General features: G+C 49.3%; 4 protein-coding genes across 4 annotated transcripts; 2 read left to right on the top strand and 2 right to left on the bottom strand.

Moving 5' to 3' along the window:
* Positions 1–873: 873 nt before the first annotated feature.
* Positions 874–1,572, bottom strand: LOC142473874 (histone H1.4-like). The gene has a single exon (XM_075580816.1). The coding sequence runs from the start codon at positions 1,551–1,553 to the stop codon at positions 912–914; it is 642 nt and encodes a 213-aa protein (XP_075436931.1). The 5' UTR covers positions 1,554–1,572; the 3' UTR covers positions 874–911.
* A 16,861-nt stretch (positions 1,573–18,433) lies between these two features.
* On the top strand, positions 18,434–18,745 carry LOC142473886 (histone H4). Its single transcript, XM_075580827.1, has one exon. It carries the CDS (start codon positions 18,434–18,436, stop codon positions 18,743–18,745), a length of 312 nt encoding a protein of 103 aa, XP_075436942.1.
* A 17,884-nt stretch (positions 18,746–36,629) lies between these two features.
* LOC142473885 (histone H2A type 1-like) lies at positions 36,630–37,025 on the bottom strand. Its single transcript, XM_075580826.1, has one exon. It carries the CDS (start codon positions 37,023–37,025, stop codon positions 36,630–36,632), a length of 396 nt encoding a protein of 131 aa, XP_075436941.1.
* Positions 37,026–48,130: 11,105 nt separating this feature from the next.
* LOC142473884 (histone H2B 1.1-like) lies at positions 48,131–48,511 on the top strand. The gene has a single exon (XM_075580825.1). The coding sequence runs from the start codon at positions 48,131–48,133 to the stop codon at positions 48,509–48,511; it is 381 nt and encodes a 126-aa protein (XP_075436940.1).
* The last annotated feature ends 23,301 nt before the right edge of the window (positions 48,512–71,812 follow it).

The following is a 71,812-nucleotide window of genomic DNA, read 5'->3' as shown; positions in this document are numbered from 1 at the left end:
AGAATGACCTGCGCTTCCAGAGCTCGGCTGTCATGGCTCTGCAGGAGGCCAGCGAGGCTTATCTGGTGGGGCTCTTCGAGGACACCAACCTGTGCGCTATCCACGCCAAGAGGGTCACCATCATGCCCAAGGACATCCAGCTGGCCCGCAGGATCAGAGGGGAGAGAGCTTAGGCCGGCTGCACCCTTACTTCGTTTACACCCGAAAAACAAAGGCTCTTTTAAGAGCCACCACATTTTCAATGAAATTGCCTGATCAATATTAACACACGGATACTGATCTCAATATAGAGAATTAAAGAAGTGTGTTATCCTTGTACCAACATATGTACTTGATGTGTGACAATATAGATAAACGCAAATTCAATATTTGTATTCATTGTCATGTGATATATTGACTTGCATGCATAGTCACCATTTCATACTGTATATGGGTGCACGTAAAGACAAACCTGTAAATGTCCCCCCTCCCATGTGCCACTGGTGATTATACTGAAGTGTTAGGGAATAGCGTGTGCTTCATGCTTTCAATGTGATGTAAACACATGTATTTTATAACATGGTGATAAATAAGTTTTTCTGATGTCAACTACACTATTTTTGTTTTCTATACACCGTGTATGTGAACATTGTTTATGTAGACACAAACAAAACCATATCACCTAATATGTCAGTTTGTCTGAGAAACATTTATTCGTGCAATAGGTTAGGGACTACAAACTTACACATGCACCTTACAGTGCTCGCAGTATCAATGCATATACACTTATGCTCTGGCAGTGTAACACAAACCCCTGCATGGGACAAGTTGGAGAAACATTCCCAGTTACACATTATGTGCACAGCTCTCTGTGGGGTTGTGGTGGCTCTTAAAAGAGCCTTTGTGTTTGTAAGAGGCTGAAGTTCTCGGTCTCACTTCTTAGGAGCTGCCGCCCTCTTGGGCTTTGCTGCCTTGGCCTTAGCTGGACTCTTAGCAGCTTTTGGCTTCGCAGCCTTTTTAGCCGCCGGGCTCTTCACAGCCTTCCTGGGCTTGGCAGCTTTAGACTTCTTCAGGCTTTTTGCTGGCTTCTTGGCGGCCGCCGGTTTCTTGACCTTTTTGGGGCTTTTCTTCACTCCCGCCGGAGCCTTTTTGGGTTTCTTGGGGGACTTGGCGGGTTTCTTTGCCACTGGCTTCTTGGGTTTCCCCACATCCTTTTTCTTGGCCGCCTTCTCCTTGCTCTCCAGCTGCTTCTTATTCAGCTTGAACGATCCGGAGGCTCCGCTCCCTTTCAGCTGGATCAGGGTTTCCTTGCTCACCAAGCCCTTGAGAGCCAGCTTCAGGCGGCTGTTATTCTTCTCCACATCGTAGCCTCCTGCAGCCAGAGCCTTCTTCAGAGCGGACAGGGAGACCCCGCTGCGCTCCTTAGAGGCGGACACAGCTCTCACTATCAGATCGGACACGCTGGGACCGGACTTTGCTGGGCGGCTTTTCGAGGCTCCGGCCGCTTTTTTCGGCTGCTTCTTCTTGGCGGCGCTTTCAGCTGCAGGAGGAGGAGCAGGAGCGGTCTCGGCCATTGCAGCTGCAGGTAAAATCCCCCAACACACTGACAGAAAGTTATACTGGGGGCGGGGACCTGCCGGGACTTATATAGAGAGCCTGCTGCTCTGTGATTGGTTAGTTATCGGAGTGAGCTTCTTTCTCATTGGGTATAATCACTAAGCCCCGCCCCTGACTCTCATCCTCCCGGATCACAAACACTGCTCTGACTTTGTGTTTCTGAGGCTGCAAGAAAAGGGCATTTTATCCCCTAATTATTACTCACATCCCCCCTTCTTGCATGCAATTTATAAGGAATTATATTCTCTTCACTGCTGTATCATTTTTCTGCTGGGAAAGTACAAACACAATTAGGAATAATGGGTGAAAGTTCGGCTCTGTAGCCCGGGATTTGCCAGATTTCATTCATATCTGTCTATTTCTGTCACTTTTACTTTGCTCAGACTAAATGTGCAACCTCCATCCTCATACAGTGACACTAAGGACATATTATTCTACAGTATCAGTTTAAAATAATGTGCATATAAATATATAAACATGGTCTGGGGATTCACTATATATGTACAAGTAGCACAATAATTCCTGAGCAGCGTACATTGCTATTTCATGTTGTTCCATTTCCCCGGTACTAAGCTCTGTATTATTCCATTGTCAGTTATGAATATTGGTTATTAAATGGGAGATTCGAAAAGTTTTGTATTCCATCTGTTCTGCAAATGAATAGTTTATAATGATATGTATGTAACATTATGTTTTCTAAAAACAATCATAGAAGTAACATACACATCATGTGAATGACAGTAAATATATTTTAATAATGTAATAACCAAACAACTATTTTGTTTAAGCTTTATAATACAATTGGGAAGTGTTAAAAATATGTTTATTTGTGGGTTACAAAAAAATGTGTATGTGATATTAATGGAAGATTAGGTTATTAATCACCCTGTGTGTTACATAACTATGTAATGTCACTATTAGCACTATGTATAGGAACTGACATGTTTTGTGACCATTGTCACCAGAGACCAGAACTTTTAACATCTTTACAATAGGATCACTATCACCAGAAAATAATAATAATAATAATAAAAATAATAGTACGTTCTTGTATAGCGCTGCTAGTTTTATGTAGCACTTTACAGGGACATTTTGCAGACACAGTCCCTGCCCCGTGGAGCTTACAATCTATTTTGTTGGAGCCAGAGACACAGGGAGATAAAATGACTTGCCCAAGGTCACTAGGAGTTGACACTAGGAGTTGAACCAGGCTTCAAACTCACTCTCACTGCCAGTGTGTTTTACTCAGTGTTTACTCACTGAGCCACTCCTTCTCCCGAATGACACACTAGTTGAATAAACAAAAGTTTATTCTGGCAAGCCAGAAAACACACAACATACATGTGACGGTTGGGGTAGCCAGCCTCACATAATAAGGTAAAGCCTGGCTTCTCTCAGCTGTGTCTCCGTAAAACTCCCACTTGCTCCGCTGACCGGGCTTCTCTGGCGCTTCTCAGCTGAGATCAGTGCTTGTGTATGCTCTTTAACACAAAGCACTTTTTAAAAGCCTGCCAGCGCGTCTCCGATCGCCTCCATAGGTTGTCTGGTTCCCTACACCGGCCTCACTCCTTACATAGCCCCTGCTGGATATCCTTAACATGGAGCAGGGGCCCTTGACCAATCACAACATGTATTGTGACATTGCCGCCAAACACAGGATGAGCGCTCGCCCTGCTGCACAAATGGGGGAAGGGGATCAGCTTAAGGGCTCAAGACCAACCCTGCAATAGGTCCCCCCGGTCAGCCCCAAATATCCCGCTGGGAAGGCGCCACCAGGTCTGCGGGAAACAATTGGCTCTAGCCCAGTGAAAGCCGGACCCCGGACCTTATTTCTAGCCCTTTCCTGCTCACCATTTTTTTTCACCATGAGCCTTAATGGTCCCCAGGCCTGAGCCTGGGGTGGGCATGCTTTCCCCCGATGGGGAACAATGACAGCCCTTGTGCTTTCTTCTCCTCCCAGCACAAGACTGACTAAATGTGATACTGTGAGGATTCGCTGTTCTGCTGCTCCTGCCCCTTTAACCCTCACTTGCCCATTGGACTACCATAACACTCAAGAGTGGCAAACTGGGGTGGAACTTACGCACGGTGCGCGGGTTCTGTGCAGTCCCCTTCGGTCTCTGGGCATGGAGCGCGTTCTTGCTCCTCCTGTCTTGATGCGCAGCGCGCATGCATGGTACACGGTCTTCCCTGTGGTCTGCGGTCTCCGCCCCTCTGACCCGCCCCCGTCCTGGCATCACCCCTATGCAGCGCGGTTACGCCCCTCACTCCGCCTCTACCTCAGCGGGTCCTGCCTCTGGTACCCGGCCCTGTCCTGATATCACTGTTATGCGGCGCAGTTGCGCCCCTCCTCTATCTCCATGGGTCTCGCCTCTGGTTTCCGCCCTCATGGCGGTGCCGGTGTCGTGGCGCACAATGACAGCGCGTGACCAGGTCACCTACGGGTTTTGCGGGGGGCATGCACAAATTCTGACGCGGTAGCTATTGGCTGTGTAATAGGACACACCTGCATGATCCAGCAGCCTATCCTGTCTGCATGTCTGCTTCCTGGTTGCCTCCCATTAGTGGGAGGTCCTATAAATATGCTCTCAGAGCTCCCAGTCATTGCCGAGCATAACCTCTGTTTGTGTGACGCTGCACTCATCACCTAGTTCCTGTCTGCCTGAACCCTGCTGCCTGACCCTGCATGGATACTACTCTGTGATGCTCTCCTGCACTGACCTTGGCTTTGGCAACGACTACTCTGTGATGCTCTCCTGCACTGACCCTGGATTTGGAACCACGGCGACGCTACTCTCTCCTGCACTGACCCTTGCTTGGCTCCACGACTACTCTACGCTCTACCACCCTGACCCTGGCTACGTACCCCAACAATCCGCTGCTCTATACTCCAAGATTCACAAGTACCTCACTTACCCTGTCTTCTGTTACCCTGATCCGGCCTGTACGACTGTCCTATACTCTAGATGTGCCCTCGTGGTTGTGGTTGGCGTTCTATACAAATCCCTACCTCAGCCCCACGGTCACGCCTCGTTTGTAGTGAGCTACGGATTACAGATACTCCCACTTGGAAGTCTCTGCAAGGGGCGGGCTCATGGATTGTACCCATCTTGGATAGGCTTACACAGGCCATGAGATTAACCTGTTAGTGCTCTGAACATAATAGGGACTTACATAATAGATACACTATGTGGGAAAGAGAGGTATTATGGGACATACCCTGTTACACTGGATAGGGGTAGTTTGGGCAGTTAACACGCAGGTGGCCCAGCCAGTTACACAAGGAGCACTGGCCCTCGTGGGCAACCTCCATCGGCTCTACTTCAACACCCTGGGTTTTTGACTTCTTCCCCCCTGGTTTGGTGGCCTGGGGAGGGTCAGCTACCTTAAGTCTTTTGACCGCCAGCACTGGAGTAAGGGAAAGGAAACGCTATTCCAACTGTGGCCGTGTGGCCACTGTCACGATGGACGGAACGTATCAACAATTTTATATTTTAGGGAAATAGATTGAGCACACAAGTTGAGCAAAATAAACTGACATTTATTTCCTTAATAGACAGACACACGACAACCTTAGAATATACTTGACAAAACACTTACTGAGGAAGAGAATGGGATAGAATTTCCAGAAGTAAAACAAAGCACCAGAATATTGTCTTTTAAAATGCTGTCCTTTTGCAAGGGGCGTAAATTGCCAGCCCGATAAGTCTGTGAATATTGCAAAGTTCTTTCTGGTCCATTGGGGTTCGTTAGATAACCCCCAGCACTAACGGAATCCTGAAGAAGAGTTATGTCCTTGGTTCTGATGTAATTAACTTGTTGCGTTAGGGAATCGTTGCTGCTGCTCTTATCCGCTTGTAGAAGCAAAGTGGAAATTTGTTCACATTGTAAAAGAGAGACGAAAGACAACGAGGATAGCTTAGGGAGCATGTATATAGGGTCGGCTAGCATATCTATAACATACCCGCCCAATTCCCTTCGTGGGAACCTCCATCCCACCAATCTCCATCTTGCCCCCAGTTTGCAGAGTGGGCACTACAGGGATTTCCAGTTGATACAGCGCCTGTGCAACTCTGACACCTGGGCTGCTTACCATATGAGTGCTCCCCTTTTTACCTGGCTTCTCCCAGGCTAGGAGTTGGACCCAAGGTGTGAACTAGCCCAGATGACTAACAGGATCTCCTGGTCAGCGAGCATCCCGTCTAATTCACACTTTGTGGCTCTGGGGCTTTCATCTGCAACACTTCCCTAGATCCATAGGCATGGCCCTAACAGGGAGTCTCTGAAGTTTGCAGAAGGAAGTGCCAACAGCTCATCGGTGTAAAACATGTGGTTACTGGTTGCATTGCAAAGGCAAGTAGAAAAAGCCTCATCCTGCCTGTACATTTAAAACTGCAGCCAGAAAGGCACTTTATCAAAAATATATGTTCTATTTGTCCTAAAGTCATCACTGGAGTTATCGGCATTCGGCCGTGCCTGGGATGTCTGCCAGCAAGTAGGCAAGCCAGGTGACAGTGCGAAGGCTCCCCTTAGACCACCACCGGGGCTAGGTAAGCCCTTTCAGCACAAGGCTGTTCAGTGGGACGGCGGCATTCACTTTCTGTAGCCCATCGCTGGGAGTTCTGGAGAGCCGGATCCTGCCTGATGTCCTTGGAGAAGCAAGGCAGGGAAGCTCAGTGTAGCAGGCGGGACGCTGATGTGGTAGTGGTTGTGGCCACTATTTGTGGGGCTAAGCACCCGGAGACCGAGACCCTGAAGACTATCTCAGAGGCGGACCTCAACCCTCCAGGGCTTTCCCCAGTTGCCATTCCTACTATGGCGTATAATTGTGAGGCTCTGTTTGCCATGTTGGGTCAAGGCGCAATGGCAGACCATCACCTACAGTTAACCTAAATGCTGAGAGACCTTGTCAGACCTTCTCCTGCCCTATCCCAGACCCCAAAATGAGGCCCCAGTACCTCCCTGGGGTCTGATAATTTATAAATAACATACCTCCACACACACCACATTTTTCAACATTGTGTCCAGTATTTTTGGACAAGACACTTGGCAACCCTAGTGCTGGCAAGCCAAGTACTTCCAGAAGCTGACTCTACATGAGACACTAGCCGAGGTTGTGTCAGCCATGAGCCAGAGGGGCTGAACGAGAGATTGACCGAGACATTGCCGGTGAAACTGTCTCCATGAGAGCAACCTTGCTGGCTTAGGAATGTGCCACACAGGTGCTTTGACTTCTGGCCGCCAAGATGACGGACGACGGTGTGCTCCCGAGTACACAGCAAGAAAAGTGGGTACTGACCCCTGCTACTATGCCAGTTAGGAGAGCACCCCAAATTGTTGACTCTCTGCAAGTCACCAAGCCATGTGGGTCAGCCGGGTGCCGAAGATGCTGTAGCAAAGACGGAAGAGGATGCCCATGAGGGCCAGTGCTCCCGGGGAGACCAGTTAAACCATCTGCGGATGAGTACCCCAACACATCCCAATCAAGTATCCCCAATCTGGGGCAAAGTCCCCAAACAACAGGGCTTACCGACTATGAGAGGCTATCCCCAGCAAAGGAACCACAAGCAGTCGTGCGGTTCCAGCGGAGGACCCAGTCAGCGATCCCTACGGCTGTGTGCAGCCATCAGGCTGGAGGACTATGCAGTCCATAGAAGAACAGTTTTACGTCCAGGGGTCCCAGGTAATCGGCAGGCGTTTGGACTGGGGGACCCCAACACTACAGCACCTCTTGAGCAACCTGATATGGTTAGTCCAGAGCATCCAATCCCAGGAACGGGGATGCGGGTGGAGCTGCCAGAGGATGCTATTTTACTGCTTTCACAGGGTGCAAATGTTGGGTAGTTACCCTGGCGGAGGTGCCTTTGGCGCTGCTGCCAGACACAGTGTTTCTTGTTCCCCAGCTTTTGGTGCCAAAGAGTGTCATGATCTGTGAAGAGACAAGGCAGGTAAGACCAGACAAAGCCCAACCAAGCAAAACCTGTGTCCCTAATTACTTGAATACCAACCCCCCCCCCACCTTTTTCAAATCCTCTGACAGTGTGACGGAGGGTGAACGGCCAGAGCTCAGTGAGTGGTCCCCCAATATGGAGGGCATGAGACCTCAGTTGGCTGAGTCTGTCTGTTCAGTCCCCCAAAACATATGTGTTTTTTGTACTGGGCCAGCTATGGGCAGAGAGGGGCCAGCTATTGTGTCACTGGGTGGGTAGGAAACAGAGTTTATAGGGAGCTAAGGAGATCCTGCTTATGGGGCATTAAGGGGTTGCTCACACCAGAGCCTGTCTAGTGCAAATGTTCTGTGGGTTGAAGGCATCCCAGGAGGCATCAGCGTTTGACCGTGCCCGGCAAACCTGCCGGCCAGAAGGCATGGCCAGGGGACAGTGTGAGAGCTCCCAGGAGAATGCCACCGGGACTAGGTGAGCATTTCCAGTGAGAGGCTGGGAGTGGATCGGCGGCATTTGTAGTATATAACCCTCCAAAGGGAGATTGAGAGAGCCAGGCTCTGCCCAACGCCATGGCAGTAGCAATGGGAGAAGGCTTAGTGGAGCAGGGTGATACAGATCTGAAGCTTGCAGCTTCCCAGTGGGAGTGGAAGCAAAGCACGGCTGACTACCCCAATACCGTGTGCAATGGCCACCTCTGCCAGGCTTATTGTGCCCAATGTATAGGTTTTTTTCTTTGTGTAACCCTTCCAGAAAAGAGCTAATCACTGATGTCTGGAAGTGGAAAACAGTATAAAGTGGGGATAGGGATGTGGTAACTACACATCAACACACACATTTTATCATGCCGTGATGGTCTTCACCTACTGCTGACAGTCTTTACTTCAATCCTCTGCAGATGTGGGACCTGTCCTGTCAAGGCCACCCGCTTCATCGTCCGCTGACCTGGGACCTCTCCTGAAACCTGGTAAGTGAGAAGTAATGTTCCTTGATTGTAAGTGTCAAATCTATGGTGTGTCTTACAATCACTGGCAGCTTACACAAGAGGAAATACGGTAATACAAATAACACATATAGTCCAGGTCCCCTCTGGACTTCCCCTTTGGTACCCGGCCCCCTTGGTTCCCCATATTAAGAGATACACCATTGCTTATAGTTTATGTTGTTGTTTCTTCTTTATTTATTGTAAGGTCCGGGGGAACACCTCTCTCTAAAGGGGCTCCCCCCGTGACTTTTCTCACCCCCGCTCCAGCTCTGCCTTCTCGCCGCTGCGGGCGGGATCTCCCTTCTCCTCCGCTTCCCGCGGCGGCTTCTGATCTCGCGCATACGCACGCACGGCAGAGGACTTTTATGTCCTCCCTCAGGGGGAGTGCCCACCCCCAGCTGAGGCCGCGCACGCCTCTCCCGCGCGGCGCACATGCCTGATGTGCGTGCACCGCTCACAAGCTGCACATCTAGCACAGCTGTGGTGAGTTTCTCCCTACCAATCCCTATCTTTCCTGGGACCGCTCCCTCGTTACTCCCCCTCTCCCTATTGGTCCTTCCTCCTACTTATACCTTGCTCAGCCATTCATTCTTTGGCTGAGCATAGCTTTGTATGACCTGTGTTAACCACGATCGTGCCTGCCTCAGTTCCTGTCTCTTTGTCTCCTTAGTGATCCCTTGCGTACTGAACCGGCCTGGCTGTGGATCCGCTCTGGTCTTCTACCCTTGGTTTGTATCCTGACCTCCTGGACTCCCCGACCCCTTCACCTCGGTTTGCGGATTCCGACCTACCTCCCGGCTCTGGACCCCAGGCTCTCGGTACCACCTATCTTCTGGAACCTCCCTTCTCGTCTGGCGAGTATCTTACTTTATCTTATACTCCCAGACGGTTCCAGACGCCTATTTTCCACTTTCCAGGTGTGTGTCCGTAGCTGTGGGTGCAGTTTGTTACCCATCTCACCTCAGTTTCTGGGTCCCTCCTTGTCCGTGGTGAGCTCAGCGTAACATTATGCTCAGCCCCACAGACATGGACCCCGAAGAGGTTGAGCAACCAAGCCCCATGCAGCGACTTCTCCAGCTAGAGGCGCAGCTTGCCTCCATGACACAGGAGCTCTCTAGACTCTCCTCATTGCAGCCTTCCCCAGGCTCCTCTGCCATGGCAACTGTGGCGTTTCCCTCCCCGGTTCTTCCCGTGGCTGTGAATCCTCATCTCCCGGCTCCCAACCGCTATGCAGGGGATCCCCACAAGTGAAGAGGGTTTCTTAATCAGTGCGAGATGCAATTTGAATTATCTCCTTTGCGCTTCCCCACTGCTCGTTCAAAGGTGACCTATAATATGTCTCTCTTGAACGGAAAGGCCCTAGCCTGGGCATCCCCCATCTGGGAGCGGGAGCCTACCATGACGCATGACTATTCTCGCTTTCTTCGAGAATTCAGGCAAGTATTCGATACGCCTGGTCGTCAAATTACGGCAGATTCTTCTCTCTTCCATATTTCGCTACACGCAAAGAAAACCCGCACAGCTAGTGTTAGACCACAGTGAGGTGCTGACTGGATGGAGACGTGATTATATCATATGAAAGAAAAAGGACCCAGTCTTTCAGCACTCAGTCACAAGGATTGTAATGTTGTAAATATAAAAATATGCTTTATTTATAACCATGAGTAAAAAATAGGGTGTTAAAACGTAATTAAATAGTATTAAACAGCACGTGACTCTATCCTTAATAACCCACCTGCAAGTATGTGGGTGGATATAATAAGATCCCTAATGAATGTTGGGGATCAAACGCTACTGATAGTAGCTACCTAATGATATAGGCAAGAGGAGCCTGTGAGAGCCCACTCAAAGACACTTTCCATATAAGTGTATCCAGGCGTGTGCTACACACTCAATTGATACACTGTGGATAAGTACAGTAATACTGTGTGACGAAATACGAGCTAAGTTAGACCTATATAATGTCTGTCCCTGATTAAGATATGCACTGGTGACTAAATCCATTCATCAGTGCTATCAGAGCCAGGTCTATGATGAAAACCTGTGTGGCCCACACTGTTGATAATAGGTGCACACTTATTAACACATTGGATAGTAGGATACAGAATAGCATGTCAAAACTGGAGCGTTAGATAAGGTCATCTAAACACCTAAACTGCAGATAGTGTATAGGGTGGAAACACCTGTAAGTAGCAGTGGAAACAGTGGTGTTATACAGGTGTTGTTAACCAAGGTACACCTAAACTAATGTCAATAATATCTGCTGTTGCCGCCCAGTATACGTTATAGTGAGAGCAAAATGCAGACACTTAGCACATATGGACAGTTTACCCTTAAGTGAGCGTAGTAAAGTGTTGCACACAGAGGGTAAATGATGGCATGGAGGCAACCTCCACAGTGTCTGCAGTAGTACAGGAGGGTTCACACTACTCTGTGAGTAATGATGTTGTTAGCTGTGACCCCCTGTGGTACTGCTCAGCACATAGTGCGTTAAGGCAAAATAGAATTGCCAAAATACTCAGCTTGTGACTGAGTGGGGTATAGAGGTGGTTAATGCTGTGGTTGAACAGTAAAACCCATAGACGCACCACCCCCACCCTCTCAATAAACAGCTGGTCTGTCTCTGAAGCCAAGTGAAGGGAACACCGGTCTAACTGGTAGAGGGGCCAATGGTTTAATCACTTCTGAGACAGGCAAGACAGGCAAGTCCTCGAACACATCAGTGCTGATATAACCAAGATCAGCGCTGATGTAGGGGACTGTGCGACTACCAGTTAGACCGGTGTTCCCTTCACTTGGCTTCAGAGACAGACACCAATTGACCCTAGACCAGTCATAGTTCAGGGGCAGGAAGAGTTCGAAATCCAGTCTATTGTGGATTCCAGGAGTACAAGGGGTTCGGTACAATACCTGCTTCGCTGGAAGGGCTTTGGCCCAGAGGAAAGATCTTGGGTACCCTACCATCAAATACATGCCCCCAGACTGCTGAGACTCTTTAACTCCAAATTTACCCAAAAGCCATATTGGAGTCGTCCTAAGGCCGCTTCTCAAGGGGGGGGGGGTACTTTAAGGTCCGCGGGAACACCTCTCTATAAAGGGGCTCCCCCCGTGACTTTTCTCACCCCCACTCCAGCTCTGCCTTCTCGCCACCGCGGGCGGGATCTCCCTTCTCCTCCGCTTCCCGCGGCGGCTTCTGATCTCGCGCATACGCGCGCACGGCAGAGGACTTTTATGTCCTCCCTCAGGGGGAGTTCCCGCCCCCAGCTGAGGCCGCGCACGCCTCTCCCGCGCGGCGCACATGCCTGATGTGTGTGCACCGCTCACAAGCTGCACATCTAGCACAGCTGTGGTGAGTTTCTTCCTACCAATCCCTATCTTTCCTGGGACCGCTCCCTCGTTACACCCCCTCTCCCTATTGGTCCTTCCACCTACTTATACCTTGCTCAGCCATTCATTCTTTGGCTGAGTATAGCTTTGTATGACCTGTGTTAACCACGGTCGTGCCTGCCTCAGTTCCTGTCTCTTTGTCTCCTCAGTGATCCCTTGCGTACCGAACCGGCCTGGCTGTGGATCCGCTCTGGTCTTCTACCCTTGGTTTGTATCCTGACCTCCTGGACTCCCCGACCCCTTCACCTCGGTTTGCGGATTCCGACCTACCTCCCGGCTCTGGACCCCAGGCTCTCGGTACCACCTATCTTCTGGAACCTCCCTTCTCGTCTGGCGAGTATCTTACTTTATCTTATACTCCCAGACGGTTCCAGATGCCTATTTTCCACTTTCCAGGCATGTCCCCGTAGCTGTGGGTGCAGTTTGTTACCCATCTCACCTCAGTTTCGGGGTCCCTCCTTGTCCGTGGTGAGCACAGCGTAACATTTATTTAACACAGATATGATCGCACAGATTAATTTACATTAATGTTTTATAAAGTACAAGTAATTTTATTAAAATCTATCCCTATTAAAAATGTATTCTATATTTTATCAGTGAGTAATTATATACATTTTGTTTACCCATTACACCTCTACAAGGGTTCAAAACACAACACAACACACACACCATACAGCAAAGTGGTTAGGGATAAATGCGTGCAACTGCGCGCTGAGAGGCAATTGAACCTGCGGGCTGTAGGGAGCGGGAGCTTGAGCGGGAGGGGGGGGTGTGGTTTGAGCGGAGGGCTCTCCGTGCTGACCCTCCTCCCCCTCCTCCTCCTCCCCCTCCCCCTTACCCCTCCCCAGTCGGTCCGTCCCCACACACACACACACACCATATTTATGTATACACATATATACACACATATATACACACATATATACACACATATATACACACATATATACACACATATATACACACATATATACACACATATATACACACATATATACACACATATATACACACATATATACACACATATATACACACATATATACACACATATATACACACATATATACACACACATATACACACACATATACACACACATATACACACACATATACACACACATATACACACACATACACATGCACACACATACATACACACGCGCACACACACTTCCCCCCACCTTTTGGAGGTGGGGAAGCTGCCTCTAACACTCCTGACCCGGCGCTGATAGACTCACCAGCGCACCACGTGACGCGTCACCGCTCGGGATCGCAATTCTCTTGCTTCCCCAGGCGGCTGACGCGTCACAGCGTGTAGTGAGCCTCGCCGGAAAGAGGCAGCGGGGACAGATGGTCAGGAGGTAAGGGGCTGGTGGTCCGCTCGCGCGGCCGTCCGCAGCGGGTCCTCAGCCTTAGGGCCGTTCTATAGTGGTGGGGGTGCGCACGCACACCAGGGAGCGGGGAGTCGACAGACAGCGGCGAAGAAAAATAATCTTTTTACGCTGCTACTGGCGCTGAATGTATGTATGTGTGTGTGTGTGTGTGTGTGTGTGTGTGTGTGTGTATTTGTGTGTGTATTTGTGTGTGTGCACAATGTAATACATTTGTGCACGGCTGCACACACTATATAACAGCCCCTAGGCCGTGCTTATAGTGCCTACGACAGCGACACAACATCTCACAAACACAAAAGCTTTGCCGCCGCCGCGTGCGCTTATAGTGGAAACTTGAAGCCGGCAAATTTGATTTTTCAAGGGCCGTCGTGTCACGTGACGGTCCTTGAACCAATTAAATGCCCGGAATCCCGCGCCGTCGCGGCAAAACATAACTTTCCCTCTCACCCTCCCTATCTCCCTGTCTCTCTCCCTCTTCCCCTGTCTCTCTCCCTCTCCCGCTGTCTCTCTCCCCCTGTCTCTCTCCCTCTCCCCCTGTCTCTCTCGCTCTCCCCCTGTCTCTCTCGCTCTCCCCCTGTCTCTCTCGCTCTCCCCCTGTTTCTCTCCCTCTCCCCCGTCTCTCTCCCTCTCTGCCTGTCTCTCTCCCCCTGTCTCTCTCTCCCTGTCTCTCTCCCCTGTCTCCCTGTCTCTCTCCCCCTCTCTATCTCCCCCCTCTCTCTCTGTCTCTGTCTCTGTCCCTCCCTGTCTCTGTCTCTGTCCTTCCCTGTCTCTGTTTCTGCCCCTCCCTGTCTCTGTCTCTGCCCCTCCCTGTCTCTGTCTCTGTCCCTCCCTGTCTCTGTCCCTCCCTGTCTCTGTCCCTCCCTGTCTCTGTCCTCCCTGTCTCTGTCCCTCCCTGTCTCTGTCCCTCCCTGTCTCTGTCCCTCTCTGTCTCTCCCTCTCTGTCTCTCCCTCTCTGTCTCTCCCTCTCTGTCTCACCCTTTCTGTCTCTCCCTCTCTGTCTCTCCCTCATCTTAACTGCCGTATACCTACACCGAAGTAACCTACCCTGCTTTCTTCCAGATCTGACTCAAGTTTCACGCGGGAGACATCGGAAGACAGGTAGGGAACACCTCCCCTCCAGTATAGTACCTTGAGGGACTGTGGATCAGGTAAGATCCCAGCCGGGATTGCTGCTTTAGAAATTGTGAAGAGGGGGCATCCTGACACTGGTTAAGGGGTACAGAAGTCATTCACATCTGGCTTTTTTTTTCGTTCGATTAGTGAGGCCATCCGACACACACTCACGTAACTAGGACTAATGGTAGTAAAGTATAAGTGTAATACGATAAATAAACTGTTAATGTAAAAAAAAAAAATTGTGTCCCGGTTTTTCATTTTCAAAATCTGGTCACCCTATTCACATATATAGGCAGCGGGGACAGATGGGCAGGAGGTAAGGGGCTTGTGGTCCGCGCGCGCGGCCGTCCGCAGCGGGTCCTCAGCCTTAGGGCCGTTCTATAGTGGTGGGGGTGCGCGCGCACGGCAGTTATAGATGGCTTAGGTGAGTCAGCCCTTCTATACAAGGGCCGCGCGCGCACGCCAGGGAGCGGGGAGCCGACAGACAGCGGCGAAAACGGGAAAAATAATCTTTTACGCTGCTACCGGCGCTGAATGTATGTATATGTGTGTATGTGTGTATATATGTATGTATGTATATGTGTGTGTGTGTGTGTGTGTGTGTGCATATATGTATGCATGTGTATGTATATATGTGTGTGTGTGTGTATGTGTGTATATATGTATGCATGTGTATGTATATGTGTGTGTGTGTGTGTGTGTGTGTGTGCATATATGTATGCATGTGTATGTATATATGTGTGTGTGTATGTGTGTATATATGTATGCATGTGTATGTATATGTGTGTTGTGGGTATGCATATGTATGTATATGTGTGTTGTGGGTATGCATGTGTATGTATATGTGTGTTGTGGGTATGTATGTATGCATGTGTATGTATATGTGTGTGTGTGTGTGTGTGTGTGTGTGTATCTGTGTGTGTGCACAAATGTAATACATTTGTGCACGGCTGCACACACTATTTAACAGCCCTTAGGCCGTGCTTATAGTGCCTGCGACAGCGACACAACATCGCACAAACACAAAAGCATTGCCGCCGCAGCGTGCGCTTATAGTGCACACAACACACAACGGCGACAAAGCGACGGAGCAACGTCGCCGTCGCGAAAACTTGAAGCCGGCAAATTTGATTTTTCAGGGGCCGTCGTGTCACGTGACGATCCATGAACCAATTAAATGCCCGGAATCCCGCGCCGTCGCGGCAAAACATAACTTTCACCGGTGGCGACGGGTGACGTCACCGGTCGTGTCGCCGTCACCATCGGCGGCGCTATAACTATAGGCACAGCCTTAGACTTGTGTTATCAAAAGGAAACTTATCAAAATGTGGCGCTCTAAATATTCAGATATCAATCATAAAGAGTATAAATTAATATAACAGTGATACTTATATAAACATATAGGAAGATGCAGCTGTGACCCGGCTGAGGTTTGCTCGGTCAATCCTCTTGGTACGATGGAATGGCGATGGGGTCTCCGGGAAGCGCAATATATGTAATAAAGAATAAAACAGTGATGGTGCAATATTGTAAGGTTAGTGAATTCAAATAGTGATGACACGGCTTTCTATATATATACTCACAAACGTGTGAGGTTTTGCAGGCACATAAAGGTATCTTTTAAGGCATTCATTCAATCGCCAGGAGATGCAGAGATCAGTGTTTCCCCGTATGTATGGACTCCCAGGAACCTTATTTAAAAGATACAACTGGACATAGTGCAGACTGTATATATAGTTTATCAAAGGTAAGTAAAATCAGTTACACTCACATATTTTCAGATACAGGTAAGCATTTTAGATCGCAATGGATCTCTCTGGCTGGGTCGATGGTGTCTCAGCTTCCCCTCTCTCGTGGCGTGCGTTCCACCAGTGCGTTCCAGACACCGGAAGTGATGTCATCCGCCGCGTCCACTTCCTGGGGTTCCAGCCGTCTCAGGGATAGAGCGTCACTCTACGCGTTTCACCACATAGGTTTCATCAGGAGTGACATCGGTTGCCCGTTTGAAACCGCTAAGGGGGAAGAGGAGGGAGAGGCAGAATCCACCACGCAGCTCCTGACTTGTGTTATGGCTTTATAGTGATTTCATGTAACTTCATTCCCACGTGACTTCAATTTCGAAGCAGCACTGCCACCCTGTGGAGTAACTGTCAACTTCAGACATTTCTACTGGAGGATATGTGTTTGCTGAACTTGTTTCCCCGGTCTGCATTTCTTCCCCGTGTCACCTCATGCAGGGTAAATTAGAAATAAAAGCAAATTTATAAAACAGGGGTATTTATATAAAAAAAAATACTGATGAATGTAGTTGATCATACACATGTAAATATTACAAATGAATTACATTTACAGATATATAGATGCAGAAACAATATAATTAAATACATGAAATAGATGGCACACAAATGTGTTCGTGTGAGTTGGGCAATACTAGGCAAAGCAAATGTGATCACAGTTTTAATGAGATAAACTTCCAACCAATCCCATTACCACGCAGCCTTTTTTTATAAACAGTAACGGCTTTCACTGAGCCAATCAGACGAAAGACTTTTTCAGCCAATCAAAATCAAGGAACGTCTTCCAGTACAATTCACTTTCTCCCCACATGGGGTGTCTGTGGTTTTCACTCAGGTCCGCTCATACTGCATATAAGCAGCAGCTTTACCGCAAAAGCCTGCTCTCTGGACTGTCGAAACTCCTGGAGAAAGTTATTCTTACGCGCCTCCGCCACTTTGCCTCTGGTAAAAACATTCTACTAAAGGAGCAATTTGGATTCCGGAAGGACCACTCAACCAACCATCAGCTGCTGCGAGTCGTTGACATAATAAGCCATGGATTCAACATCCACAAATCAACTGGAGTTGTCTTCTTGGACGTGGCCAAAGCGTTTGACAGAGTTTGGCATGAAGGACTACTGCACAAAATGATCAACCTGAAATTCCCAAACTACCTGATTAAGCTGACTGCAAGCTACTTGCGGGAGCGCACATTCCACGTGGCTGTGCGGGAAGAGCTCTCAACAACACGCCCCATCCGCGCTGGCGTGCCACAGGGATCAGTCCTGGGACCTTTCCTTTTCAACCTCTTCATGAATGACATCCCCACAGACCTCCACAAGACTCAACTGGCACTCTACGCAGACGATGTGGCAGTCATCTCCCAGTCCTTCAGAGAGAAAGAAGTAGCTAAGAACATCCAGAAAGCACTAGACATGCTATCAACATGGTACAGCGACTGGCAAGTAGGACTGAACTCCAGCAAGACTACAGCTACACTGTTTACCAAAAAGAGGATCAAGGCACACCCGCCAATCACCCTCAACGGAGAGGCTGTCAAATGGGAGCCAAACAGCTCTTACCTAGGTGTAATCCTAGATAGCAAACTAAGCTGGAGAAACCACATTGAGAAGATTCAACAGAAGGCAACAACCAAGCTGGCAGCACTGTACCCTCTGCTGAAGACAAGGACCATGCCCATCAAGAGCAAAGTCAATGTGATCAAGGCGATCATTAGACCCACAATGACATACGCCTCCCCGGTGTGGAGTGGTTGCCACCAACATCAAAGATCATCTCTCCAAAAATTACAGAACAAGGCGCTGCGGATTGCGTCCAACGCTCCACTTCCTACAAGAATAGCAGACCTTCATAGGGAACTGGGTATCGAGATGTTAGATGAACATCTAAAGAAGCTCAACAAGAAATTCTACAAGGAACTGGACCAGAACTCAAACCCGCTGATCAAGAAGCTTGCTGCGATCTCTGCAAACCCATTTGACCGCTACCCACGACCCATCACAGCGCTGAACCTGTGAAACCAACTCAACTGTGGCAAGTAACACAGATCAAGAAGCTTCCTAAAGAGTGCGACAATACACTCAACAAGAGAACTTGGAGTAATGAGGCTCAAGCCTCGGTATCCAATATCACCACTGACAGATTTAATCTGTCAGTCAGAACAGAACGGTCACAATTACCTCATTCGCTTCCTGTTTTGACACTGTGCAGAATGACTGGTCGCGGCAAAGGAGGAAAAGGGCTCGGTAAAGGAGGTGCCAAGAGGCACAGGAAGGTTCTTCGTGACAACATCCAAGGCATAACCAAGCCTGCTATCCGCCGCCTGGCTCGCAGAGGAGGAGTGAAGCGCATCTCCGGTCTCATCTATGAAGAGACCCGTGGGGTGCTCAAGGTTTTCCTGGAGAATGTGATCCGGGACGCGGTCACCTACACCGAGCACGCTAAGAGGAAGACAGTCACCGCTATGGACGTGGTGTATGCTCTCAAGCGCCAGGGCCGCACTCTCTATGGATTCGGAGGCTAAACGGTGACACTTCTTACCAACTGATGATACGGAATTCACATTCATTTAACCCAAAGGCTCTTTTAAGGGCCACCCACATTCTCCTGTATAGAGCTCTGGTTACACCGCCATCTTATTCTTACCCGTTTTCATGTTGCTGTCTCTGACGGGACTCAATATTTCATATTGGAAACGGGTTAGAGAAATACAATTCACTACAAAACCACCAGTATGTGATAGCATTTTGTTAGAGCGCTTTATCTATGATTCTTTTCTATGAATTGACATGTACACTCGTGAGTTATATAAACTTTGCTATTCTCCCTTCATGCTATTAACTGCTCATTCATAAAGCAAACCACATATTGGTTTCACTTTTTGATATAACTTCTCTGAATTAGAAGTGCCTGCACTTGACAGATTTAAATACGTGATTTTAATTGCTCGATCCATATACACATTTTTTTACATTACACATTGGTACAATCTGCAAAAGAAAATGTATATGATAAATGCCTTATCTGTATTGATTTTAACCGCTATGAAAACAATTACATTTTTATAGACTTGTATAAAACAATGACAATCTTTGAGCATTCATTCATTATTATTTTGCTGTCTTTTCTGCTCTTAAAACAAAATCCCCAATGCAAATGCTTCATAAAATAGTCACTCCTTTTATATTCCATTAAATAGTCCCATATATTGGGCATCATGTATCAGCTTTTGATAAGAAAAAAATGCAATCGGATTTTCTTTAGCACTTTATGTGACATTTATGATAATTTGTCACAACTGTAAATCTCATACATATTGATCACGTTTTTTGGTTTTATGATCATAAATACAACCCCGCATTTCATGTGTAAAACACTCGGTTTGGGGATCTCGGAACAATTATACAGAGAAGGTAAAAAGGCGCCAAAGCTTTACTATCTGTCATTCAAACAAAGACCACACGGTGGCAGTATTGTTTTGGAAATGATCTGGATTCTGGAGACCTGGATTTTTCACAATGATCTGAATCAAAGGTTTCACCTCCAGATATTTGTGTTAAATACGTTTTGCGGATTCCCTTAAATAGAATTAGTGAATTAAGTTTAAAATCAACAGAACTCTAGCATCACTTCTTAAATCGCACAAATATGTGTACTGATGTGGGGGCTGAAACTGCCAAAGATGCCACATTTCCCACACAATCTATACAGGGAAAACGCAGCAGCACCAAAATAAAGGCAGCAAAACACACACACACGTGTGTAACTCACATTAATAAGAAACACTTGGGGTCTTACTTACTTTGTGAACAATGTTTCTAAATCAATCTGTTCTATTAATTCAATGATCCTTTGTTTTTTTTATTTCAGTCACACTTTATCTCAAAGATTATCCCGGAGACCAGAACGTAACCCCGGGATCAAGGCACCAGAACGGACAAAGCGTTTCAATAAAGAGAATTTATTCTGTCCGTATCCAGCACAGCACAAACTCACAAACCACTTACACTCCCCAAAACAGGGAATACAGGGGATTCTAGGTGCCAGGCGCCACTTCCAAGGCTCCCCAGGGTTTGCTCCCACTCCTGTGGGGTTTGAGGCTGCAGAGCTTTCAAACCTGTTTGCTTTCTGAGACTCTGTCCCGCAGCGCGGAACCGTTTTCACATCTCCCGCTGGATGAAGCTCCCAGCGACGTGTGAAGGTGTCTCTGGCGCAGCCTTGGGGCGCAGCGCTTAGTTCCCTGCACGCTGGGATCACACTGACCCTGAGCGCTGCTGGGTTCCCCTTACATACAGTCCCCGCTGCTATAGGAAATCGCTGCAGATGGAGCCGCGACCATCATGTGTGGATACTGCATGGGAGACAACACGTGAGGTCACATCTGCATTGGCCAATCATGGCTGGGCGCGGGGTGGGTGAAAGTTAAAGGGCTTTTGGAGAAATATGAACGTCCCTGTGGGAGCAGCGCCTGTCAGTGGGAGCAGCGCCTGTCAGTGGGAGCATCGCCTGTCAGTGGGAGCGGCGCCTGTATCATGAGCATCAGCGATATCTCGGGATACAGCGCAATGCTGCACTTTTAGGGTGTTTGATCGTCAGCCCGATCTCTTCCCCAGCCACTCTCCCTTTGTTCCTGTCCCTCTCCTCCCCCTCCACTCCAAGCAATAGCAGTTCTCCGGACATGTGGGCTGCTCAGTGGGATTCTCAGCCCAATGTACAGAGACCTTGGCTATGCTTTATATATGCACACACAGTGTATACTTTGGTACAGTTTACAACACGAGAGTAAAGAATTACAGTTACAGGGTATGGAAGGGGTTGCATGGCACATTAAACTGGGGCAGCTCTAGGGTCTGGTGACCAGATGAGCCCCAGGAAAGGACAGGTAGGTGGGAGGGACGGAGTCCAGAATAATACAGGTTAAGCCTGGTCCCAGGGGTGTGTACTGAGGTCTGGGGAACTGTGATTGTTTCCACACACATCAGGCACTCTGATGGGTCACCACCCTATCTCCATGATTTGCTATGGACACAGGAATCTAGAAACGGGGTGGCAGATATCAATTCCACAGATCATTTCTGGACTGGCATGGAGATGGACTAAATGGTATTCTCTGATGTCATGCCAGAGACACCCAAGACAAGGCTGTGTGCTTTTCTGAAGCAGAAGATTTAAACTTGCCTGCTTGCAACTTGTTTTCAGCACTGCCGGAATTCCTGATCCTCTACAAGAGTGGAAGATGCTCCGGGTAAGCCATTTCTGTGGCACTGGGCACCTAGGACTGCTAGGATTCCCCCTGTATTCCCTGGTTGGTGCGAGTATAGCTCTGTTAGGAGATTCTGTGCTGTGTCTGATGGCTACTGCTGAAATAAACACCTCTTTATTTGATCGCTGTGTCCTGTCTGGCACGTGATCCAGTGAAAGAGTCCTGGTCTGCTGTGGCAACTATTGTTAGTAAGCAATATGTAACGAGAACTATGCTCCCCTCCTTACTATCCGGCGTGACCTGTTTCATATATTGTTCTCATTCTTGCTCGCCCAATGATCAAAACACATTGTTCCCTCCCTCAGTGCCTTGTTTTGATTGTCCACTTCTCAAGTGTTTCAAGATTTACCTAATTCTTGTTGTAATAGTTTGTGGGTTGCTCCCTTCCCCAGTGTTCCCACTCTGTATTATTTCCCGCTTCTACTGCCATGGCATTCCTAATGCTTGGTTTCAAGTACTAAGCAATGTAGTGTCCCTCAATTATTCCTAATCTATTGTAGTGAGGAGATTGGCCCCTTCCCCTTTGTTTCCTAATTAGATTGTTCCCTTTCAAAGTGTTCATAATCCATTGTTCCCCAGTGATTTCCTAATTCATTGTTTCCATCCACAATGCTTCCAAATTCTGATTGTCCCCTTCCCAGTGCTCTCAAAATTTACAACTCCTCTCGCAAATACTAACGCATGACTGTCCTTATTAAAATGATTCTCCCATGCCGCTCTCACCCCCAACCCACCCCTCCCCTACCCACCTTCCCCTCCTTCTCCAATTCCGCACACACATCGGAAGACAAGGCTAAGGCCTAGCTGTCCAGAAATCTCATCTACCAGGCCTCCCCGGTGTAAGTCATTTCGGATGAAACCATAGAGTCTAAAGGGTCTCCACCCAGCCCGCCTTCACTGGAGACCGTTTTCGGACCAGCCCCCAAGGGTCTTAAACCCCACTAACCGGTCCTTTACTAAAGACCGGTTCAACACCTTTTAGACCCCATTAGGGTCGACTTTCCTTTCTTTTTCTAGCCGCTGTTACTGTCCCAGCGGCCCCTTACCCAACCCTCCCCCTCTGCCCATTTTGGCTGTTTCTCTCCAGCACTAGTCCAAGGACAACACACGCGGTACCCTCTGGGAGGTCATTATGTCTCACCAAAAAGCACTAAAAATTGTCTCCCTAAATGTGAAGGGCCTACACAACAATAGAAAGTGACGCCTGGCCCTCCAGGAGATAAAGAATACAGTGGGAGATGTTGTTTTCCTCCAGGAGACGCACTTCACGTCTCAAGAACCGCCTAAAATATTTCAACACGCGTTCCCATTGAGCTATTTCTCATCATTCAGCAGCAAACGCAGAGGGGTTGCCATTCTGATCCGTCAGGGCACCCCATTTAATTTAACAAAAATTCAGGCAGATCCAGAGGGGAGATTTATTGTGGTCTACGGCTCACTTTCAGGCACGACAATCGCCCTTTTTAACCTATATGCCCCGAACGAGAACCAGACAGAATTTCTGAAGAAGGTTCTGGAAGAAATTGACCCACAGTACCTATCCTCGCTACTTATTGCAGGTGATCTTAATATGGCTCTCAACCCAAAAGAAGACAAATCGAGCCACCCAGGACAACAACACTCCACTCAGTCACAAAGACTGGGGAAAAAATTCAAGGACATTGTTGGGTACTTTTCTCTGGTGGACATTTGGAGAACACAACATCAGGGGCAAAGGGATTATACCTTTTACTCGGCTCCTCACCAGTCTTATTCCCGTATTGACTACTTTCTTGCTACCAAGAACATCCTAGAGGCCACCACAGACTCAGACATCGGCCCAATTACGTGGTCAGATTATGCCCCTATCACCATGACCCTATCCATTCCATTTGGGAAAATTATCTCATATAGCTGGAAACTAAACGATTCCCTACTGAACCACTCCGGGACAGTGCTGGAACTCAAAAAATCCCTCAGGGAATACTTTAGAATAAACAAAGGCTCTGTATCTTCACCAGCAAGCCTGTGGGAAGCCCATAAGGCGACAATCCGAGGAAATCTTATCTCGATTGCCTCCCACCGGAAAAAAACTAAACTCAAATTAACTAAAGAGCTTACAGACAAAATAATCAATTTAGAGCAGCAGCATAAAAATAACCCCTCCCGGAGAATTTACAAACAATTGACAACTGCTCGAAACGATTTAAGAATAACCCAATTGGAAAATGTAGAAAAAGCTCTTAGATGGACGGGTCAGAGGTACTATGATAAAGGGAACAAGGCCGATAGACTTCTCGCTAATAAGTTACGAGGAATACAGAAAAAGTCACAAATAACGGCGATCAGGAATAACTCTGGTGAACTCCAATACAACGAGAGAAAAAAATAGCAGAGGAATTCTCCAAATTCTACACCAAATGATATAACTTAAGGACCCACTCTGCTAATTCTAGTATAACGAACTCGGCATTAGCCGCTGATTACCTATCCGATTGCAATCTTCCATCACTAACAGAGGAAGAAAATACTTATCTAAATGCAAAAATTACGCTGGACGAATTAGAAGTGGCCGTTAGGGCCTCAAAGATCTCCAAGGCGCCGGGCCATGATGGTTTCACAAATACATACTACAAGAAATTTTTCCCCATCTTGTCCAAACACCTATTGAGCTTGTTCAACTCATTCTTAGAAGGGAGTCCTATCCCATTCACAATGTCGTCCGCAAATCTGGCGATAATACTTAAAGAAGGGAAGGACCCCACCCAATGTGGCAGTTACAGACCAATCTCATTGTTGAACAACGACCTTAAACTATATAGTAAAATTTTGGCGAACAGACTTAACCCTATCCTCCCGAGACTAATACACAAGGACCAGGTCGGGTTTGTCCTGGGCCGACAGGCCTCAGACAATACACGTAAAATAATTAACTTAGTAGACCATGCCCACCTTTCAGGCTCAAAGGCGATGCTATTAAGCCTAGACGCAGAGAAGGCATTTGACAGGATTGACTGGCTATTTCTAGACCAAACACTGATAAAATTTGGTTTCGGAGACTCGTTCTTAAAGGGTGTTCAAGCACTTTATCAGAACCCTTCTGCCTCAGTACGACTCTCGGGCGGAGGCCTTGAACGATTCCAAATCAAAAATGGTACCCGACAAGGATGCCCCCTATCCCCCCTCCTCTTCGCCCTCACGATTGAACCACTGGCGTCTAAAATAAGACAAACCCGAACATCCAGGGAATCCCTATCGATAAAGCGCAATACAAAATTTCCCTATTCGCTGATGACATCATTCTTACTTTGACTAAACCCCTAACTTCCCTCCCTAACTTTCAGAAGAAACTGACGGAGTTTGGTAAAGTATCAGGATACAAAATAAACAGCGACAAATCAGAGGCTCTAAATCTTAGTCTCCCAGATCCCGAAGTCAAACTCCTCAAAACTAACTTTAACTACAGATGGTGCCCTTCATACATTAAATATCTGGGAATTAATGTGTCAAGGCACTACCGGGATTTATACCGGGATAACTACCCGAAGTTATGGGACAAGATCAAAAAGGATCTAGATCAGTGGGAAGGTTACCAGATATCGTGGTTCGGTAGAATGATATCTACTAAGATGAATATACTCCCAAGAATGTTATACCTTTTCCAAACACTCCCGACCCACGTTCCGGGCGCTGATCTAAAACATATTCAGAACAGATTGTTCCACTTCATTTGGCAGGGCAAGAGATCCAGAGTCGCCAGATCGGTCCTGCTGGCAGCAAGATCTAGGGGAGGACTGGGAGTATCAGACCTACACAGATATTACTTAGCTGCACAGCTCAAGCAGGTAGTAATGTGGAACTCGGACCCGACCCGTTGTAGTTGGGTAGAGATAGAGACTCGATGTGCCAAAATGCCTTCTCTGCAAGCCTGCCTCTGGAGCCTGGACAGAGGAGAGGGGCATACACACAATCTTAAACTACAGGCCTCACGTTTCACGTGGGACTTCTGGATAAGATGTAAATACAAATATGGCCTTACCACCAAAAGTTCCCAATTGACCCCCATCTTTAACAATCCGAAGTTCCCCCCCGGGATGTGGATCTAAACTGTTCGATCAATTCAACACATGGGGTATAGAGGCGATTGCGGACCTACTGAGCCTAGGGAGGCTTCTGAGCTACCAAGAATTGAGGACCAAATATAAAATTAGAGAATTGGACACATTTAAATACCTCCAAATCAGAAACTTTATTAGAACAACATGCCCTCTCCCAGAATACCCCACTCTCACAACGTTTGAACAACTTTGCGAGACAAAGACCCACCAGAAAGGTCTAATCTCGGACATATATGGTGCTCTAGAGCGCTCCTCGACCCCCAAAGAGCATGATTATATGCTCAAATGGGCAGCAGACCTGAATATAAATATAGACAGAGAGACTTGGGAAGAAATCTGGCAGGCAGCCTCAGAGACCTCCCTATGCACTACAATAAAGGAAAACATTTATAAAATTATGTTTGGCTGGTATCTTACCCCAGCACGATTAAACCAGATCTACCCTCTGGCATCAGACCTATGTTGGAGAGGCTGTGGTCATAGAGGGGACATGGCCCACATCTGGTGGACCTGTCCAGAAATTGTGAAGTACTGGGCTAAGGTCCAAATTTTGATAAAAGTGGTCACTGACCTGGAATTACCTATCGAACCACTGACCTACCTGTTGGCCGCACCAATGACTGACATAGTCCGGCCAACCAGTAAATTAATATCCTTCATTCTTACCGCGGCAAGATGCTGTATTGCGGCCTCCTGGAGGAAAACAACCACGCCGGCACTGGGAACGTTCAAAAAAAGAGTCGGCGAGGTGATGATCATGGAAAGGCTTACCGCTATCGTGAGACAAAAACTCCCCGCCTACGAGGACATCTGGGAACCGTGGATTTCCTGCAAAAGGTTCAGACAACCAGCTCAAACGTGACAGAGGTCTACCCCCTCCCCAGAAGTGAACTAAAACTACCTGTGAGACCACATCCCCAACAGCCAGATGGGACTCCCAACCCCCTCCGACCCCTCCCCCCTCTCTCCCCCCCCCTCACCCTTCCAGTCCCCCCCCCTGCCTTCCCTCTCTGAAGGCACTCCCCCCTCTTTACTGACAACTGAGGTTGTCAATCTGTTTCCCCCCCAAAAAATTGTCGATTTAAAAATGTTAGGCTATATCGCTTATTGTACCTGCATACATATCTAAATGCCTAATAAAATTATTTGAAAAAAAAAAAATGATTCTCCCATTAACTGTACCTGTTAAACCCTACATAGATTGCTCCATTATTAACTGACACCTCCATTAATTATCCCCACTAAAATTACCACTAACCCTTGATGAACTACCACTGTTCAACCCAACCTCACAAACCATAATCAGTCCATCACCAACTATCCTCTCCTCCGCCTCATCCTATCACAGCCTCACATAATAAAGGGGAAGCTCGGCTCGCTGCCCCAAAACTGTGTGTAATGGCTGCCTCTGTGAGACTCATTTGGCCTGTTTATAATGTATTGAGTGGTAACTTCTTCCAGAAAAGAGCTAATCACTGTGTGATCCCGGGGGATGTGTGTAAAGGTTCTGGTCTCCTGTGACAGGTTTTTTATCTGGTGGATAGTAATGGACATCACTTGGCCCAGTTCTGAATCTCTTGCGGGACTTTCATTTCTGAGTAGTTCGTGATATCAAGACCGCAGGACCGATAGTTCCACACATAATGAGCATAGTCCAGTGCACCTCTCACCGGAGTTATATTGTGCCCAGTTTAGGGCTCTGGACAAAGGATGCGGGGCACCTACATGGAGTTCAACTCCTGGCTAGACCTTCACAGCCCACGGTGAGTAGCCAGATGCAGAGTCACCTCGCTCCTAGACAGGATGGACATCGTCATCCGTGAACAGTTTTTGCCCAAATGTGTACCGGAGGTGCGGGAGTGGGTCATAGAGCATAAGCCGAGAATGCACCAGACGACCGCCATGATGGCAGATGATTTTGTGACCATGCGGCCACAGTTGGAGAAGTGGGTCCTGACCCCCGATCCAGTGCCAGCGACAACACCACCTAACGTAGCTGACCCTCCCAAGGCCACTAAGCTGGGATGGAACAAGTGGAGTGCCGGAGGTGCTGCAGCTAAAGCCTGTACAGTTTGCCCATGAGCGCCGGTTCTACCAGTGCAATTGGCTAGGCCATCTGCGGGTGGACTGCCCCAACCCACCCTGCTCCAGTAACCCCAATATGGGGCAATGCTCACAAGCAGCGAGACCAATCCACTACGTGAGATTGGCCCCAAAAGCATAGCAAGTGGAGGCCGTGCAGAGTGTGCAGCAGCAGACCTAGCAGCAGCAGTCAACGATGCAGAAGTGGATCTGGAGGGACATGGAATCGCAGCCATCGGGCTGGAATCCAATGATGTCCGCCAACAATATTTGTGCCCGGTTACCATAGGCCATCTCCGGGTGGCCGGCCTGATGGACACCGGTGTTACGGTAATCTGGTGCAACCTGATATGGTCAGCCCAGAGAAACTTCTCCAAGGCACGGGGATGCCGGTGAGAATGCTGGACAGAGCCCCCAAGTTATTGCAAGTTGTCCGGGTGTTACTTGATCAGGGCACTAGTAGAGGAGTCTGGGATGTCACAGTGTAACCCGGCTCGGGCACTTTATTTGCTCCTACTCTGTGGAGAATGCACCAGTGGCTGCGGTCACCCGAGCAAAGGTCAGGCAGTTGCCCAGGTGGAAGTGCCTTTGGCATTGCCGCACACCACCCCAATTATCTCTCCCCAGCTTTTGGAGCCAAAGAGAGCTGAAGTCCCGGTGGACACCAAGCATGTAAGCCAGAACAAGCCAGACATTTGTCCCGAACCCTGTCCCAACATTTCCTCTGACTGTTTGACAGGGCCAACCTACCAGAACTGAGCTAGGAGTTCATGGACATTGTGTGATCGGACCCCAAACAGGAGGATATGATACTTGGGAGACCGAGTCTGACTCCAAGGGTGTGTCCCATCGGTTCCATTGGCACCACAGTTTCTCATAACAGGAATCCAAGAGTGCTCTGATCAGATCAGGGACATTAAGGCGACAGATAGTTGTTACTCATGAGTATAGGGCACAGTTGATGCAGATATCCCATGTGATCCTGCTGGTAGGGGCATCAGATAGTCACTCATACTAGAGCCCGGCTACTACAGACTTTCTACTCACCGGCGTCATGACAGGAGGTATTGGTGTTCTGCCATAACTGTAATCCCTGCCACCTAGTGGGCAAGTCGAGTGACCACACAAAGGCTCCCCTGAGACCGCTACCGGTGATCGGTGATCGGTGAGTCCTTCCAGCGTGTAGCTGTAAATATAGTGGATCCGCACATGATCCCAGTTGCTCTGTCCTTGATTGAAGCACGTCAATTGGCAGAGTCTTTGATTGAGATATTCACTAGGGTAGGTTTCCCAAGTGAGATCCTGGCTGATCCGGGGGCACAGTGCATGTCCGAACTGCTCCAATGTCTCTTGGCAATGTGCGATCAAATCTCTCTGTACAACCCCCTACCATCCCCAAACGAATGGATTATGTGAGCGGTTCAATGGGACCTTAATGTCAATGTTGCAAGCATTTGTGGAAGCTGAAAGGGTGAGACTGACAAGCTCACTTACATCACCTGCTATTCGCGTATCTAGAGGTGCCAAAGGAGTTTACCATCCGTTCCCCCTTCAAACTCCTCTATGGGTGCCATGTCCGTGGACCACTCAATCTGTTTCATAAGGGCTGGGAGGGGGAGATACTTATGCTTTGGTGCTACATTACGTGGTGGGGCTCAGGGACCAGATAGAGGAACACATGGGGTTGGCACAGGCTAAACTTGAGGCAGCTCAGATCAGGCAATAGCGCTGGTATGATAGGAGTTTCCGTAGTAGAGAATTAATCCCAGGGCAGCAGGTGCTTGTTCTGAAGCCCACTTGGCAGAACAAGCTACTTGCCGCCTGGGCGGGCCCGTACACGGTTCACCGGCGGGTGCATGAGTGTAATTATGTGGTAAACCAGGATCCAGAGGCAGGTAGGCACATAACATACCATATCAATATGCTAAAGGAGTATCACAAGAGCGGGTCGGAGGTGTTTGCTATTTGTAGCCCGCTTCTGGGTGATCCGGCAAGCCAGGCTCTGCCTGATCTCCTGGGAGAAACCCGGCAGGGAGGCTTAGTGGAGCAGGTGGAGATGGGTCCCCAACTCGCGGTTCCCAAGCTGGTGCGAGAGATGCTAGAGCAGTACCAGGTAATGTTTACAGATAATCAGGGCATTACCCATCTAACCGATCACCCGGTCAACACCGGGGATCATTGGCCACTCCTCAAGAAGTGTAATGGATCTCTGCGGAGGTTAAGTGGAGCATTAAGGGGGAGGTTGAGGAGATGATGGCATTAGGGGTAATTTCTCGTGCTCAGTGTCCTTGGGCTTCCCCGGTATTCGTGGTGCCAAGGAGGGTGGGACCACTTGGTTCTGTGTAAAATAACGTCAGCTTAATACTCAGACCGTGGCAAATGCCTATCCTTTGTCCCACATGGATGAGCTCTTAGATGAGCTCATCGGGGCCAGGTATCTGGCCACCATGAATCTGTACAGATTCCATTGACCCAGCAGGCGTAGGAAAGGTCGGCTTTCAACATCCTTGGCTTGTAAGAATTTTTGGTCATGTCATTTGCGATGAAGAAAACGCCGGCCATGTTCTAGCGCCTTGTCAACCGGTTGCTGGAAGGGATTAAGGGCTATGTTAGGGCTTATCTGGACGACTTAACCATTTGTATTAATGACTGGGACACTCATCTGGTTAATGTAGCAGCAGTCCTAGATAGGATCAGGGAGGCTGGCCTGACACTAAAGCCATCCAAGTGCCAAGTCGGCATGGTGGGGTTATTGTACCGCAGCTACCGGGTAGGCCGGGGACATCTCAAGCCTGAGCCCACGAAAGTTGTGTCAATAGTGGACTGGCCAGTCCCCCACACTATAAAGCAGGTAATCACTTTTATAAGTACCACCTGCTACTATAGAGTGTTTTTGCCCCAGTATAGTGCCCTGGCTCAAGCCATGACTGATTTAACAAAGAAGATGCTGTTGGTGCTAGTTGCCTGGTCTCCTGAGTGTGGGCAGCGTTACAGGCTTTCAAAGATGCTCTAGCCAGTGCTCTGATCCTGGTGGTCCTCGATAACATCAAGCGATTCTTGGTGCAAAGGACGCGTAGGGTGGATTATTCTCTGGCAGAGACATTTTGGCTTCCTTCCCTGTTAGCCCTTCCACCTCCCTCCGTGGCCTTGGCTGTCTGAGCCCTTAGCACTTGCGTGCGTCCCTCCCCTGTTCCGGCTCACAGCGGTGACGTCATTGACTATCGCGAGACCTCTGGTCTGCGTGACTGTCCTAGTGAGTCCTTCGGCGGCACTGAGTTTGGGCGGCTTTCTACCCAAGAGCTGACCCGCGTTTGAGGACAGTTGTGGCGGCTGGTGGCGTGGAGCCACAGGAGTTGTGCTTCCCAGCGGTGCAGAGTCTCTAGGCGGTCCAGCTGTATCATCCTCCCTCCAGGCCCCGGAGTGTTAAGTGTGATTGAGCTACAGGCGTATACATATCAGGAAACAAAAGAAAACAGCGCACAACGCCAAATAGTGAAGCAAATTCAACAATATATTATAGAATTAAAAAGGGGGTAATATATCTGCGTACATGAAAAAAGTTGGTAAAAGGCATGTAGTGTGTATCACACTGTTTACCACTCGGCAGCTGTTAGCTGTAGATTCAGGTGCTTGCTTCCCTCTGCTGCTGCAGCTCAGTTGATTCTGGGGCAGGACGTCAGTCTTTTCACTCCCAAGGGGATTTCCCTTCATGCAGCCAGGTTGAGCTGAGCCACCCCTGCGAAAAAATGCTGAGCCACCCCTGCGTTTACAGCTGCAGACGCCATTATCCCCAACACGGTTATGTGGCACTTATTATTTAATGTATAATTATCTCACTGTGGGAGTTGTGGTTTAATTTTTTATAAATTTTTTATCACTAAATTGATGGTATAGTCACTGCACTGTATATATTTATACATTTAAACTTTATAGGTAGTTAGGTAGTAGCGCACAGTTTTGTTTTTTGTGTATACATATCAGCATTGCTGTAAGTAGGGTCTCAATTTTAGCCCCACTGGATGCCATCACTTCATTAGTGGTTTCTGCCCAACTAGCACGTTTGTTGTTTTATATTTACTTTTTAATCATTGTATTAAACTGCTGTCTTATTTTGCATACTATATCAGTGATTTGTTGTTTGTATTTAGTTGCACTATGATCTTTTTTTTTTTCTTTTTTTCTCGTTCATGTTGTCGTCTTACATGTCTGTTTGTCTGAGATTACATTGAGGACACTTCCATGGAACTCATCCCAGCCTTTTGAATCGGACTATATTTGGTCAGATTTTTATTTCCTTTAGGCGCCGGTTTATCTGTTTTTACTGTGTTTTCTGGTTTGTGTCACCTATTTTTCCTGGCTGCCTTCACCTCAATATTTAGGGGTGTATGTATATTTATTAGTTGTCTAATTGTCACTAATTTTTTATTTTCATTGCATTAGCGCTGTTCCCACTGCCCTTCCCCTTAGGCTTTCAAAGATGCTCGAGCCAGTGCTCTGATCCTGGTTGTCCTCGATAACATCAAGCGATTTTTGGTGCAAACCAATGCTTCAACTTATGGCATCAGTGCTGTGCTAAGCTAGGTAGGTGAGGATTGCAGCGAGGATACGTTCACCTACCTAAGCTGCAAGCTGTTGCCTTGGGAGTTCACCTATGCCACAATCGAGAAAGAGGGTCTCAACAATGTGTGGGTTCTCAAGAAGTTATAGGTCATGTTTACGGGAAGCCTTTCACTGTGATCACTGATCGCAACCCCCTTAGCTTGTTGCAGCGGGTGTAAGGTGAAAATGGGAAGTTGGTGTGACCTCCAGGAGTTTAATTTTACCATTCAACACAAAAAAGTGCAATGAGCACAGCAACGCCAATAGTCATTCCCAGCATGATTATCCCAGCCCCGATAAACGGACTTCCAGGGTCTTCAGCCTTGGAGAGACACCTGATGGGTTAGCTTTCCCAGAGCCTTCATCTTAAAGGGGGATATTTGATGGTATGGGGAAGCCTACCTCACATAATAAAGATGAAGCCCGGCTGGATACCCCAAAACTTTGTGTAATAGCAACCTCGGTGAGGCTCGTTTGGCCTGTGTATAATGTATTTTGTGTAACCTCTTCCAGAAAAGAGCTAATCACTGTGTAATCTCTAGAAGGGGGAAAACAGTAGGAATTGGGAACAGGGATTGTATCGGTAAAAAAAAGGCACTTTTGTGCCCTGTAGTAGTACAGTATGTTCCCCATACATTTAGTAAGGCAGCCAGCACTGCCTTTTGTTTTGCTAGCATTTCGGAGAAAAGCTGCTTTGTGACAGAAGGTGGGGTCGGTGTGAGTATGAGGACAATGGTGAGCAGGGAAGGGATGGTAATCAGGTCCGGGGAAATGGTTCTCGTTGGTGCAAATACTTTTTTCACCTGAGAGGCTGAGGTGCCTACCCAGCGGGATGTATGGGGCTGGCTAGTTCAACCGTTGCCGGGTCTGAGTCCCATAGGCACAATTTCCATTGGCTATTTCAAATTTCCCACTCGCTAGACCCTCCCTACTCGAGGGGCGGTCAAGAGTGACTAAGCCGGCCCCCTCCTCTGATTTGTACAGCCGGACAAGACAACGTCCTCCGATTAGCTGGTTGCCCCTGCTCCATGAAAAGTATAGGAGCCCGAGAGCTATGTAAGGGGAGAAGCCGATCAGAGTACCAGACACGTTTTGAAGCTGATCGGACAGGCAACTGGCGGGATTTTAAATAGTGCTATTGGGACAATAGCACTGAGAAGGAGCTGTACAGGGCAAATCTACTGAAGCAGTCCCCTGCACCTAGTTGAGGCTAGATTCTTCTCCCTCAGACCCCAGTTGGCGAAGTGTGTTAAAAAATCTGGTCTCCCGTGACAGGCTTCTTCCCCAAGCTGCGTGGGAAAGATATGGAAGCCTATCAAGCAATGGTTTGGGAGGATGCTGGTGACTACCAGGTGGTAAAAGCACTGCTCTGGCCTCAGTATGAGATCACGCCCGAGACTTACTGGACCCAGTTTCATGCCATGCACAAGGGGTCCAAGGATTTGCACACTGACTCTGTGGCCCGGTCAGCCCATCATGCAAAGAGGTGAGTAACTGTGTGTTCAGTGAGTACCTTCAATGTATTCCTTAACCTAATCGTGAAGGAGCAATTTGTACTCAAACGTTTCCCGGAGGTGAGTGAATGCATTATGGATGGCAAACCATCAATGGCTCAGCAAACTGCCAAGATTACGGATGAGTTCGTGGCGGCTCGACTCCTATTCTGGCAACAACCCCAACCGAGTGTTCCAGTTCCTGGCCACCAACCTCCTCGGCACACATAAACCCCAAGGTCCGATGCATCTTTGTGGAGCTGCCCAGTGCCCCCTAGTTCCAGAACCCGACCACCAAGTTTACCCATAAGTGGCAATGCTTTGGTTTCAACAGGGCGTGCCACCCGAGGGTGGATTGCCCCACTGCACTTTGAACCGATCCACCTGCGATGGGAACCACAACCCAGCTCCTCATATAAACGCCAGGGTAAGTCACATTCCCATGCTCGAGCAATAGCAGGTGACCAACCATATCACCCAGGCAACCCAGGTCCCAGTCTCCGAGGCTGCCGAGATTGCTGCCTGTGCTGCAACACAAAGAGGAGCCACCATTGGGCTAGAGCAGATCATTGTGCGGTTGAAATATTTGTGCCCTTATACCATCAGCACTATGATGGTGGCCAGCCAGTTGGACCCTGGCACGGTCATAACTCTTGTCAAACCTGATATGTTTGGGCCAGAGCATCTGCCACCTGTCCGATGGTGCCCCTAAGTCCCTGCAGGTGGCCCGTGTTTTCATCGATTAGGGCATGGCCCAGAGCATCCGTAATGGCAGAGACCTCCCAGGCCATAACACCAACATGTTGTTGGGAACTGATTAGGGCAATTTTATGTGCCACTAATAGGGGTAGAGTGTGTCCGTCGAGTGTGCCCTATTGTGGGAGCGAAACATGTTAGTGTGTTTCTCTGGTTGCCAATAACTATGTTTTTACCACACCCTCTTCATCTGTTCCTGCTCGTGGTGCAACGCTATCCTTGGCTCTTTGCCAAATTTATTTCCCATTGTGGCTGTGACCTGCTGTCAGACTTGAGACCTTGCCACCTCTGACACTATGTTTGTTCAGGGTCCCAAGAATGAAACCATCACTCCCCGGACATTGGAGTTCATCCCTTGGATGTCCTGGAGGAGACCAGTAAAGTAAGCTGGGTGTAACCTGACCAAACTGACAACCCTATCCCTGCCAGTATGACTAGGGCCAATGAGCCAGAGCACAGTCGGCAGTTCTGCAATACCTTGCTGTCAGATCAGAGCTTAGACGGCATGTGGCAGCACGCTGCCCAACCGGTCATTGAGTCCAGATCCGATTGGCTTGTGAGTGCCGCCAGCTCCCATACAGGGAACAGAGCCCTGGGACTCCGGACTGACCATGGACGGGGGTATTAAAACATTTAATACGTAATGTGTTGGGGCTCAGAATAAACTGGTGCACGCTTTGTAGAGAGTATTTTCATTGCTGCCACATTTAGCTACAACTGATTGTGTGTTAAGTGCACAATTTTTTTTTCTATAATGAACAGGGACCTGAGACTCTGGTAAATAATTACATATTTTGCCTAAATTATCCAGTGATGTACGCACATAGATGGGATTGCAATTGAGTAATGGGTTAATATAAACATAATGAAAGTACTTTGTGCAGGAGAAAGGTGAGTTGGCTAGAGTAGCCGTGTGTATTAACCCTGGTTGCATATCACATGCTCACTTGTGTGCAGTCCGTGACAGAGAGTATATGGGCCACATGCTCACAGATGGACCGTACATGACATTGCTGTTCCTCAGATTTAAAAAAAAAAAAGAAAAAAAAAATGACACAAGGGACAGGTTCTGTAATTTTTAGTTTATAGCACAGAGTATATTAGTGGTACAAAAAAAAATTCTGATTATTGTTCTTGCTCATAAAGGAATTAATTTGATAAATTGTACCTCCAAAAAACTTGTGCTGTTTATTTCGAAGACCAGATGCTGTAATTATGTGTTCTGCCTTTTGGTTATTGAATTTTTCTATACCATTATGCTATTTTATTTTCTAACATGTCAACATTAATTATATTATGACTTGATTTTGCATGTTCGAGGGCAATCTGTAAACAACGTTGGTTGAATAAAATTATTTTTTTAAATTGTTCTTGCATCAATGTTACTCACTTGTCTTTAATGATACATTATATACATTTTCAGTATAATAAACCTTCATGGCTTGCGAATTTGTGTCCGATATAAAAACAGGTTTTAGCCTTTACAAGCAAGTAATGAAGATACCGATTTCTAATCCAACAGCGCCACCGTGTGGTAAATTGTTTCAAGCACAGACTCCTAATACCAACACGTTGCGCCTTTTGTATAATCACAAACAGAAACAAACACTACTTTATAGTGTATTAGCCATGCTGCACTACTTTGTTTTAATTTATTTAGCGATGAACTAGAAACAGTTTTTTTTTGTTTAGCTTTATAGTTATGGTTCCAGCAAACTAAATGCACTTTAATCAGTTCATCAATTTTATGGGATTTTTCCCTTAAAATCATCATGTCGGTAATTAAAGTTCACCCCCAAGTTATATATACAGTAGGTGCCTTTATGGTATTAAATATTGATTTGCTTTCTGCAGTGTCGTATCAAACGCAGTACTGTTTCTAATGACAGAACTGACACCTCCACATACAAGGACTTAATTATACATTACTTTACAAATGAAGAGAACTATTATCATAAACAATGAAAGTGACTTAGAATGGAGATAGAAATATAATAAAAACATGTCCTGCAGGAAATGTGAAATACTATAACGCTTTTTTGATGCTGTGGGTGGCTCTGAAAAGAGCCTTTGTGTTGGGTATGTGGGGATCTCTGCTCCTGGTCTCGGGGGTGAAGCTCACTTGCTGCTCTTGGCCGGTTTGTGGCTCTCGGTTTTCTTGGGCAGTAGCACGGCCTGGATGTTGGGCAGGACACCCCCCTGAGCGATGGTGACCCCTCCGAGCAGCCTGTTCAGCTCCTCGTCGTTCCGCACAGCGAGCTGCAGGTGCCGGGGGATGATGCGGGACTTCTTATTGTCCCGAGCAGCGTTACCGGCCAACTCCAGGATCTCAGCGGTCAGATACTCCAGCACTGCGGCCAAATAGACCGGGGCTCCGGCCCCCACACGCTGAGCATAATTTCCCTTCCGAAGCAGCCTGTGCACACGGCCGACTGGGAACTGCAGCCCAGCCCGAGATGAGCGCGTCTTGGCCTTAGCGCGAGTTTTCCCGCCTTGTTTGCCTCTTCCAGACATCGTGTATCACTCAGACAGCAGCTCGGGTAACAGGAGAAGTGACAAACCCCGCCCCCTGTGCCCTTATTTATACACTCAGACAGCAGCTGAACTCCTCTGTGATTGGTCAGTTTTGAAAACAGCCAATCAGTTCCATAATCCTGTAACCACCAATCATGTAATTTGAATGAAAACTGATGATGTCATAAACGGTCACATGATAAAGTCAGCCAATAGAAGAACAGAATGCTGGGGCTGCTACTTTGCATAGGACTCCTATAAATAGAGCTGCTGGGGGTTTAGGTGACATTGATTCAGATTGATTGAACTGACCGGAGAGGCTGATGACTCCTCGAGTGGGTCACTTCCAATCACAGCGCCCGCCGCCGACACCACTTTCCGGAGTTTCAGTCGGGGATGTATTGACTGGCCCGTTTGGAGAGCCGCTGTTGCCACGTGGGGGAGAGCCGCTGCTGCCACGTGGGGGAGAGCCGCCGCTGCCACGTGGGTCATTGCCCATCGCTTTGCTTTATAGCTTTATTGCACTGTATGCTGAGTTCTGTGTGCAGTACTGAGCCCAGAGCTGTGACTTGCTGTGACCCCCGGCCTTGCCCCCCCCCCTGCCTAGTGCTGTGCCCCCCCCCCCTGTTTAGTGCAGTGCCCCCCCTGTTTAGTGCAGTGCCCCCCCCTGTGCTCTGTGCCCCCCCCTGTGCTCTGTGCCCCCCCCGTGCTCTGTGCCCCCCCCAGTGCTCAGTGCCCCCCCCTGTGCGCTGTGCTGCGCCCCCCTGTGCTCTGTGTTGTGCCCCCCCCGCGCTCTGTGCTGTGCCCCCCTGTGCTCTGTGCTGTGCCCCCCTGTGCTCTCTGCTCCCCCCTGCGCTCTGCTGTGCCCCCCCCTGCGCTCTGTGCTGTGCCCCCCCCTGCGCTCTGTGCTGTGCCCCCCCTGCGCTCTGTGCTGTGCCCCCCCTGCGCTCTGTGCTGTGCCCCACTGCGCTCTGTGCTGTGCCCCCCCTGCGCTCTGTGCTGTGCCCCCCCTGCGCTCTGTGCTGTGCCCCCCCTGCGCTCTGTGCTGTGCCCCCCCTGCGCTCTTTGCTGTGCCCCCCCTGCGCTCTGCTGTGCCCCCCCTGCGCTCTGTGCTGTGCCCCCCCTGAACTTGGTGCCGTGCCCCCCCCTGCGCCGTGTGCTCTTGCTCCCTGCGTGCGTGCTTTGGGCCGTGTGCTCACCGCCGTGCGTGTGTGTGGCTCTGATTTGGGCCGTGTGCCCGCCGCCGTGCGGGTGCGTGGCTCTGATTTGGGCTGTGTGCTCGCCGCCGTGCGGGTGCGTGGCTCTGACTTGTGCCGTGTGCTCGCCGCCGTGTGCGTGGCTCTGATTTGTGCAGAGTGCTCGCCGCCGTGCGTGTGGCTCTGATTTGTGCCGTGTGCCCGCCGCCGTGCGGGTGCGTGGCTCTGGTCTGCGCCTTATTATGGCAGAGGCAAATGTGCCACCTATGGAGACTGCAATACATGATGCTGCAGAAGACATGGACTACACTTTAGTGAAGAAGAGAGGGCGAGCAAACTCTGATAGCTCCAATGGTTCTTCCCCTCCATCGGTAGCAAAGACAAAGATGCAGAAGCACAAGGAAGACCAAGGCATCAAAACATCAAACCGCTTCGAGCCACTTGCTAATGCCGATGACTGCTCAGGGCCCAGGTGCAACGATGAAGAGACTGCACTCCCACCCAAAAAGATTCGCATACCACCGGTAATGGTTAGGAATATGAAGACCCACAAGGACCTTGTCGACATCCTCACCGAGCACTGCACTTCCCCGTTTGTAGTTAAACCACGGGCGAACCACGCAAAGATCACTACCACAACTGTGGACGACTACCGGAGCTTAACGGACTGCTTTGCAAAGCAGGGCATAGAATACTACACTTTCCCACTGACGCGCCTAAAGCCCCAGAAATTTGTAATTCGCGGCTTACCAGCAAACGCCTCCGTGGGGGAGATTTCCCACGACCTCGCGGAACATGGACTTCCAGTCAAGAGCGTAGCCCAATTGACATCCCCGGTGGACAAGACCAAGAAGTTCCCTTTGTTTATTGTCACACTGGCAGAAACCCCGGAGAGCCAGCCTGCAGATCTTACCAAGATTACCAAGCTCTGTAGCTGTGTGGTAACCACAGAAGCGCCAAAGGGCAGAAAAGGCCCAACCATGTGTTTCAACTGCCAACGGCTCGGGCATACCTCTGCATTCTGCCACCAGAAGCCACGCTGTGTGTGTTGTGGAGAGAACCACAACTCCAAGGAATGCCCACGAGATAGGAAGAAGGAGCCGGCGACATGTGCAAACTGCAAAGGCCCACACCCGGCAAGCTACCGTGGTTGCCCGTACCTCACAAAAGCAAAGCAAGAGGCACGGGAAAAGCGGACACCCCACCTGATGGAGCAGGCACCAAGGAAGACACCCACTACTCAATACCAGCTTCCCCGCCTGGCGCCGGAGAGACAGAGGACCACAGAACACCTGATCCCAGACCAAGGCACGGCATCCACCCAGAGGATGCAAAACCCAGACGGACAGACCTACGCGGAAACTCTCAGGACACCATCCACCAACCCCGTTGAGGCGGCCAACCCGGACCCCGCAGGCGGAACCGCAAGCCCAACAAACTGGCTAGAGATCATCCTTAAAATAGCGAGCGCTATTGCGAGAATGGATATTCACCCCATTGTGACAATGATAGCGAATCTCATCCCGGCCCTTCTCAGGAGCACAGAAACTAACCACCATGGCAGCAACATCTAAACGCAGTTCTGTCATCGTGATGTGGAATGCAAATGGTATCAGCAAGAAGACAGATGAACTCCTTCACCTGATGGAATCGAGGAATGTATGCGCAGCTCTGCTCTCGGAGACCCACCTTCAAGGAAACCAAAAACTAAGCCTGGCGAACCACAGGGTATACCGTACCGACCGGGCAACAGGAGCCAGAGGTGGTGGGACGGCTGTGATTGTTAACACACGGGTCAGCCATAATGAGATTGCACTACCACCCCTCCGGAGTATTGAAGCCACTGGAGTACAGGTAAAGACTGCAACAGGACCACTGCGACTAATTGCCACCTACTGCCCCCCTAAGGTGAAGCTACATTTGGGAGACTTGGAAGCTCTGCTGGACTCCACTGTCCCAACCATCATCGGGGGAGACCTAAATGCCAAACACCGGTGCTGGAACTCAAGGACAGCAAACTCCAGAGGACAAGCTCTTCTTGCTTACTCAAAGGAGAGTGACTTTGTAGTGGCTGGCCCTACAGAACCCACCCACTACCCAGGCACTGCAAGCCACACACCGGATGTCCTGGACATTGTCTTACTGAAGAACGTGAAACATTCTGTCCAGTTGGAAACCCTGGCGGAACTGACCTCAGACCACAACCCAGTTACCATTACTGTTGGCGACGAGATGGAAACCCACCAGCAAACACCCAGGTACAACTTCACCAGGGCGAACTGGAGCCTGTACAAAGAAGAGTTGAGCAACATCACAAACCCCCGCCCCTTGGACACCAACGGAGACATTGATGATGCTGTTAACACCTTTACTACCGCAGTCCAACATGCAATAGAGCACAGCGTCCCGAAACAGATGCCCAAACGCTGCTCCATCTACGACCTACCGAGCGGGATCAAGCAAGCGATTGCTGAGAAAAACAGGGCCCGACGCCAATGGCAGAAGTTCCGCACACCTGACCTTCTGGTAAAGTACAACTCACTTGCCAAACTACTGCGACAGCAAATCAGCCAACACCGGGGGGAGAGGTGGGAGGCCGCAGCAGCCAAGCTGAAGGAATCCGACAACTCTGTTTGGAGAATGACCCGACGCCTGACCGGGAAGAAGGAGCCTAATCCACCGATCCAGGGCCAGACCCACCTGGCATGTAGCAACAAGGACAAGGCAGAGGTTCTCGCTGACACACTGGAGACAACTTTTAGGCCTAACCAAGCCAGCAAAATAGCACGGGAAGTTGAGCAAGGAGTTAACAGGCATCTTACCGAGCACCTACCAGAGACCGAAGCGGAAACCCTGAAGGATGCACCAGGACTGAGATAATGCAACTTGCAGAAAAGCTGGCAAATGGCAAAGCACCAGGAAGTGACGGAATTACCAACCTGGCCATCAAGAAGCTTCCGCCGGCAGCCATGGAATGCCTTGCAGAAATCTTCAATGCATGCATGCGGCTCCAGCACTTTCCTCAATCCTGGAAGGAAGCCAAGGTCATTGTATTTCCAAAGCCTGGAAAACCACGGAGGGATCCTGCAAACTACCGTCCGATAAGCCTGCTCTCTGGACTGTCGAAACTCCTGGAGAAAGTTATTCTTACGCGCCTCCGCCACTTTGCCTCTGGTAAAAACATTCTACTAAAGGAGCAATTTGGATTCCGGAAGGACCACTCAACCAACCATCAGCTGCTGCGAGTCGTTGACATAATAAGCCATGGATTTAACATCCACAAATCAACTGGAGTTGTCTTCTTGGACGTGGCCAAAGCATTTGACAGAGTTTGGCATGAAGGACTACTGCACAAAATGATCAACCTGAAATTCCCAAACTACCTGATTAAGCTGACTGCAAGCTACTTGCGGGAGCGCACATTCCACGTGGCTGTGCGGGAAGAGCTCTCAACAACACGCCCCATCCGCGCTGGCGTGCCACAGGGATCAGTCCTGGGACCTTTCCTTTTCAACCTCTTCATGAATGACATCCCCACAGACCTCCACAAGACTCAACTGGCACTCTACGCAGACGATGTGGCAGTCATCTCCCAGTCCTTCAGAGAGAAAGAAGTAGCTAAGAATATCCAGAAAGCACTAGACATGCTATCAACATGGTACAGCGACTGGCAAGTAGGACTGAACTCCAGCAAGACTACAGCTACACTGTTTACCAAAAAGAGGATCAAGGCACACCCGCCAATCACCCTCAACGGAGAGGCTGTCAAATGGGAGCCAAACAGCTCTTACCTAGGTGTAATCCTAGATAGCAAACTAAGCTGGAGAAACCACATTGAGAAGATTCAACAGAAGGCAACAACCAAGCTGGCAGCACTGTACCCTCTGCTGAAGACAAGGACCATGCCCATCAAGAGCAAAGTCAATGTGATCAAGGCGATCATTAGACCCACAATGACATACGCCTCCCCGGTGTGGAGTGGTTGCCACCAACATCAAAGATCATCTCTCCAAAAATTACAGAACAAGGCGCTGCGGATTGCGTCCAACGCTCCACTTCCTACAAGAATAGCAGACCTTCATAGGGAACTGGGTATCGAGATGTTAGATGAACATCTAAAGAAGCTCAACAAGAAATTCTACAAGGAACTGGACCAGAACTCAAACCCACTGATCAAGAAGCTTGCTGCGATCTCTGCAAACCCATTTGACCGCTACCCACGACCCATCACAGCGCTGAACCTGTGAAACCAACTCAACTGTGGCAAGTAACACAGATCAAGAAGCTTCCTAAAGAGTGCGACAATACACTCAACAAGAGAACTTGGAGTAATGAGGCTCAAGCCTCGGTATCCAATATCACCACTGACAGATTTAATCTGTCAGTCAGAACAGAACGGTCAGGTTTAGGTGACATTGATTCAGATTGATTGAACTGACCGGAGAGGCTGATGACTCCTCGAGTGGGTCACTTCCAATCACAGCGCCCGCCGCCGACACCACTTTCCGGAGTTTCAGTCGGGGATGTATTGACTGGCCCGTTTGGAGAGCCGCTGCTGCCACGTGGGGGAGAGCCGCTGCTGCCACGTGGGGGAGAGCCGCCGCTGCCACGTGGGTCATTGCCCATCGCTTTGCTTTATAGCTTTATTGCACTGTATGCTGAGTTCTGTGTGCAGTACTGAGCCCAGAGCTGTGACTTGCTGTGACCCCCGGCCTTGCCCCCCCCCCTGCCTAGTGCTGTGCCCCCCCCCCCCTGTTTAGTGCAGTGCCCCCCCTGTTTAGTGCAGTGCCCCCCCCTGTGCTCTGTGCCCCCCCCTGTGCTCTGTGCCCCCCCCGTGCTCTGTGCCCCCCCCAGTGCTCAGTGCCCCCCCCTGTGCGCTGTGCTGCGCCCCCCTGTGCTCTGTGTTGTGCCCCCCCCCGCGCTCTGTGCTGTGCCCCCCTGTGCTCTGTGCTGTGCCCCCCTGTGCTCTCTGCTCCCCCCTGCGCTCTGCTGTGCCCCCCCCTGCGCTCTGTGCTGTGCCCCCCCCTGCGCTCTGTGCTGTGCCCCCCCTGCGCTCTGTGCTGTGCCCCCCTGTGCTCTGTGCTGTGCCCCCCTGTGCTCTCTGCTCCCCCCTGCGCTCTGCTGTGCCCCCCCCTGCGCTCTGTGCTGTGCCCCCCCCCTGCGCTCTGTGCTGTGCCCCCCCTGCGCTCTGTGCTGTGCCCCCCCTGCACTCTGTGCTGTGCCCCACTGCGCTCTGTGCTGTGCCCCCCCTGCGCTCTGTGCTGTGCCCCCCCTGCGCTCTGTGCTGTGCCCCCCCTGCGCTCTGTGCTGTGCCCCCCCTGCGCTCTTTGCTGTGCCCCCCCTGCGCTCTGCTGTGCCCCCCCTGCGCTCTGTGCTGTGCCCCCCCTGAACTTGGTGCCGTGCCCCCCCCTGCGCCGTGTGCTCTTGCTCCCTGCGTGCGTGCTTTGGGCCGTGTGCTCACCGCCGTGCGTGTGTGTGGCTCTGATTTGGGCCGTGTGCCCGCCGCCGTGCGGGTGCGTGGCTCTGATTTGGGCTGTGTGCTCGCCGCCGTGCGGGTGCGTGGCTCTGACTTGTGCCGTGTGCTCGCCGCCGTGTGCGTGGCTCTGATTTGTGCAGAGTGCTCGCCGCCGTGCGTGTGGCTCTGATTTGTGCCGTGTGCCCGCCGCCGTGCGGGTGCGTGGCTCTGGTCTGCGCCTTATTATGGCAGAGGCAAATGTGCCACCTATGGAGACTGCAATACATGATGCTGCAGAAGACATGGACTACACTTTAGTGAAGAAGAGAGGGCGAGCAAACTCTGATAGCTCCAATGGTTCTTCCCCTCCATCGGTAGCAAAGACAAAGATGCAGAAGCACAAGGAAGACCAAGGCATCAAAACATCAAACCGCTTCGAGCCACTTGCTAATGCCGATGACTGCTCAGGGCCCAGGTGCAACGATGAAGAGACTGCACTCCCACCCAAAAAGATTCGCATACCACCGGTAATGGTTAGGAATATGAAGACCCACAAGGACCTTGTCGACATCCTCACCGAGCACTGCACTTCCCCGTTTGTAGTTAAACCACGGGCGAACCACGCAAAGATCACTACCACAACTGTGGACGACTACCGGAGCTTAACGGACTGCTTTGCAAAGCAGGGCATAGAATACTACACTTTCCCACTGACGCGCCTAAAGCCCCAGAAATTTGTAATTCGCGGCTTACCAGCAAACGCCTCCGTGGGGGAGATTTCCCACGACCTCGCGGAACATGGACTTCCAGTCAAGAGCGTAGCCCAATTGACATCCCCGGTGGACAAGACCAAGAAGTTCCCTTTGTTTATTGTCACACTGGCAGAAACCCCGGAGAGCCAGCCTGCAGATCTTACCAAGATTACCAAGCTCTGTAGCTGTGTGGTAACCACAGAAGCGCCAAAGGGCAGAAAAGGCCCAACCATGTGTTTCAACTGCCAACGGCTCGGGCATACCTCTGCATTCTGCCACCAGAAGCCACGCTGTGTGTGTTGTGGAGAGAACCACAACTCCAAGGAATGCCCACGAGATAGGAAGAAGGAGCCGGCGACATGTGCAAACTGCAAAGGCCCACACCCGGCAAGCTACCGTGGTTGCCCGTACCTCACAAAAGCAAAGCAAGAGGCACGGGAAAAGCGGACACCCCACCTGATGGAGCAGGCACCAAGGAAGACACCCACTACTCAATACCAGCTTCCCCGCCTGGCGCCGGAGAGACAGAGGACCACAGAACACCTGATCCCAGACCAAGGCACGGCATCCACCCAGAGGATGCAAAACCCAGACGGACAGACCTACGCGGAAACTCTCAGGACACCATCCACCAACCCCGTTGAGGCGGCCAACCCGGACCCCGCAGGCGGAACCGCAAGCCCAACAAACTGGCTAGAGATCATCCTTAAAATAGCGAGCGCTATTGCGAGAATGGATATTCACCCCATTGTGACAATGATAGCGAATCTCATCCCGGCCCTTCTCAGGAGCACAGAAACTAACCACCATGGCAGCAACATCTAAACGCAGTTCTGTCATCGTGATGTGGAATGCAAATGGTATCAGCAAGAAGACAGATGAACTCCTTCACCTGATGGAATCGAGGAATGTATGCGCAGCTCTGCTCTCGGAGACCCACCTTCAAGGAAACCAAAAACTAAGCCTGGCGAACCACAGGGTATACCGTACCGACCGGGCAACAGGAGCCAGAGGTGGTGGGACGGCTGTGATTGTTAACACACGGGTCAGCCATAATGAGATTGCACTACCACCCCTCCGGAGTATTGAAGCCACTGGAGTACAGGTAAAGACTGCAACAGGACCACTGCGACTAATTGCCACCTACTGCCCCCCTAAGGTGAAGCTACATTTGGGAGACTTGGAAGCTCTGCTGGACTCCACTGTCCCAACCATCATCGGGGGAGACCTAAATGCCAAACACCGGTGCTGGAACTCAAGGACAGCAAACTCCAGAGGACAAGCTCTTCTTGCTTACTCAAAGGAGAGTGACTTTGTAGTGGCTGGCCCTACAGAACCCACCCACTACCCAGGCACTGCAAGCCACACACCGGATGTCCTGGACATTGTCTTACTGAAGAACGTGAAACATTCTGTCCAGTTGGAAACCCTGGCGGAACTGACCTCAGACCACAACCCAGTTACCATTACTGTTGGCGACGAGATGGAAACCCACCAGCAAACACCCAGGTACAACTTCACCAGGGCGAACTGGAGCCTGTACAAAGAAGAGTTGAGCAACATCACAAACCCCCGCCCCTTGGACACCAACGGAGACATTGATGATGCTGTTAACACCTTTACTACCGCAGTCCAACATGCAATAGAGCACAGCGTCCCAAAACAGATGCCCAAACGCTGCTCCATCTACGACCTACCGAGCGGGATCAAGCAAGCGATTGCTGAGAAAAACAGGGCCCGACGCCAGTGGCAGAAGTTCCGCACACCTGACCTTCTGGTAAAGTACAACGCACTTGCCAGACTACTGCGACAGCAAATCAGCCAACACCGGGGGGAGCGGTGGGAGGCCGCAGCAGCCAAGCTGAAGGAATCCGACAACTCTGTTTGGAGAATGACCCGACGCCTGACCGGGAAGAAGGAGCCTAATCCACCTATCCAGGGCCAGACCCACCTGGCATGTAGCAACAAGGACAAGGCAGAGGTTCTCGCTGACACACTGGAGACAACTTTTAGGCCTAACCAAGCCAGCAAAATAGCACGGGAAGTTGAGCAAGGAGTTAACAGGCATCTTACCGAGCACCTACCAGAGACCGAAGCGGAAACCCTTGAAGGATGCACCAGGACTGAGATAACGCAACTTGCAGAAAAGCTGGCAAATGGCAAAGCACCAGGAAGTGACGGAATTACCAACCTGGCCATCAAGAAGCTTCCGCCGGCAGCCATGGAATGCCTCACAGAAATCTTCAATGCATGCATGCGGCTCCAGCACTTTCCTCAATCCTGGAAGGAAGCCAAGGTCATTGTATTTCCAAAGCCTGGAAAACCACGGAGGGATCCTGCAAACTACCGTCCGATAAGCCTGCTCTCTGGACTGTCGAAACTCCTGGAGAAAGTTATTCTTACGCGCCTCCGCCACTTTGCCTCTGGTAAAAACATTCTACTAAAGGAGCAATTTGGATTCCGGAAGGACCACTCAACCAACCATCAGCTGCTGCGAGTCGTTGACATAATAAGCCATGGGTTCAACATCCACAAATCAACTGGAGTTGTCTTCTTGGACGTGGCCAAAGCATTTGACAGAGTTTGGCATGAAGGACTACTGCACAAAATGATCAACCTGAAATTCCCAAACTACCTGATTAAGCTGACTGCAAGCTACTTGCGGGAGCGCACATTCCACGTGGCTGTGCGAGAAGAGCTCTCAACAACACGCCCCATCCGCGCTGGCGTGCCACAGGGATCAGTCCTGGGACCTTTCCTTTTCAACCTCTTCATGAATGACATCCCCACAGACCTCCACAAGACTCAACTGGCACTCTACGCAGACGATGTGGCAGTCATCTCCCAGTCCTTCAGAGAGAAAGAAGTAGCTAAGAACATCCAGAAAGCACTAGACATGCTATCAACATGGTACAGCGACTGGCAAGTAGGACTGAACTCCAGCAAGACTACAGCTACACTGTTTACCAAAAAGAGGATCAAGGCACACCCGCCAATCACCCTCAACGGAGAGGCTGTCAAATGGGAGCCAAACAGCTCTTACCTAGGTGTAATCCTAGATAGCAAACTAAGCTGGAGAAACCACATTGAGAAGATTCAACAGAAGGCAACAACCAAGCTGGCAGCACTGTACCCTCTGCTGAAGACAAGGACCATGCCCATCAAGAGCAAAGTCAATGTGATCAAGGCGATCATTAGACCCACAATGACATACGCCTCCCCGGTGTGGAGTGGTTGCCACCAACATCAAAGATCATCTCTCCAAAAATTACAGAACAAGGCGCTGCGGATTGCGTCCAACGCTCCACTTCCTACAAGAATAGCAGACCTTCATAGGGAACTGGGTATCGAGATGTTAGATGAACATCTAAAGAAGCTCAACAAGAAATTCTACAAGGAACTGGACCAGAACTCAAACCCGCTGATCAAGAAGCTTGCTGCGATCTCTGCAAACCCATTTGACCGCTACCCACGACCCATCACAGCGCTGAACCTGTGAAACCAACTCAACTGTGGCAAGTAACACAGATCAAGAAGCTTCCTAAAGAGTGCGACAATACACTCAACAAGAGAACTTGGAGTAATGAGGCTCAAGCCTCGGTATCCAATATCACCACTGACAGATTTAATCTGTCAGTCAGAACAGAACGGTCAGTAGGTGACATTGTTTCTCTGCTGTTTGGAGAAGAAGCATCGCCCGACATGCCTGAACCAGCCAAGTCTGCGCCAGCGGCCAAGAAGGGCTCTAAGAAAGCCGTGACCAAGACCCAGAAGAAGGATGGGAAGAAGCGTAGGAAGAGCAGGAAGGAAAGTTACGCGATCTACGTGTACAAAGTGCTGAAGCAGGTTCACCCTGACACCGGCATCTCCTCTAAGGCCATGGGCATCATGAACTCCTTTGTGAATGATATCTTCGAGCGCATCGCAGGGGAATCGTCCCGTCTGGCTCATTACAACAAGCGCTCGACCATCACTTCCCGGGAGATCCAGACCGCTGTGCGCCTGCTGCTGCCGGGAGAGCTGGCCAAGCACGCCGTGTCCGAGGGCACCAAGGCGGTCACCAAGTATACCAGCGCCAAGTAACCCCGATCTCATCACTGACCCACAAACACAAAGGCTCTTCTAAGAGCCACCCACTTTATCACTATAAGAGATATGCTCATATGTCATCTGTGCTCGGGATAAAAGGGAAGTGTTCTATTATACATTGCACTTTCTCAGTTATTTGCTTTTGTAGCTATTATATATTATAAAGTATCTTATGTGATGTATTTTTAGCTCTTTCTGGCTTCCTACCCAGCCACGTGTTTGCTGCACTTGTGTTGTTTTGTTAGTAAGAGGCGGGAGAACCGCAGACAAAGTGACAATCGCCGAGAATCCCCTTCAGATAATCTGCAGGTCACACACATCCCACAGGGTGGCGCTGCTGTGTTAGTAATGTGGTTCGTGCTCGGGAAGTAGGATTTGGGGTTAATAACCTGCGATTATTTTCCCTCATGTACTTTTTTTGAGCCTCACTAAAATACAGATTATATGTGCACGTGTCAGAATAAGTGTGCATGAAATGATGCCCTCACACCCGCATGGTATATAACGCATCTGATCGGGGGAAAATCCTAGTGCAGTTTGGGATTAGTAACAGACCATGCAATCCGTGTTTGCCACATGCGTTAGATACGAGCACATGCATTTGCATTATCAAAATTGGCCTTTTATAGTTTGTCGCACATTTTTTATTCCATTTACATAAATATAACAAGTGATATTTCTCATTGTCCTGTTGGGTTGGACATTAATTTAGAAATCGGTCAAATCTGCATTAAATAGGCTGGGAGGTGTTACATTAAAGGCTTCTATTGTCACCTTGTTCAATCTGTTATCAGGGATTGCACCTTTTTAGTATAAAAACAAGGCTGAGCAACATGTGTTTCCTCAGATTTCAGTAGCAGTTGATGTGGTTTTGTGATAACTTGTCAGAACTCTAAATCGCAAATATTTATCACGTCCTGTTTTTTTGAATCCTAAAACCACACAAAAAAAAAGCAACACAAATATACAGAGAAGGTAAAAAGGGCCAAAGGATTTAATATCTGCCATTCACACACAGACCACACGGTGGCGGTATTGCTTTGGTACTAACGTGTATCCCGGAGACCTGGATTTCTCACGTGATCTGAATCAGGTTTCACCCCCAGATAGTTCTGTGACACACTGCACGTTGTGTGGCTTCCCTTAATAGAATTGGTGTGAATTAAGTCCAAATCAATAGGACTCTGACATTGCTGCATAATTCTTGATACATTTAGGTTTAATCCCTTGAATAGCCCATAATGTAATGAAAAACATTGCGTAAAATCCTGAATTTGCAAAATGATCACTGAGCAAAACACACAAATACATGTACAGGTGCTGAGACTGCCAGAGATGCCACAGTCCCCATAACATCTATAGAGGGAGAAAGGCAGCAAAACACAAATGTATAACTCGCATTAATAAGAAACACTTGGGCTGTTCCTTCACTATCCCAACATCACTTGTGAAACTTTTACATCTATTCAATTACTGTCTCTATTCTAAATCCAAGCTCCGTAATATTCATTCAAAGATCCCATATTATTCCAGTCACATTGTTTTGCACAGTTTGGTTGCCTCATTCCTCTGCCCTTAGTTATCATTACACTCAATGGGATCTGCCCAAAGTAATCATGGCCGCCGAGTGCATCGTCTATCATCTCTATGGTGACCGAGACTCTTGTTAATGGGCATGCGCAGTAAGGTCTCCATTGCAATACATTACTATGAATGTCCCTGACTCCCAGCTTCACTTCCCCGGAACTACATCTCCCGTGATCCCCCGCGCACCGGGCTTTAGTTCGGAGGCTGCACGGTGGTGGGTGAATGTGGTTCATGTAATAAGACGGAGGAGCAAGAGGAGAAGCAGCGGCGGCCATGTACCTAGTGCTGTGCGGAGGGGGTGGGAGGAGGTGGGGTAAGGGCTCTGTGATAGCTTTCTATGTGACCTCATAGTTTAATGTCATCCATCATTGTCAGGAGGATAATGATTTCTCTGCTAATTAGTCTCCACAAATCCCCCACTGTAAGGTGATCCTGGTTAGGCAGCTTATCCCATCATCGTCACTACAGACACATAATGGTGAGATGGAGAAGTGAATGGACTCATTATACAAATCTGTTATCTGAGATGTAGGTTTTGCCTTTTTATTTAAATTTATTTTTATATTACATTTTATTTTGAATTCCTCAATGTTTCCTCTTATGGAGAAACATTGACATAACATTGTATTTGAAACTCTTAGAAAACTCTTATTTTTATAGGAGCTGTTTATCCTTAATCACAGCAACATTGGGGAGTAGCACAACCATAAACTAGGAACCTGTGGGTGTGCAAAATATCTCCCCCTCCCCACCCCAAAATAGTGGGGTTTAAAAACTCCCAATAACACGTTTCTATTTAATTTTCCATTGTCTAGGAAACGTAACCTTGAGAAACGAGATGCCAACGGTCTACTGTACATGCAAAGCCCAGGAGAGAAACAGACGCACTCCCAGGAAAAGATCCGGCCCTCATCTCACAGCTGGTCCTGTGGAGGTGAATATTATTTGCAGGTTGTGATATCAGTCACAGGAGACAAGGACACTTAACATCGGGAACACACACACACACACACACACACACACACACACACACACACACACACACACACACACACACACACACACACACAAACATTTTGAATGAGGTCGACAGACGGCGCTACCCACAGTTTGGGCACAAACTCACCCAAACAGGGAATCCTTTCTCAACTAGGTGCCAGGCGCCGCTTCCAAGGCTAACCCGGGAGGCTTCCACGCTCCGTCCGCTGTGGGTAGCGCAGTAATCCAGGGATGATATTTGCACTATAGCAAGTTCAAATCGCCTGCTCGCCTCCACTTACACGCCTCACTTTGGTTTATCTCCGGCACAAACCTTGGATGGCATAGTAATGAGAAATTGGCAGCTCTTTACAGGGTATATTTCACAGAACATGTATATGCATTTAGCATAGGGACCTGCTATTGAGACTTATCTTGAAGTTGGTTACCAAGCTTGGCATTATTTGATCAAAGGATGTAACCACAAGTCTCCTTTGTCTTCTAGATTTAGTTTTCACTATTTATATTTATTTCCCCATTTATTGCTACCCAATGATTGAAGTGCAGGGAGTAACTTTCTGTCTTTACATAGGTTACCTGTCTTAATAGCAAAGCATGGAAGACGGGGTGCTGACTAATCACCGAGCAGAGGGTCGTCTGATCGGCCAATCCGGGACACAGGAGGTGACTGTGCCCCTAAGACACCCCACAGAGGTGGGTTTGAAGAGGTGTGGGAAATTCAAACTGACAAATAGAAATTGTACCTACGGGGCTTATACCCAGCAACGGTTCCCCAAGACAACCCAATATATCCCTCAGAGATAGGCGCCTCAGAATCTGGACTGAACAATAGCGCCACTCGGTGAGACATTGTTCCCCAGACCTGAGTCAGCGCTCCTCCCCACTCCTAACAATGGCTGGGGCACTTCCCCACCCACATTCCTGATAGCAGGACCCTATCTCTGTGTGTGCAGGCTCGCTGAGTGATTACCAGCCCTGCACACATGGGCAACAGCAAAACATACTCATTCTAATCAGGGAGGTACATAAACCCAATCACATTATTCTCTGGGATACTGGGTTAACCCCCTGAGGATCCCTTAAGATAGGTAGGGACAATGGGTTAACCTTTATTAATATGATCCCCATTGGCCCATCTTTTAATCATTGTCTTATAATCGGAAATTAGCAATTACACCAGACAGAATAAGGCACAGGGGAGAGGAATATACACTGGCGATAATTGTGCTATGCTAAAACAATGGTGTGGTAAATTATGGTACAATGCACAGTTGTGAAAAGTTTGAGCTATCATTACATATCCTTATAGGAAATGTAGGATTATGTTGCAAAGTTACCACACTTCTTCATGCCTCAGAAATCTAAAAAAAAACTATAGGAGGTGCATAGAAACTGCAATAATAAGCAGGATAGTGGTATAATTGGAAGTATGTCTCCCTGAATGCCCTTCAACAAACAAATATAAGTCTCACCTAATGCACAATTACAATGTTGTTTTGGTTCAGTCTCCATAATAGGCCATAGGGGACTTTCGGTGCCAAGTAATCCGCCCCACTTGTTGAAGTATCTTGAGCTGTTCTGAGTTCATAAAGTATTTGTCTGCATTATAACAGTTGTGATCAAGCTCTTGGAATGTCCATACCCCTTGGACGTATTGTCGTCTCTCTGACAGGGTAATGAAGCTTGTATGTAATACAAGACATTCATTGTAAATGGCATTTATAATTGAAGGTGTGCTGCTGAAGATTACACGGTCTACCGGCAATACTCAACCTCCATTGTGGAAGTCAACAAGCAGTACCAGTGCCACTACAAATAGGGGTCAGCAGCTCTCGCCAGCCAGGAAACAATTGGTTGCCAAATCGGCATTGCATGGTGTCTGTGAGTATGCCTCAATACAACTGTATCTGTGTATGATGTGCATCTGTAACGTAGTTGGCTGACCACTGGGATATGGAAATCTATGCCACACTTTACTTGCTGCATTGCACATAAACCTTATTTACCTCTGTCTGAGAGACGACACCTAGTTGTGGATATTGCAAGAGCTTGATGGGGACGTGTTTTCTGCATATGCATTGTCATGACCCGCATGCAGATCACACCATTTCTAGGGGGACGAGGTAATAGTACAGGCCTAGCCCAATAGAAATTAAAAGGGGAAAACATAGAACATAAACTCTTACTAGAGTTCATGATGTCGCTTAAGCTTGCTTATCCTGTGGTTTAGTTCTTGCAGACTGTGAGGCCTCTGGAAGAAAGAAAGGTTTGGGTGAGGACCTCCAGCAGCTGGAGCATGTTGCTTCAAAACAGTCAACAAACGGTTCCACCGGACGCAGAGTTTCTCTGAATCTCTGGAAGTCTTGCTGGGCTTATATAGGTTTGGTTCTCATACAAAACCATGGAGAGGGGGCGGCTAGGCCATTCAGCATTGTCTCTTTAATCAGCTGTCCAATCCGGAGAGTGTTTGAAGCTGAGATGGACCATGCACACACATGATTATGGCCAGTGTTCGACACATGCAACCCCCGATCGCCCGGAGGAGTGCATTTAACCCCCTGTAGAGTGCCGTTGCTGTGCTGTGGCTCATTTCAGGATGCCGGGACACGATCAAGCGGGTCACCTAGCAACGCGGGACGCCGTAAGGATAGCCCAGCCGAAGACATCCCTTGGAGGCACTGCAGTGACGCTACACCACACACCAACGCAGACGCATACAGGCACGCCCTCCCGCACTAAGGATCTCCTAGCAACTGCCGGGACCAGAGGCGGAGAGAGGCCTGGAGATTGTGGCTTTAGCTGAATGTGTCTGCGGAGCGGCGCTGTGTGGCTGGAGGAAGTGCTGCTCGTGTTGCTGCTGCTTCCATGTGTATCGCGGGCGAGGCGGACGGTGGGAGCCCCCCAGGCTGGATTTCCTCACTCTCATGGCAGGTAAGAGGGTGGGGGGGGGGAGAGGGAGATGCAGCATACCACTCCAGTGTGCCGGCTTCAGACATAAGAGCATCCCCCCCCCCCCCCCCCGTCACTGCTGTATTTCATCTCCTGTCGGCACCGCTGATAAGAGGGAGAGAGAGGAATTTGAGTGGGCGGACACTCGCTCTCGTGTAGGGGAGGGGTTTGGTGTCTGTGTGTGTGTAAGTGGGAGAGAGAGAGTGTGGTTGTGTGTGAGGAGGGAGATGCAGCATACCAGAGTGGAGTGTGTAAGTGGGAGTGTGTGTGTGTGTGTAAGTAAGTGGGGGAGTGTGTGTGTGTGTGTGTGTAAGTTGAAGTCTCGCCCTCTGTCTTGCCCTCGCGTGAATAATAGGGGGTGGGGGACAATGATTACATGAATACTAGGGGGTAGGGTATAATGGTTGCACAGTATATGGGTAACAGTTTCACACAGGGATGTGGAGGTTAGTGGATGTCTCTCAGCCTGTGGCAGGTGCTGACATAGTGTGCAGCCAGTTCTGCTGTGGTTTCATCTTCTCCCAGGAGGATCGCTATTTTTTGGTTCTCCTCTATATTATTAAAGTTCTGGATAAGTGCAGTGAGTTTCTCTAGGTGGGCACTCCTCATTTCAGAGTATTGTGTGCAACGCAACAGGAAGTGTGTTTCATCTTCTACCTCTCCTAATTCACATCTTTGGCACAGTCTCATCTCCCGCGGCTTCCAGTTCTGTCTGTGCCTGCCTGTTTCTATTTCTAGGCTGTGGGCACTTATTCTGTACTGGCCCAGGGTCTGTCTCTGCTTTGGGTCTTTTACCTTCAGTAGGTAGGGTGCCAGAGTGTATTCTCTCTGTAGGCTGTGGTAGGTTTCCAGCTTCTTTGAGCGCTGGATTTCATTGTCCCACCTAGTCACATACCGCTTCTTCATTTCGTTGGCGATTGAGTTGATTTATTTTTTCGGCAGGTTGTTGATCTGTGTGGGGTTTTGTCCTTGGAGTGAGAGGACAAGTTATTTGATGGCACAGGGTTTAGTGAGGAGGTCCTGGCTTCTCATTGCTCTGTAGCAGTAAGACTGTGGATGGCTGGTGTTTAGGTGGGCCCAGCATGTCAGTGCTCTCTTCTGTCCAGTGAGCAGTAGAGGAAAGCGGCCCAGCTCAGCCCGGCATGCATTGTTTGATGTACTCCTGTGTACTTGGAGAATGTGTTTTGCAGAATTCCAGATGCAGTATTTCTGTTGGGCTGGTATCCCATTTTGTGGAGTCTGGGAATGTTACAGGGCCGCACACCTCGCTGCCATACAGAAGGATGGGTGTGATGATGCTGTTGAATATTTTCATCCAGATTCGTATTGGTGGTTTGAGGTGGTACATCTGTTTCCCTATTGTGTAGAATGCTCTGCGGGCCTCCTCCTTCAGTGTATTTATGGCCAGGCTGAATTTCCCTGATGAGCTGATTGTTAGACCTAGGTATGTGTAACTCGCTGTCTGTTCCAGTGCATTGTCGTCCAGTGTGAATTGCGATATGGTTGGATGTTTTTTATATTTTTTCTGGAATACCATTATTCTGTTTTTTTCTAGGTTCACAGAGTGCCCAGGCCTGGCTGAATTTTTCTAGTATTGCCAGTTTCTGTTGGAGGCCTTGTTCTGTTGGAGACAGCAGGAGCAGGTCGTCTGTGTATAGAAGAGACTTAACCTCAGTTCCAGCCAAGTTGAGCCCAGGTGCTGAGGAAGATACTAGGGCTGCTGTGAGCTCATTGATGTAAATGTTAAAAAGTGTGGGACTCAGACTGCAGCCCTGTCTAACTCCACGGCCTTGATGGAAGAAGTCTGTCCTTTAGTTATTAACTTTCACGCAGCCTTTGTTTTCAGAGTACAGCTAAACCCCGTTATAACGCGGTCCTCGGGGTCCTCCCCGAGACCACCGCGTTACTAACGGGGTCGCGCTAATTTTTTAAAAAAATGGCCGCCGCATCAGTGCATACAGTATTTACCCCGCGGTCCCGGCTTCCCCCTGTCAACGCGTGATAGGAGATGGGAGGGGGGATTCCCCTCCGGCTTCAGCTTCCCCTGTCACCGCGTGACAGGAGATGGGAGGGGGGATTCCCCTCCGGTTCCGGCTTCCCCTGCCACCGCGTGACAGGAGATGTAAGGGGGGATTCCCCTCCGGTCCGGCTCCCCCCCGCCCTGCCGTAGCGCAGGGTCGTCCTGCCCTCCCCATGCCCCCCCGCGCTGCACCGGGCCATCCCACCAGCCCCCGCAGCATCGGGGGCCCCCGCAGCAGCCATCATCCCCCTCCACCGCAGCACCACCCCCACCCTGCAGCCACATGCCTCAAAAATCATCCCCAAGGTAAGGTAAGGCTGATTTATGTATATGTGTAGTGTGTGTGTGTGTGTGTGTGTCAGTGTGAGCAGTGTGCAGTGTGAGCAATGAGCAGTGTGTGCAGTGTGAGCAATGAGCAGTGTGTGTCAGTGTGTGAGCAGTGTGTGCAGTGTGAGCAATGAGCAGTGTGTGTCAGTGTGAGCAGTGTGTGTGCAGTGTGAGCAATGAGCAGTGTGTCAGTGTGTGCAGTGTGAGCAATGAGCAGTGTGTGTGCAGTGTGCATTGTGTGTCAGTGTGAGCAATGATCAATGTGTCAGTGTGTGCAGTGTGAGCAATGAGCAGTGTGTGAGCAGTGTGTCAGTGTGTGCAGTGTGAGCAATGAGCAGTGTGTGTGCAGTGTGCAGTGTGTGTCAGTGTGAGCAGTGTATGTGTGCAGTGTGAGCAATGAGCAGTGTGTCAGTGTGTGCAGTGTGAGCAATGAGCAGTGTGTGTTCAGTGTGCAGTGTGTGTCAGTGTGAGCAGTGTGTGTGCAGTGTGAGCAATGAGCAGTGTGTGTGTGTAGTGTGTCAGTGTGTGCAGTGTGAGCAATGAGCAGTGTGTGTGCAGTGTGTGTGCAGTGTGTGTGCAATGAGCAGTGTGTCAGTGTGTGCAGTGTGCAGTGTGAGCAGTGTGAGCAATGAGCAGTGTGTGTGTAGTGTGTCAGTGTGTGCAGTGTGAGCAATGAGCAGTGTGTGTGCAGTGTGCAGTGTGCAGTGTGTGTGCAGTGTGTGCAATGAGCAGTGTGTGTGTAGTGTGTCAGTGTGTGCAGTGTGAGCAATGAGCAGTGTGTGTGCAGTGTGCAGTGTGAGCAATGAGCAGTGTGTGTGCAGTGAGTGTGTGCAGTGTGCAAATTTTTTTTTTAAAACGGGAGCCATGGGAAAACCGCGTTATAACCGAATCGCGGTATAGCGAGGCGCGTTATAACGGGGTTTAGCTGTACATACTTTTGATTGTGTCGTATGTTCTCCCCCCTATTCCGCTCTCTAGTATTTTCAGCAATAGGCCTGGCTCCCAGATGGAGTCAAAGGCTTTTTTGAAGTCCACAAAGCAAGCAAAGATTTTGCCCTTGTTGGTGTTGTGGACGTGCTTATTAATCAGGCTGTGTAGGGTATAGATGTGATCCGTGGTGCGGTGGTTTGGCAGGAAGCCTTTCTGGCTCTTACTCAGTACACTGCTCTGTCAGGAAGGTGAGGATTCTGCTGTTCAAGATGCTGTTGAACAGTTTCCCCAGGGTGCTGCTGACACGGATTCCTCTGTAATTGGATGGGTCCATCCTGTCTCCTTTCTTGTGCATAGGGGTTATCAGTCCTTCGTTCCATAGTTCAGGGAAGTAGCCAGTAGTGAGGACCAGGTTGAACATTTTCAGTATTGCTTCTTGTATAGATGGATTGCTATACTTCAGCATCTCTTGTAGAATGCCATCTGGTCCGCTGGCTTTCTTGGTTTTTATTAGTTTTATTTTTTTCTTTTATTTCCTGGATTATGATTGGTATGTCCAGAGGGTTTTGGTTATCTTTTATAGTGTTCTCCAGTGATGTTTGTTTGGTGAAGATTTGTTTTTGTTCTTGTGTCAGGTTTTCTTCTGGGATTTCTTGGTAAAGGTCCTTGAAGTAGTTTTTCCAGATGTTGCCATTCTGAATGGCCAGGTGTCTGTTATTCTGCTTTGTATCCAGATGTTTCCAGGTGTAACCCTGCTTCCTATCGCTTGGCAAGCTGTTACTCTGTGCTGTGTTACCTGCTGACTCACAGGGCCTGAGCCTCTGCCACGGAGAGCCCGGGGTATATATATGTGTATATGTGTATATGTGTATATGTATATATGTATATATGCAGTGGTTGACAAATCACCAAAAAATCTACTCGCCACACAAAAAAATCTACTCGCCACCTAGTACCAAACGTGTGCTGCTTGGGCCAATATTTACTCGCCCGGGGGTTAAATCCACTCGCCCGGGGCGAGCAAATGTATAGGTTTGTCGAACACTGTATATATGTATATATTCGGTGCAGCGCCTCCACCTGCGACAGATCCTGCCAAAGGGGGAGTTAGTCTTCGCAGGACCTCTATACAAGAATTTCTCTCACACGACCATGTTATAAAACCAATCTTCTTTACTGATAAATCAACCTTACGATACATTGCATGCCATGACATTCCAATCCGCTGGTACACAACATTTAACACGCCACGGAGGACGTCCACAATTATGCGCCTCGGCGGACGCCAACAATAACTTGCACCTCGGCGGACGCCAACAATAACTTTCCCCCAATCCCACCACCGGGTGTTCCCACCCCGTGTCCAAATACGTTAATCAGTTATCTCGCTTCCAGCGGCCGTGTGTATGTGTATGGGTGACTGCGCAGCCACTAGGTCTTAGGTGATTGAAAGGGTAGAGTTGGTGCACTTGATGAAATACCTGCCGAGCACGCCGGTGCTCGGAACTGCTACGGTTCTTCAAAAAGAGTCTCTGGGGATTCCACGCTGCGATATGGGGCGCTTCTCCCCGACAGGATAGTCCCGAACACAGCAGTAGTTTTAGGGGGGGTAAAACCCTTACTAAGGGTGTCCCTAGCTCCGCTTGTCTCTACGGTGACTCAGGGCTAACTGGGCCGGGGCACCTTGACTGCGCCTGGGGGGGGTACAACCTCCCAGCGCAGTGTCTCCGTCTCCTCGTCTCTCCACGATGCTCTAACTCCACGTGCGCGCAACCACTGCCTATATCTCTGGCAACTCCTCCGCCCATAGGCTAAACGCGCTCACCTGACCCTCCCCGTGGGGGCTGCTGGGTCAAGGGACCGCTCCTTTCCCGCCAATATGTATCCTCCTTTGCGGGCTTCTGCAACTACTCCTTGCAAGCGCAACCTCTCATTACTCGGGGTGAATCAAGGGTCACGGCTACACAGGTTTGCCAGAAAGTATTTTCATCTAATGCTTCTTCAATTCTTTCTAATTTTTTGGCAATGTGGTTGTGTTTTTTCTTCCTTAGGGAGCGCCTGTAGTGCTTCAGGTGTTGGTGGTACCTCATTCGTAGTTCTGTATTGTTTGGGTCTCTGTGTTTTTGGTTTGATATTGTTCGCAGGCTTTTTCTAAGGGTGTTGCATTCCTTATCGAACCATTTTTCTTTGATTTTGTCATTTGTTGTTGGTCTGTTAGGGATAGTTTTTTTTCAGGTTTGATATTTTTGCTATTAAATGGAATATTTTGCTGAGACTTCTTACTGCCAGGTTTATATCATGTTTGTTCTGCTCCCTGCCCCCCTCTGCCGCACCCTGCCCCCCTCTGCCGCACCCTGCCCCCCTCTGCCGCACCCTGCCCCCCTCTGCCGCACCCTGCCCCCCTCTGCCGCACCCTGCCCCCTCTGCCTCCCTCTCTCTACCTCTACCTCTCTCTCTCCCTCTCTCTCTGTGCATCTCTCTCTCTCTCTCTGCATCTCTCTCTCTCTCTGCATCTCTCTCTCTCTCTCTGCATCTCTCTCTCTCTCTCTCTCTCTCTCTCTCTCTGCATCATTCTCTCTCTCTCTCTGCATCTCTCTCTCTCTCTGCATCTCTCTCTCTCCCGCCCCCTCTCTCTCTCCCGCCCCCTCTCTCTCTCCCGTCCCCTCTCTCTCTCCCGCCCCCTCTCTCTCTCCCGCCCCCTCTCTCTCTCTCTCTCTCTCTCTCTCCCGCCCCCTCTGTCTGTCTCTCTCTCCCGCCCCCTCTGTCTGTCTCTCTCCCGCCCCCTCTGTCTGTCTCTCTCTCTCTCTGCCCCCTCTGTCTCTCTGTCTCTCTCAGTCTCTCTGCCCCCTCTGTCTCTCTGTCTCTCTCACTCTCCTATACCTGGACATTGAAATACTGCGGATCTCTCTCTGTGTCTCTCTCTCTCTCTCTCTGTGTCTCCCCCTATGTCTCTCTCTCTCTGCCGCCCCCTCTGTCTCTCTCTCTGCCGCCCCCTCTCTCTTTCCCTCTCCCTTTCCCCCTTTCCACCTCTCTCCCTTTCCCTCTGTGTCTCTCTCTCTCTCTCCCCCTGTCTCTCTCTCCCGCCCCCTCTGTCTCTCCCGCCCCCTCTGTCTCTCTCTCCCGCCCCCTCTGTCTCTCTCTCACGCCCCCTCTGTCTCTCTCTCCCGCCCCCTCTGTCTCTCTCTCCCGCCCCCTCTGTCTCTCTCTCCCGCCCCCTCTGTCTCTCTCTCTCCCGCCCCCTCTGTCTCTCTCTCTCCCGCCCCCTCTGTCTCTCTCTCCCGCCCCCTCTGTCTCTCTCTCCCGCCCCCTCTGTCTCTCTCTCTCTCTTGACCTCTCTCTCGCCCCCTCTGTCTGTCTCTCTATCTGCCCCCTCTGTCTCTCTGCCCCCTCTTTCTCTCTGTCTCTCTCACTCTCCTATACTTCTTTCTTCCAGATCTGACTCAAGCTTCACACGGGAGACATCGGAATCCCTCCTAACCCAGAAGACAGGTAGGGAACACCTCCCCTCCAACATATAACATTGCGGGAATGAGGGTACCTGGACATTGAAAGACTTCGGATCAGGTAAGATTCCAGGTGAGATTGCTGCTTTAGATATTGTGAAGCGGGGACGTCCAGACACTGCTTAAAGGGTGAAGAAACTAGTCATTCACACCTGGCTTTTTTTTCTAAATCTGACATATACATACACACACAGATACAGATATACACACACATACACACACATATACACACACTTAACAAGGACTAATTGTAGTATAATGTAATACAATAAATAAACTTATGTCAACAATGAATGTTGTTCTTACTAGGAATTTATTCAAAACATTTTTTAAAGCGGGCCTGGGGGTGGGACTAGTGGTGGGGCGAGACTAGGGCAGGGCTAGGTGGCGAGTAGATTTTTTTTGGTCCGGCAAGTAGATTTTTGGGTGATTTGATGACCACTGATTATGGCTATACACACTGCCCAGAGCGCAGGGCCAGGAGTGGTGGTTGCTGTGCAACATCTGCACTGTGATTGGTCACAAGGTAATCTATGTAAGGGGATAGGGACCTTCCAGACCTCTCTGGTGCAATATGTGGCAGAGAACTTTCAAATTCTCCACTTTAAAATCCTGCTCTCTGCTTCTCCGGCAACTTGGCACAGAAGCACTTATAATGTCCCACTCGGTTAGACTCCCAGTTCGGTTTCAGGTGTCTCCAGCACAGCCTCGGAGCACACCACTTAGTTCGCCTCCACGCTAGGATCAGACAGACCTGGCACTCTGATCAGGTTCCACTAACATAGACACACCCCGGCCATATGAAATTTGTTATAGGGTAAATTACAACGGTAACGGGAGACCAGAACTTTCAATGCAGGACACAATAGTTGAATAAACAAAAATGTATATCTTGCAAACATACAAAACACACCATGTACACTCACCAACTGGGCCTGGAGGAGAATATAGACTGAACTATGTGCAGGGGCCTGCTTTAGCTCCTCCTCCTGCTTCTCTGTGCTATTTGTCCAATAGCACTTTAAAAAAACCAGCCAGTCGCGTCTCAGATCAACTCCAAAACTTGTCTGGTACTCTGATTGGCTGCTCCCCTTACATAGCCCTCGGTTGCCTATTGTTTCCATGGAGCAGGGGCCACCGGCCAATCAAAGGGCATATTGTGACGGTGCAGCCAATCAGAGAACAAAAGCTCGCCAGGCTGCACCAATCATATAAGGGACCGGCTTAAGGACTTTAGGGCGCCCATCGTGGAGTGAGCGTCTGGCGAGCGAGAAATTCAAACTGACCATTGGAAATCGTGCTATGGGGCTCAGACCCAGCAATGGCTCCCTGGCCAGCCCCATACATCCCGCTGGGTAGGTGCCTTAGCGTCTCGGGTAAACAAAGGGTCTGCACTGCCGAGAACCAGTTCTCCGTACCTGAATCACAACCCGTCCCCACTCACCATAGTCAAGGTACTAAGCCGCTCCCGATCTCTGACACAAACCGGCATTTCTCTGCATGCATCTTAGCTAAGTGAATTACTGTGTCTGCATGCAGAGAAATGCTAACACAAAAGGACAGTGCTGGTTGCCTTACTAACTGTATGGGAACAATCCCTGTTCCCCAAGACACAGTTTTCCCCCTTCCAAATATCACACAGTGATATAGCTCTCATTTGGAATAGGTTACACACAATACTTTACATTCCAGGCAAAAGGAGCCTTACAGAGGTGACCATTACACACGGCTTTGTGGCAGCCAGACGGGCTTCACCTTTATTATGTGAGGGGTGCTGCACTGGAACCAATCAACAAACTGGTCAATGGTAGCAGCGGCTACAGGCGGGAGCTCGGCAATGGATTCCCCGGATAGCAGAATATCCCCCGCTGGGCTTGGTGCCGTTATATCTGGAGGAACATTCAAATACTCCGATTTTCAGGCAGATGCTTCCCCCTCTCCGCCCCCCCCCCCCCGAGTTGTGTGCAGGGCTAGTAACTCCTCTATGGACGTGGCCTTAGCCAGCATGCGCACACAGAAATCTGGGTTTGTTATCCAAATGGGTGTGGGTGAAGTGTTTAAGACATTGTTAGTCAGGAGGGGTGTGTACTCTGGTTTAGGGAACGATGGCTCGAGGAGCGGAGCCTTTGTTCATCCCAGACTCTTAGTAGTCTTTCTCTGTGGTAGGTATCAGGCCGGCCCTGGGAGCCGTTGCTGGGTATTGGCCCTGTCGGCATGATTCCTGGTGGTCATTTTGAATTTCCCATTGCGCTTAAGCCTGCACCTTTGGCTGTGCTTGAAACACTTTGTCACGGGAGACCATGACAATTACACCGGGGGATCTGTACACTAGACAGAACTGCAGAGTTGAACAAAAGGGAATGCATTAGAACATTTCACAAACCTCTAGTACAGGTCTGCACAACTCCAGTCCTCGAGGGCCGCAAACAGGCCAGGGTTTCAGGATATCACAGTATGACTGAGACACTAATTGAGCCAGTTGTGCTGAAGTAGGGATATCCTGAAAATCTGGCCTGTTTGTGGCCCTCGACGACTGGAGTTGTGCAGACCTGCTCTAGTACATAAAACATATACACAAACTCGCCCAACGCGGGGAACAACAAACAACCTAAAGTCCTACGTGTGGGGACATCTGTCTTGAATATTTACCCTCATCCACATTCCCAAATTTGTGCCACTGTCCTTGGTAGTATGGGCAGCACTGGTTTGCTCTCCATGAGCCAGCATTTTCAAAGTTTCTTCCATTGCTTCCCTCCGGATCACCCATTAACGACTTTGAATATGTAATGTGTCCACTTTGGCTTTCTGATAACTCTGGGGCCAAAGCCGTGTTCCCACTTGTATATCCCTCGGTCACCATTCACCACCATGGAGGAAGAAGAGGGCCGGCTAATCCCAGGGCGGATAGTCTTCAGGGTCCAATCAGTGAGTGAAGGCTCGCCTGCATCGGACCAATCCTTAGTGACGGCGGGTTACAAGACTTCCAGTACAGCCCACAGGGGCATGCTTAAGTTTAGCGGGGTATTTGAATGGACCAATGGGAATCACAACAACAGGGCACATTCCCGGCAACGGTTCACTATGTCCTCTCAAAAGCCCCTGAAGGTTTAGGCAACTCAGTGTCTGGACCAAACACTTATACCCCTGCGGGGAGCCACTTTTCCCACACCTGAGTCCAGAGCCCTGCCACGCTTGATAATATTTCAGGCCACTCGCCTTATCTTGCCCAAGATCTCTTGTGTTTAGATTGGATACTGATATACCAATTATCCGCACATTTAACATATTTAACATCGGTTAACTCCTGGTTCCAAAAGTGCTGAATCCAGGCTACAACATATAACATCATTACAATGTAGCCACAGTATACAGATATGTGACTACGGGCGGGCCCCGCTAATACGGCAAGTTCTGCTCTACGGACCCTAACCGGATATTTTCTGTGCATATGCAGACCTGCACATCCACCTTCTGCGCATGCGTGACCTCAGCAGCCCCCATTCTGTGCATGCGCAGACATGGCGGCCCCCTTCTCTGTACCACAGTATCAGCGGAACACTGGAAAGTGGGGCCCTACTGTATTCATACATGAATAAATATAGCATATTATTGACAGGTAGGGATAATGGCGTGTTTGACCTTTATTAAAGAGCAGCCACATTTACCCCTACTGTCATAGTCTCTTTGTCAGGCTAACATATTTCTTATTACAAGAGCATTTGATAATATAAACCACATATGTGGTGTTGCAGTTCAAATGGCATTATGTCTTCATGTTCTCAATGTGCTGTTCTTCTGTCTCTGTAACATCTTAAATTAAAGTGAATGTCTATGTTAGGGTTCTGGTCCTGGCTTTGGCTGCAATTCACCCTTACAAGCATTCAGAGCTTCCAGACAAAGGCCTCCCTATACTTGGCAATTGGAATCACCTGGGTCTGGACTCACACTGCAGTCTGCTTCTTGCTGCCTGCTATGCAGCTCTGTCCCTATTGGCTGCCTATGCTATTTAGGGTCAGCCCTTCCCCCAGGAAGTGGCTGAGCATAATCATTTCTTGGTGTTACTGTGCTGACCACAAGCTCCTTTGCTTGTCTCTTCTTTGCCTTCCTGTGCTTAAGCTTCCTGTATCCTGGAGCCTCCTTTGTCCAGAGTCCATTCCTGTGCCGAATCCCCTGTGCTGAAGCTTCCTTGTTCTCTTAAGTCTTTGCCTTGTTTACGCTGCAGCATCTATGCTGGAGCACCCTTGCCAAAGCCCTTCCTGTTGGTCTGAGGACCTCCTGTGCTGGACCCCCTGCACTGCAGGATTCCTGTCCCGGAGACCTCCCTTTGCACTGCAGTGCCTATGCTGAAACCCTACGCTGACGCTCTTCCTGATGCTGACCCCGGTCTGTGACCTCAAACTATGCTCCTATTGTCACGCTTGTGCTCGCCACAAACCAAGACCGGACAGCGGTGCTGAGGTGGGGATGTGAATACACCGACCTTAGGCCACAAAGCCTGTTCTGGATTGCACAGTTCGTAGTCGTTCATAGCAGGTTCAGGGCTGGAGAGGCCAGGGTAATCCTTTGACACGCATGGGTCTTGGTTGGAGACAGTAGAAAAATTGTTATCCAAGCAGGGGTTCGGCAACAGGAAATCAGGTGCGCTCCACTTTAGCGTAGGAGCAGCAGCAGTGCGGGAGTGGCCTCTGTGCGAGGAGTGGGAATGGCCCATGGTACCGGTCGCAGCAAAGGGAGAAGGAGGCCGGAACAGGCACACCTCCGGGCAGCGTTGGCGAACCAACGCTTCAGCACGGAAGTCCAAAACAGGCCTCTATGAGGCGAGAGCAGCAGACCTTGGACTCAGTAGGCAGACCTCTGCTATGGGAAAAGGCAGCAGGTCACAGGAACAGGGATCAGGAACAAGAATACAGGAACAGGGCGGCCAAACAGGTAGCTTGTGGCAAACACAGTAACATCCTAAGTGAAAGGACTATGATCGGCACTGAGGCAGTGTGAGAGCACAGTATAAGAAGGCCAGCGGGCTAATCCCAGGAGAGAGGTGTGAGGGCATTCCTCCACTGAGAGCACCGAGGCAGGACGGCAGTAATTGTGAGGGGAGGTTATCTGGAAACAGCACAGTTCTGTAAAGAAAGGGTTTCCACCAAACCCAGAAACGGATTCCTTACAGTACCCCCTCCCCTTTCAGTTGAGGACTCTGGGCGAACAGGACCACTCATAGATCTGGGAGACATATCATTGTTCCTGAACTGTCTTGGCGAGGAGTAGATCCATAATCCCACAAATCATTGGCAAGCACCATCTTTAGATCAGAGAGCAGTAGCACTGCAATTCTTGGTATATGGAAAGCAACACAAAATGTCTTGGAAATCCAGAGCTGTGGAAAAGTAGGTGATTCCCGAACAGGGAAGTCCAAAGGACACCAGCCAGGTGCCCGGTCCCTAGTAATAGTCCGAGAATATAGGACAAAAACACTGATTGTTGGTCGGATATAGCAGAGAGGCCTTCTGGACAGGCAATGTTTTTGCTGGAATCGGTACGTAGAAGCTTGAGAAAATCTTTTGCTCCCCAGGAATTCCGGACCGTGGTTAGCAAGGGTATAGGGCTGGAGGGTTCACTGCAAGATATTGACGCAACCCCTTTGGTACAGTCCTGGCCCGTTCCCCCAAAGAAGTCAAAAGTGGAGGTTATTGTGTTTAAGTAGTTTCCTGCCGTGGCACTGGCAAACGATAGGTCAGCATTCCTGGGCATCTGAGGTCTAGGAAGCATCCGGTCCGAAAGCTGGACATCCTGGAAGGGAGCAGTAGGCACCAAAGAACAAGCAGAGAAAAGCATGCCCGTATTCACCGTGGGAGGGCAAGAAACAGGAACGGACACCACAGGGGTGAAACAGTCCAATAGGTTTGTTTCAATCTTTGGCGAGGGCAACATGAAATCCAGAGGAAACACCTCAGCCGCCACACGGGGCCCTGCGGGCATAGGATCTGCTAGCAAAGTGAGAAAGCTTGGATCCATACAGACTTTATCCGGTACAGCAGGAAGCAAGGTGAGCAGTAAACCTGATTTAGAAACAGAAGTCTTGTATTTAGAACTGGGTATTTCAAGCACAGAGGAAGGATCGGGAGAACATGAACTTGACTGAGGAGTGGAAGTCCCAGAGTCAGAGGCTTCACGCGATACTGTAGGAGAGACAGTATCAGATATCTCTGTTTCGAACACAGGGTCCTTGAAAGCAGTAGATACATTAGGTACTAGCGAAACCTCACTGGAAGGTAAGCCTGAGTTTGCAGCTGAAGTAGAGCGATCTGTAGTAGGTACCCCAAATATTGTGGAAAATTCAGAAAAGTGTAACTCGGTTTTGAACCCTGGGTCCTTTGAATCTGTAGGATAAACAGGCACTACAGAAGATTCCAAGAGAGATAACCCTTAATTGGTTGTAGCAGCCATGTAGTCTGTAGCGGATACCTCAAATGCTGTGGGAAAAACAGCGAGAGAGTATTATCTGAGGAGTCGGAATGCCAGACTCTAAGGCTAAGCGTGGAGTTATAGGGAAGTTAGGAAGAAAAAAGCGTTCTCAGCAGTGAGGAGCTTAAAGTCATTCTTGGTTATCACAGAAGCTGCAGGAAAATCAGTGGAGAAACAGTTTGTTCCTGAACCGAAGGATTGAACAGCAACAGTGGTTATACAGGCATACCCCGCATTGACGTACGCAATGGGACCGGAGCATGTATGTAAAACGAAAATGTACTTAAAGTGAAGCACTACCTTTTCCCTCTTATCGATGCATGTACTGTAATGCAATCGTTATAAATATACATGCATAACTGATGTAAATAACGCATTTGTAACAGGCTCTATAGTCTCCCTGCTTGCGCACAGCTTCGGTACAGGTAGTGAGCTGGTATTGCTGTTCAGGATGTGATGACTGGCGCATGCGTGTGCTGCCGTTTGCCTATTGGGCGATATGTACTTTCTCACGAGTGTACTTAAAGTGAGTGTACTTAAAGCGGGGTATGCCTGTACTAAGTACAGCACCGGAGTCCGAGGAAGGTATACTGGACACTGCCGAGAGTACTTGAGGAGTCAGACTGGGTGTTTCCATGGGGTCCAAGGACATTGTGCTTGTCTCTGAAATGGGTGGTTGGGAAATAGCAGAAACCGGACCGAACACTTCAATTAAATCGGAGGAGATGGTGCTTGTCTCAGATGAGGGTGATTGGGAAGTGACCGGAACTGCTCTAGACTCTTCAATGGAATCAGAGGACATTGTGCTTGTCTCTGAAGTGGGAGTCAGGGGGTCCGTAATCGATAAGTCAGAACCTGGAGGAGTCTGCGTGGCACAGGTTAACACACAAAATGCTGGAGAATCCTTAGAAGCAATAAGGGGAGACTCAGAGGGTACTAAAGGATAAGAGGCAGAAAAGCTGATCTCTGAAGGGATAGCCTGAGGGGCAGTAACAGGGGAGCTAATCACTGTAAAAGGTTCCAAGGAGACAGACTTAGTCAAGGACAGGAATAGCAACAGTCTGAGACATAGGAGGAATAGCATTGGTGACAGGCGTATCACATACTACTCAAGGGGCAGAGACAGGGTGACCTGCTTTTACATCAGGAATTTTAGCAGTCGCACAGGTTAACACCGGAAGTGCTGGAGAATTCTTAAATGCAGTGAGAGGGAATTGAGGGTTTAAATGAGTGAAAGGGAAATCGGACTTGGAAACCTGATCCTCCACTGCTGGCAGGGAAGGCTCCGATCCCACTAAGGGAACAGACACAGGTACGCTGACCTTTGAAGTGGTAGCTAGAGAAACAGCAAAAGGGGGACCAACCGCCGTGGGTGGCTCCAAGGAAGGAGATTTAGAGTCTAAAGCAGGATTTTCAACTCTCTGGGAAACTGGAGGGGTATTACTAGATACCATAAACGTTTGAGAGGGGGGAATCTGTGTGCTGGTTCATGGCTACGGCGGATTCATGGGTATTCCTTTTAGATTGGCCTAAAGTTTCAGAAGAACTCAGTGGCCGGAACTTTAGCTGGGACAGTGGGATGAAAGCAATGAACTTCAGGGGTGGCATAATGTGCAATGTCTGCCTTTAAAACCAGGGGTAGAGAACTATCAAGGGTTAACGCAGGCAGTGCCTGAGAGTCAGAGAAAAGGGAATCTGACTTTGAAACTGGGGGCATAGAAGGTTCATCTTCTGGTGCTGGGAACATAACATTGGCGTGGGGCTTACAAGAATACACAGAGGGAGGCTCAAAGGTTTCACTAGCAGGGGTTAAAGCAGGCAGTACATGAGTCAGAGGAATGAGAGGTAGAATCAAAACCAGGGATCGTGGCCAACTTCTCTTTTGGCTTAAGAGGGAAAACATCAGCTTGGTAATTTTCAGGAGGAGGGGGTACCTCCAAAGGTTTAGTAACAGGACTAACAGTGCCGGGGAACCATCCAGAAATAGCGTAGCTGGCGAGAGGGTCACCCTTTTTTTTATGCACTGATCCAAAGCTAAGGACAGTTCTTGGATCATACTTTGAACCTGCAGCAGGTGCGCATAATTCCTTTTCTCCCAGGTAACAGGGGAATCAGGAGACAGGACACAGGAGAGCAGGGTCTGTTTGAACTCCCTAAGGTGCTGGGCCTTAATATGGAGATCTTTATGGAGCAGTCTTTCAGGCGGAGTTAGACCTTCATACAGGGACGGGATTTCAGGCGGGGGCATTCTTTCAAACAGGAACCGGTCTGCAGATAGTATTTCAGGCACGAGCATTCCCACCCTCACCACAGGGAGGTCCGAGTTTGTGGGGTCGAGCATACTGTCACGCTTGTGCTCGCCACAAACCTAGACCGGACCGCGGGACTGAGGTGGGATGTGAATAAACAGACCTTAGGCCACGAAGCTGGTTCTGGATTGTGCAGTTCGTAGTCGTTCATAGCATGGTCAGGGCTGGAGAGGCCAGGGTAATCCTTTGACACGCCAGGAAATCGGGTGCGCTTCAGCATAGGAAAAGCAGCAGCGCGGGAGTGGCCTCTTCGCAAGGAGTGGGAACGGCCCATGGTTCCGGTCACAGCAAAGAGAGAAGGAGGTCGGAACAGGCACACCGCTGGGCAGCGATGGCAAACCAGCGCTTCAGCACAGGAGTCCAAAACAGGCCTCGGTGAGGCGAGAGAGCAGCAGACCTAGGACTCAGTAGGCAGAACTCTGCTATGGGAAAAGGCAGCAGGTCACAGGAACCAGGAACAAGAATACAGGAACAGGGCGCCAAAAAAGATAGCTTGTGGCAAACACAGTAACATTCTAAGAGAAAGAACTATGCTCGGCACTGAGGAAGTGTGAGAGCAGAGTATAAGAAGGCCAGCGAGAGAGGTGTGAGGGCATTCCTCCAATGAGAGAGCACCAAGACAGGGTGACACTAATTGCCAGCACAGGTGGATGTGAGGGGAGGTTGTCTGGAAACAGCACAGTTCTGTAAGGAAAGGGTTTCCACCAAACCCAGGAACAGATTCCTTACACCTATGCCGCCTGCCCTAACCCCGGCCTGGATATATATTGTTAACCCTGACTTCTCCAATCCTTACCCGGCTACGTTTGACCACGGAATTCGCACTCCGGACCCATCTTTGTGGTCTAAGGTTGGTGTATAACCATCCCCACCTCAGCCCTGCAGTCCAGTCCAGGTATGTGGCGAGCACAAACCTGACAGTCTACTACTTTGCATAATACACTTGTATGTTTCCCTGAAGATCCTGGCAGACTTACATGGTCACTCTACCTTATAATTTCAATACTATTTTTTCTGGTGTCCTTTGCAAGAATTGTGGCAGGGTGAGCGTGCACTTTCAGAGAGAGATATGTGGGTCTGAATACCAGAATCCTTGTCTAAATGAAATAATATCTGGAGGCTGAAAAAAAAGTGGAAGCTCTGAAGAAGTAAACGTGGAAGCAGACTTGTGAGAGACGAAATGTGACCACTAAGTTTAGAGTTGTGTATCTGAGGCTCTGAATTTTGTCAGCCTCCAGATTGTGCTACTAGCTAAGATTGTGCTACTGGCTAGAGCCACAAACAAGTGATCTAAACATCCGGGCCTTAGAGCCAGGATTTACAAGCATAAAGGCCCTTCTCAAAGTCAAACACAATGTCCATAAAAAGCTTTGTCACATTGGACCTTCTATAGGTGAATCTCAACTCTCTAAACATTGAATAAAAGTCTGAGGCAAGAAGACTTCCATTTTACCCAACCAACAGTGGTGTGAATATGTATGGTATCCTTTGTGTGGTTATTAGACACTTTGGGGCCTATTCACTAAACTTTGATAAGTTCAGTGCATTGCTGAACGAGTTTGCATTTTTGTTTGAGTCTATAGATGTAAGGCTGCCTGTCTATATGCCAGGGGTCCCAAACGCGCACCAAGATTCCTGTCAAGCATTTGTGGGTGGCCGTGACTAGCCATTTCATAGATCAGGGGTCGCAAACACGTTGATCGTGAGCTACGGGTAGCTTGCCGGCTGCCAGTGAGTAGCTTGCCGCAGTGCCGCCAACAGCTGTTGTGCTTCTTGCTCTTTCCTTCTGCTCCAGACGTCGGGCACAACTTCCGCATCTGTGACACTGGAGGCCACCCCCAAGGTAATTGTGTGTTTGTATGTTAATTGGTTGCTGCCTGCTACTCTCCTGGACTCTCAAGTGGGCGCCTTGGACACAAAAAGGTTGGGACCACATGTGTAGTGAAAAATAGGGTAAATGCTGCACACCATAAAATGAAGGGAAAAAAATCTGATACTAATATCTGTGGTCCTGGTTCCACGGACTGCCTGCCAATAATCCAGAATGAATCAAAACTAATGTAGCTGAAACATAGCACTATGGATTTTCATCAAGCTAAATGTATTGTGCCAAAACGAAACACATTGTTTCTGCCTCTAACTGGCCTTTCACTTGATAAAAGCCAGTTTGAGGCCTAAACATTGTGTTTCCTTTTGGCACAATAAATGT

This window comes from Ascaphus truei, assembly GCF_040206685.1.
Source record: "Ascaphus truei isolate aAscTru1 chromosome 12 unlocalized genomic scaffold, aAscTru1.hap1 SUPER_12_unloc_8, whole genome shotgun sequence".
Lineage (NCBI taxonomy): Eukaryota > Metazoa > Chordata > Amphibia > Anura > Ascaphidae > Ascaphus > Ascaphus truei.
Note: the sequence above shows the minus strand (reverse complement) of the source record. Positions and strands in the feature narration are given on the sequence as shown.

What these genes read in the sequence shown, in the direction of transcription:
- LOC142473884 (XM_075580825.1), top strand. Translation starts at nt 48,131, where the DNA reads ATGCCTGAACCAGCCAAGTCTGCGCCAGCGGCCAAGAAGGGCTCTAAG.
- LOC142473886 (XM_075580827.1), top strand. Translation starts at nt 18,434, where the DNA reads ATGACTGGTCGCGGCAAAGGAGGAAAAGGGCTCGGTAAAGGAGGTGCC.
- LOC142473885 (XM_075580826.1), bottom strand. Translation starts at nt 37,025, where the DNA reads ATGTCTGGAAGAGGCAAACAAGGCGGGAAAACTCGCGCTAAGGCCAAG.
- LOC142473874 (XM_075580816.1), bottom strand. Translation starts at nt 1,553, where the DNA reads ATGGCCGAGACCGCTCCTGCTCCTCCTCCTGCAGCTGAAAGCGCCGCC.